The 72,089-nt window shown below is 34.1% G+C and overlaps 1 protein-coding gene and 1 pseudogene across 1 annotated transcript; one reads left to right on the top strand and one right to left on the bottom strand.

Annotated features, from left to right (window-relative positions):
* Positions 1-28,097: 28,097 nt before the first annotated feature.
* Positions 28,098-34,111, bottom strand: LOC104880994 (ABSCISIC ACID-INSENSITIVE 5-like protein 2; annotated as a pseudogene).
* A 21,542-nt stretch (positions 34,112-55,653) lies between these two features.
* On the top strand, positions 55,654-57,224 carry LOC100242884 (anthocyanidin 3-O-glucosyltransferase 2). Its single transcript, XM_019223785.2, has one exon. The coding sequence runs from the start codon at positions 55,725-55,727 to the stop codon at positions 57,132-57,134; it is 1,410 nt and encodes a 469-aa protein (XP_019079330.2). The 5' UTR covers positions 55,654-55,724; the 3' UTR covers positions 57,135-57,224.
* Positions 57,225-72,089: the final 14,865 nt, after the last annotated feature.

The raw sequence follows: 72,089 nt of genomic DNA, 5'->3' as shown, positions 1-72,089 counted from the left end.
TTGTCCATTGAGTTTAGTTGTAAAAGGACCTATCACCGCTACTTCTCTATTTCAATACATGTGAAGGCATGAAAAAAAATATAAGGAGTATCAAGAAACATTGTGCTTTCAACAATAGCTCCAATTCTTCCAAGTCCTCTAACCTTAGAGTCAATGTCCCATCCATAATTGCTACTTCATTAAGCATTGTAGCCATGAGAATATCCCAACTAGGGCAATCCACAAAAGGTAGGGTCGCAATAGCTTCGTCCTAATATAGGTTGTGTCTTGATGCTAGATTCAATTGAAACAGAGGAAATTTCAGAGGTGGTAGTTATTCCAGAGCTTTGAACAAGACTAGGGTTTTTCGGCTGTGGTTTCCATTCCATACCAAGAGCCATGATTTCCATTCCTAAGGATGCATTCCTCACTATCAAAAGTTGATTGAATCATCTCACTCTCCTCTTTAGCTGTATCTCTGTATATTAAATCATTCCGGAGATAAACTGTTCCAAGATCTTTTGCCACTAATTTTGTTTCAACCTTCACTTGGAGATATTAGGGCCTTCATAATAATTTATGGTGCCAATAAAATCAATTTTGAACTTGGAATCCAAGCCTCTCTTCTTGACAACATCAGTGTAGTCACCCTCAGTAGCTAGGCTTCTGTAGATATTGTCAAGGCACAAAAAGAGAACAGAGAAATGCTTTTTGATATTTCTGAATAATGCAGTTGATACATGGCTGAATTCCTTCATGTTCGACCATTGATTAGTCTCACTTCCCTAGGGCAATAGAGGCTTCTCCATCGGGAATGATCAAACTTGAGTTAAAATATAGAGGCAAGTTATAAGTTTCTATCTTATCGTTAATGCTCCAATCAATACTATCACTATCTTCTTTAGAAGTATTCCCATCCATTTATTGGATATGAAATCACAAATTTCACCAAAATCATGCAATAAGACCAATGAACTGAGGGGGAGTATTCAACAATCTCCTTATTTCAAAGGATGCAGTCCCAAATACATTGACTGGAGCAACAATAACTTACAACTCAAACCAAAAATCCATCCAGAAGTCATTCCAGGCATCATCAACTAATGATGCACATACTTATGCACATCGAAAAAATACATCAGGAACAGAGGAAGACTATAAGGCAAAGAAAAAAACAAAGCATAAAAACAAGTTATTAAACCTACATATAAAACTTCACTTCATAAGAGACAATGAATTTTAAGACAAAATAATAGGAATATGTTTTTTAAATATGATTTTTAAACAACACACAACAAAATTGGACCCGATTTGTATTATTTCTCAATCATGAACCAAGAAACAATAGTTGGACATAGTAGCAACAAATCTGAAAGCATCTCATACATCAATAAAGAACATATGGACATTTTCTACCCACACCTCAAATCAATAAATGAATATCTAGAGACAGTATGAAATGATTAAAAAGTAGGGTAATAACGAAGATGAAGAAGTAATATGTAATAGCCATTCCTTAAGGCGTTCCTCTGATTTTGCTCCTCCTATGTTTTACTTTCCTTCTACTCCTCTCCCACAACCTAGAATCTTCTCTCGAACTCTTATATTCCCCAAAACTCCTTATTCTCATTTTTTTTCTACTCTCTTTCTCTGTCCTTCTTTTTCCTCCCTCTTCCTTCTAATGCCTCTTTTCTGGAGAAAAATCTCTTATGATCTCCTACCTTTCTGAAAAAATCAATCCCTCTTCCCATGTGTTATGGAGATGCTTCTAAAATGATCTAGTGTTTGCCCTCCTTTTGGTGCATGATCTCAATATGGAATCTCATTGTTATCTGTGCCCTTAATTAGAGAGTAATAAGATCTTTTCTTTCTTTCAGTACTATTGATGTCACTTGGTCAACTAGGAGTGATGCTTCTCCCTTCTTTTCTGCAAAAGATATCAGGATAGGTTGTTCGGACACACCCTCCAAAGCTCAAGTCAACTTGAGAATGATTGCTGGTGAGGGTGACTTGATGGTTCACGTGTCACCTCAGTCTACAAGCGGCATGGTGCAATGTGTAGCAGGTCGCTTGTGGAGATAGGGTAACGTCCTATCAAGCATGCTTCTGGCATAAGGAGAATGATTGCCCGTGAGAGTGGGTCAGGAAACCCATCTGGAATGCATTGTGTAGTTTTAGAGGAACACGACGTGACCGACTACTGATACTTCTAATCCGGATTGGATATTCGGATCTGATTATGTTCGTCCGGATAGAGATAGAAAGTGCCACGTGGAGCAAAGGTGACCTGCCACGTGATCACACGGGGAAGCCTCCTACAATACCCCCTTTTAACCCGATCGTTTCGTCTGGACAGAAAAGACGAGTTAAAATATTTTTCAAACCTCTTCAGGGATTGCTGAGAGTTCCGGTTAGCCACAAAATGGCTATTCCGAGGTTTTTAGAAGATGGTGCGTAACTTTCTTGAGGCAGTAGGTCTCGTCAGTGGCGCACCCTACTAACCTCTATTAGGGTTAGGTTTTGTTGTTTCCGTGCTTTGAGGCTCTGTTGAGTTTATCTGGCACTTATTCTTCCTTTGTGTGTTTGGGGTGTCATAGTAGGAAAATCATCGATTAGGATTGGAGACTGTTAAGTGGAGTTGGGTACCTTGAATAGGGCAGGCCATAATTGGATATGTTAGCCCATTGGATGTCTTGGGGCACTGCCTTTTGGCGATAGGGCTGGGTAGCTGCTTTCTAACTATCGACATTGTGCCATGTAGGTCCAACTCGGCCCATTGCTCCAAGATGCCTACGAAAAAAGATATCGCCTCATCCAGCACAGTTGGGCAAGACGGGAGGATGGCCGAGTAGGCATAAGTTCCGAATGGCCTAGTTTGGGGAAGCCTACCGAGCTCCTTAATGAGAGGGAATTCCACGAGCGCTTCTTTATTCTGAATGGTGTTTCCATTCAGTTAGTGGATGGGGATCCGACGTCCAACGAAAAGGCAACTTAGGGTGCGATCTTTTTTAGCAAGGAGTAGTTCAATGCAGGGCTTCATTTTTCTCTTCCATCTCTCTACAAACAATTCTTGCACTACACCCAAATTCCTCTAGCCTACATCCACCCTAACATCGTCCGGGTGCTGATGGGTTGCAGCATCTTGAATATGTTCTTCCATTTGGACCTCTCCCTATTGGAGGTTATCTTCGTCTACACTATTAAGAAGGGCAAAAAGGATATCTTCAACATGTTTGCCCATATCTCGTCCTTCCAACTGGTGACTGGTCTTCCTGATTTGAATAAGGGGGGAACTAAAGGGTATGTCCTGGTCCGGGGACTATGGGCTGGCTTAATAGAGCATCGGGAAAGGGATTTTCGCCCTAACTTTTCACTGAAAATTCCTGGTAGGGATGGCCTTGAGCGCTCATTCTCTTGTTTTTTCTATTGAACCAATGTTGTTTTAATGCTAACATTTTTTGCTTTGGTTGGTGCAAGTAGGGATAAAAGGAGTCGTCTAGTGGCGTGGGTGGAAAAAACTTCGTTTATCCATTTGAACAAGTTGCTCGAGATCATTACTAACGAAAGGAACCACCAGACGTCTCTTTCTGCTCGGAGCCTGCTGGCAGTTATCCAGGAGCCCCAATCGTACGTTCTTCCCATCATTCCTAGGCGGCTTCCTAAGGTTGTGGTGCCCGGGGAGTATTATGTCTTGAAGGATCTTCCATTTTACGAAGAAGCGCGCGAGGCAGATGTTAAAGCTCATTAGGAGTGCCTTGACCAGAGAGAGAAAAGAAGATAAGAGGGGACACTAAGAAGGGCTCCGAGTGAAAATGGTCGAATTTCATCTTCTACGACCTGTCCACAGGTCAAGAAGAAGAAGAAGAAGTCTAGTGTGAAAGTAGTTAAGGCTTTGGTTCTGGCTCCTGCCTCGTCTTCTGTCTCTACTCCTTCTACATCTACTTCGACGGATAGCTCCACTTCGACTTTAGAGGGTAACTTGGACTTCTCGAACTTTGAACAAAGTGACTCGGGCATTCTTCATTCCGAGCCGGAGCCTATAGCACTTGGTGCCATAAACGAGCCTAAGTTGGAGGAAGGCATGACGACTGACTTAAGGCCTGACTTCAAGGAAAGGCACCGCAAATGCCTTCACGAGGCTATCACAGTTGACACTCCCCCAGCCAAAAGAACATGTCCGGAGGGGGTTCAGGAAGAGCCCATGAGAGATGCTTCTCCGGCACCAGTGCCTCCATCGGATGCTGCGAGGTCTAGTCATGTGCCTCCTGCCAAGAAGGAGATTGGGCTTGCTCAGGATGGTGGTGCGGCCCCTTTTGAAGAGAGGTTAGATAAAAAGGATACCCTTGTTTCCGCTCCTCTTCCTAGTTGGGAAGAGATGATAGAAATGCTGAGACGAGTATCGTGCTTCATCGATGCTGAACCACCTTCCACAAAGATGTTGGACTTCTTCTCTCTTACTAAGTGGATTTCGGTGAATTTGGGTGGCGATCCTCCCACTTTCTTTTTAGCTCAGCTCCCATTCGGCATGTCCAAGTCTGTCATTTCCCGAATTCAGCAACTATAGGATTGCACGGTTCGAGAGACTATGGAAGTGGTAATCTTTTATGCTCTTTTTATGATAATGTGAACTCTGGTATCCGATCCTAATTTTGTTTCGGTCATTGCCTTCAGGTGGTAGCCGGAGTCCACAACATGGTACGTTAGCATGATCTACTTTTTGAGTGGCTGGAGGTTGCTGAGGCCATGAGGGCTTTCATTTGCCACCGTATGAGTAGCGGTGAAGAGTTGCATGCAAAATTGGAGTGGGTGGAGAGTGATCTTACCGCTGCTCAGAAAGCTGCTGTAGAGGGAGCCGAGGCTTTGAAGTTGGCTGAGGGGGAGAAGGAAGTGATCCGCATCGAGGTGGACAAGCTGAGGAAGGAAAGTAAAACTGCGGAGGTCAAGCTTAAAGAAGCCAAACATGAATAAGAAGATGGAGGAGCTCCGCGCCGGATTCGTGGCTCAGAAGAAGGAGATGAAGGAGCTTTAGACTGGGTTTGCTACTTATAAGGAGTTGGAGACGGAGTACCAAAAACAAGTGGACAATATGTACTTTTTCGGCTACCGCTGCTGCATGAAGAAGAATGGTATTACTCAAGACATTCCCTCTCTCCCTTCTAATGATGATGACGAAGTATGCGGGGGTTCCTCCTGATGAGACAACATTCTTCCAGTGTTTGGCTCTAAGTGAGCCACAACACATATTTTTATTTATTACTGGATAGCTTTTCCTCCGCTATGATTGATCCGACCAAAGATTTGTAAAGAACAATTTTATACTTATAATTACAAGTGCAACGTTCTATTGTTCTTATTTCGTTCTTCACTTCCTTTCCCCTACTGATAGTATTGTTTTAGATTAGATACATTCCATGGATGGAGTAAGGGCGTTTTGTCCAACTTTTGCAAATGGTAAGCCCTAGTCTCACCGGTCTTTTAGACAATGTAGGGTCCCTCCCAATTTGCTTGGAGCTTCTCGGCTCCCTTTTCAGACGTATTTTCAAAGACTTTTCTGAGGACTAGTGTCCTAACCTTAAAGGCACGGGGTCGGACTTTGTAGTAGGCAGTAGCCCTATGTTGATAGGAGGCCATCCGGATGGATGTATTTTCTCTCACTTCGTTTTCCCAATACAGGTGTCTTGCAAGTTCTTGACCTTCGTCCCTTTGACCCTGTACGGCGGTTCGGGGAGAGAGCATGCCTATTTCTGTGGGGATGATTGCGTCTATCTTGTATGCGAGGGCGAAGGGAGTGTTTCCCGTTGGTCGTCCAGGTGTTGTCTGGTAGGCCCACAAGACATCGGGCAACTTTTCTACCCATTTTTCTTTGGATTTCTCCAACTTTTTCTTCAGCGTGGATAGTAGGATTTTGTTTGTTGCATCGCTCTGAGAATATCATGGTGTGGAATATAAATTTTTTATTTTCAGCTGCGAACAAAAAGTTTTGAATGCAACACTGTCAAACTGCGGCCCATTATCAACTATAATTGCTTGGGGAATTCCAAATCGATAGATGATGTTTTTCCAAACAAACTTAGTGACATCCTTATCTTTGATGTTAGTATAAGCTTTTGCCTCTACCCATTTGCTAAAACAGTCTATGGCCATAAGTAGAAATTTCTTTTGAGCGACTACGACTGGTAGGGGCCCTACTATGTCCAACCCCCACTATGCGAATGGCCAAGGGTTTATTATAGGGTTGAGAACTTCAGATGACATGCGTGGAATAGGTGTATGTCTTTGGCACCGGTCACACTTCTTGACATAGGTTTCCGCGTCTTGCTTCATGGTGGGCCAATAATATCCTTACGAATGGGCACGATATGCTAGGGATTGCCTTCCAGTATGATTGCCGCATATGCCTTCATGCAGCTCGGCTACTGAGCTTCCATACTGTCTAAGCACCTGAGGTACGAGTCCCCAAAGGATCGCTTGCAGAGGCAGACTCCGATCATGGTGAAGTGGGCAGTCTACATCTGGACCCTATGTGTGTGCTTGCTATCTTCAGGCAGATATCCTGTCCGGAGGTAGTTCTCAATTCCATGTGTCCACTCTATGCCTTCTTCCCTGGCGCTATAGACAGGTGTGATTGCAATCGAGAAAGTGGGCTGGAGATGGATGGGCAACAGTATTGCCTCTTTTATAGGGAGCGTAGCAGCTACTCTAGTCAAGGCATCGACTTACACGTTTTCTATGCAGGGAATCCTCTTGATAACCCATTCATTCAGATGATTCAGGGTATCTCATACTTTAGTTAAGTATTGAGACATGCGTTCATCTTTGACTTCATATTCCCCTTGGATATGCTCGACAACGAGTTGAGAGTCACTGCAGACTTCGAGCTTGGAAGTTAAGAGTGCAAGTGTGAGGTTTAGTCCGGACAGGATGGTGTAGACCCTCTATTTTGTCCTACTAGCACATGTTCTATTACGTGTCCATTTGATACTTTACGATAATTCTCTAATGACCCATTGGGCACCATCTTAGGCCCACTTTTGCACCCTAGGACCATTTAGATGCACTTGGCCCATTAGGTACACTCCTAGGTCACTTGACACATTTCTAATCACCCTACATCACTTAGGTCACTTAGACACTTTTTGGTCTAGGTCACTTAGATGTTTTTTTGGGTTTAATTCCCTAAGATTAATTTCTTGATTGCTTGATTTTTTTAGATTAGGTGAGTATTTGGCTTGATTTTGATTTTGATTGCTTAAGATGAATTTTCGATATTTAATTGTGTCAATTTGATATTTTGGTTGTTTGTTTCTTTTTATTTATTTATTTATTTATGATTTTTTAAATTTAATTCCTTATTGTGTTTTAGTTTAATATTTAGATTATTAATTATATGCATTTGGTATTTATTTATTTTTCTTATTTTATTTATTTATTTATCTATTTAATTTATTTTCAGAGAATTGCATGTGATTAGTGATCTTATTATTATTATTATTATTGCATGAATTAATCCTTAGGTTTTTCTCATATATGCATGTATTGATATTTTCTATTATTGATTCCAATTAGCATGATTTTTTTTTTATTATTATAAGGTTTTTTTTTTTTTTTTTTTGTAGTTACTTATTTATTTATTTTGCATGGGAGTTTGGTAACTCCCAAAAATGTAAGATGAGGGCTGCCACCTTTCAAAAGAAAAAAAAAAGAACAAAAGGGGGTCGGTGATGTAAAAGGGGTTTTATGGGGAAGAGACAGGTAAGTTGACCTGGGGAAGAGGATAGTTTTTTTTGGAAAGAGTGTTTACAGAGTGGGGAACAGAGTTTTTTAAAGAAGTTGAGGATTTTGAGAAGGAAAGGAAGAGATCGGTAAAGATGAGAGGTTTTTAAGAACGATGTGAGGAGTCTGGAGAGGAAGAGGTTTTTTTTTGAAAGTTTGCAGGAAAAAAAGAGGTCCGGAGGAGAGGTTTGGAGAAAAGAGAAAAAAAAAAAAAAAAACGAAGAGGTCTTTTAAAAAAAATGGAGGTGGAAAAATTTTGGTAAAGAGGGCTGGTCATTTTATCAACTGAAGGAGGGAAGCATATTCAGGTATGATCGTGACAGATTCATTGTTATTCTTCAATATCATGGAGTTCTTCCTTTTCTCTTGCTATCTATGGGTATCATTGCTATGGTCTGAATGTGGATATCTTGCACGTTTGATTTCTGTTGATCTTTGAGATGACATGGTTTTCTTGCTATTGTCCTATCTGCTGTTCTTTTTTTTTTTTTTTTTATGACAGAAAGCAACCTAACTTTGTTTCATCCTACTGTGAAATATCTGAGAACCATGTCTTTGATTCTTATCTGAACCTATGATATCTCCCACTTGTTTTGGAAGCCCATTGACAACCCATGAAATGGGGCTGCATTTAATGGAATCTTTTGGCCCGTTTATTTTTACTTTGTTATTGTTGCTATCCCCTTGTGCAACTTCTTTACTTCTAAACCCATTTTTGGGCCCGTGAGGTTGGAAATCCCTTCACTCTGATACTTCAAAACTGATTTAGGTGACTGAGGCCACCCTCTTTGCTGCCATCTTCACTTGGGTCTATCAATGGTTTCATTCAATCTTCACTATTCTGTGTAGTTGCAATTGAAATATCTTTCACCATGAAATAATGGCCATGTTTGCTGAATATTCTGGAAATTCAAGCGGATAGTTGCTGAAATTGTAATGAAAGCACGTTGAGATTCAATGAAATTGGAACCCATTGATATATAAATGTATTGATTTAATGTGGCTGGTTGTGATCATGATAACAATCTGTGTTTTTTTATTTTTTATTTTAATGTTTAAAGTGGATGGAAATTTAGTATAGTTGCATAGGTAAATATAAGTGACTGAAAAATTCAAAGGTGTGCATGTGAAGATCCCATGGTTGTTGAAGTAATATTCTTGACCGAATTAAAAAGGTAACATGGCTGAAATTTGGTGTTGTTGATGAAGAATTAAATGGCCAAAAATTTATGGTGAAAATGTAATGAAGGAAAAACAAATCCCGGTGACTGCAGGTACATGAATTTGGAGTCTGGTTCTGTTATAAATAATAGGAAATTCTGATGGTCAGGCAACGCTATGTTTTGTGGCTGCATATGCGTGAGTTCACGGGTGAAATTCAGGTGGAGGTATGCTAAGGTTTTACATGATGTAATCTGCTCAAATTTCAAGGATTGGATATGGAGATTTTAAGGATGAAATTCATGCCGCATTGGTGAGTTTTAATGAAGTGGCAGCATGTGTGAATTTTGTGGTCTAAAATCAACAGAGTAAGGTTTTGGTGGATAAATAAGGACATAAGGCTGCATAGGTGTGCTGAATCTCAGGGTTGAACTTGTGGCTATGGATAGAAACTTTCTCATGGCTGAAAATCCATAGTGAAATATGCTAAAAATTTGGTGAAGGACCATTTATAAACTAGCTGAAAGTTATGGCTGAAAGTTTGCTTTAATTCAAAATGGAAATATACCTGAATTTTAATAAATTTGAAGTTTGCATAGAAGAAAGTTGATAGCTGAAATTCTATTGAAATTATTCATGATTTAGGTATGGCCTTAATGAAGAATGAGACTGATTTTTAATGGTTGAATATGCAGTAACTAACGGAACTTTGTGCAAGCCGACCATGACAAAGTTAATGACTATTTGTATGAGTGGCTGAAATTTGATTGCGTATGTGATTGTGGCTAGCTATAAAATATGTTAGTGGTATGAGTTTATTGAATAAAAAAAAAATTATAGTGAAGGTACATAGGAATATGTATGAGTGGTATGTTGTTTGTTATAAAATCACATAAAAATCCAATGAATTTCTATAAGATATATTAATGATTGATAAAAATATAAATATAAATCAAGCTAATTTTTTTTAGTTGTTAACTTTTGAATAATTTTTCTTAGTTATTATTGTTAATTATTATTTTCAAGTTGATTTTTTTTTTTTGTATAGATTTGCTTTGGACAATTGGAGGTGATAATTTAAAAGTTGGTTATTTATTTATTTATTATTTGTTTTAGATAATTCAATATTAATAAAAGTTAGAGTGTTAAAAACAATAGTTTTGAGTCAATTTTTAGGTTTTTGGTTTTAGATATTAAGTAATATAATATGCGACTATGTGTGTTAGTATTTTAGATTTTAGATATCAAATAAGTTAGTGCAATCAATATGTGATGGTTTCTTCAAAATGCACATAGACAAATATAATGGTTGATTTTTTTAAGGTAAAATTCGTGTAGAAGGTTAATTAAAATTAGATTTTTAACACTTAGGTTTTAGCTTTTTTTTTATTTTTTTAATGCTAATAGGAAAGTTAGTATTTATTTATTTATTTTTTCTAAATATTATTTTAATGCAAATAAACGCTGGTGATTTAAAAATTTTAGTAATGAAAGAATTGAATTTTTCTTATTTTTAGTTTTAGATATTATTTTAATATAGATAAAAGTTAGAGCGATTAAAATTTTAGTTTTAGTTAAATTTCTTATGAGAATGAAAAGTTGGAGTCTTTAAATCTTTAGTTTAATTGGGTAATTAAAGTTAAAGTTATGTTTACTAGATTAATTAGTCATATGGTAAAATGCCTTTTCTGAATTAGTTTTAATTTAATTTATTTCATTTAGTTGATTAAAGTATTTTAGGTTTTTTTAAGATCATTAAGTTGTTTTTAGTTCACTATCTCACTAGGTCACTGTTGATGATTCTTAGCGTTAAACATTTTATTATGATCATGCATGGCCACCTTTGGCATGCGAGTCCCACCAACTACGTACCATCCTTCTTTTTATTTATTTATTTATTTTTATTTTTTATTTTTATTTTTATTTTTATTCTCGCACGTCAAAATATAGTTTTCAAAACTCTGATCTTCACGTTTCGACTTTCAAAAATAATTTTCCAAAATTCCAATTTTCCAAAAATTTCTATTTTCAAAATAATCTTCCAAAATTTTATTTTTTAAGTTTAATTTTTCGAAATTCCATTCTCGAAGTCCCAATTTTCCAAATTTCCAATTTTTAAAATTTAATTTTCCAAAATTCCATTTATCAAAATAATCCTTCCAAATTTTTAATTTTTTTTAAATTTAATTTTTCAAAATTCCATTCTTGAAATTTCCATTTTCCAAATTCAAAATTTATTTATTTATTCATTTTTTATTTTATTTTATTTTTATTTATTTATTTATTTATTTATTTTGAAATACCATTCTCAAAGAGATTTCCAAAATTTTCAAACTTATTATTTTTATTTTTTTAAAAAAATAAAATAAAATTCCATACTTCCGAAGTTTCAAATTTAATTTTCAAAATTCCTCTTTTCAAAATTTTCTATATAAAAATGAATAAGTTTTCATAATTCCAAAATGATGGAATTTATGAGAATTAATTCATAGCAAAAATTAATTGGGCTTTGGTGGGGGCCCGACATTCATAACATTTTTTTCGAAAATAATTCAAGTAAGTTGTGCTCTCTCATTTTGTTTGATTTTGATTTGGTTTTAGATTTTTTACACTTGTCATTGTACACTAACCTTATTTTCATGACAACGCTTTATTACCTACTACTAAGGTACACTCTCACTCTCACTTCGTTTATCATTTCATCATCATGACTTATTTTTGAACTATAATCATTTTGGTATCCATTGATCTTCTAGTTAATTGCCATGTCTGGTTCACCTTATTTAGTAGAGACCCATTTTTTTTAGGGGCTTAGAGGGGTGCTATGGTCTTTATCGTACCTTCCCAATAAGTAACCTGATCCCCGAACCCAGACTCAGGTTTTTCGTAGACAGTTTTTCCAAAAAAAAAATAAAAATCAGGAGTCCATTTAGGGGTTTTGTTCTTACTTGTTTTCCCCTTTAAAAATAAATAAAAGTAAGTGGCGACTGCAAGTCTTTTCTAAAAAACATATTTTTCACCAAATAAACGAAAAGCGAGTTTCGCCGATCGAGTGGGAACGCATCATTAAAAATATGGGTCCACAGATGGCCTCGTATTCGGCTTCATTGTTAGATGTTGAAAACCCAAGCCGGATGGCCTGCTCCAACTGCTTTCCCATCGGTGATTATAAGAGGAGGCCTATCTCGGATCCTGAGGTCCGTGATGCCCCATCGACATGTAGGGTCCACCATCCCTCTTTGCCTGTTCTATGAGTCGAGGGGGTTGTTGAGGGACCTCTGCTATGAAATCAGCCATGACTTGTCATTTTATGGACAACCTGGGCTGATATTCAATTCCGTACTCGCTCAATTCTATGACCCATTTCAGCATCCTTCCTAATAAATCAGTTTTGTGTAGAATACTTCTGAGGGGTTGGTTGGTAAGAACGATTATCAGATGGGCTTGGAAATAGGGGCGACGCTTCTCAAGACTAAGGCTGTTTGCTCTATCTTCAAGTATTTAGTTTATGCGTTGGCCATCGCTTTATTGATGTAGTAGACGAGCCTTTGCTCTTTGTCTGATAGGCAGCGAAACAAAATAGCGCTGATTGCCTAATTGGAAATTGCTAAATACATGTATAACTGCTCAACGGGCTGGGGACTGCTCAGTATGGGGGGGTTGTGTGAGGTAATGCTTGATTTCTTCAAATGCAAATTGACAGTCTTCTGTCCACCTTATCGCGCTGGATCCTTTCAGCACAAGGAAGAATGACCTTAGTTTTTCCGTGAACCGGGCTATGAAGCGTTCTAGTGCAACAAGCCTGCCGGTGAGGCGCTACAACTCCTTCTTGCTGCTCAAGGTGGATGTCTCCATAACAACTTTGATTTGATCTGGGTTGACTTCTATCCCACTTTAAGTGACCATAAACCCCAAGAACTTGCCTGCACTTACCCAGAAGGCGCACTTGGACGGATTGAGCTTCATGTCATATTTTCTCAACAAGTGAAAGACTTCTTGTAAGTGCTGAACATGTTCACCCCTGGTTTTGATTTTAACCATGATGTCATCAATGTATACCTCCACCATGTGCCCGATTAGAGGTTTGAAGATTTTAGTCATCAGCCGTTGGTAAGTGGCTCTAGCGTTTTTGAGTCCAAACGACATGACCTTGTAGCAATATAGTCTATGTCGTGTTATGAAGACAGTTTTTTCTTCATCGAGTGGGTGCATGGGAATCTGATGGTACCTGGAAAAGGCATCCAGGAAAGATAGCATCCCATGTCCGGTGGTGGAGTCCACTATTCCGTTTATCCATGGGAGGGGAAAGTTGTCTTTAAGGCAAACATCATTGAGGTTAGTGTAGTCGACGCAGACTCGCCATTTCCCATTTTTTTGGAGACTACAACCACGTTTGCCAACCAGTCTGGATACTCAACCTCCTTAATAAATTCAGCTGACAGTAACGTGTCTACCTCATCTTAAATGATTATTTGTCTGTCCAAGTGAAATTGTCGGACCTTCTGGCGGATAGGCCTTGACGATGGTAGGATGTTAAGCCAGTGGGAGGCGATCGACGGGTGAATCCCGGGCATATCAGAGTGTGTCCACACGAAGTTATATTTGTTTCGCTGAAGCGTCCCTTCGAGGCATCAAGCCTCAATTGGTTCTAAGAGGGAACTGGTGTAGGTAAAGTGACCATCTTCCTTTGTGATCTGAATGGTCTGCAGGAGATCGGCTACCAGGGGATCCTTATCCACCGGATACTGTAATTGCTATTGATAAGCCATGCTTGCACGTTGGGGATGAGGTTTGTGATCACTATTGGGTCTAGCTTCCCATGCCACTTGGTAGCAATGTTGGGCTGCCAACTGACTACCATAGAGATTAATCTGCCCTTCTTTGGTAAGATAACTTACCATCTGATGATATGTAGAAATGATGGCTTTCATGACATGCAATTAGGCGCGTCCCAATATGGCATTGAATGGGGATAGGTCCTCTACTGCTGAGAACTGCACGTTAAGGGTAATAGAGCTGACTTGGATAGGTAACACGATGTCGCCCAAAGACATTGTAGAAGCTCCATTGAATCCTAACAATATCCGCTTAGGATTTTCCAGATTCGAGGGTGTAAATCCCATTTGTTTGATCACAGATATCTGTAAGAGGTCTGCTGAGCTACTCGAATCGACCAAGATTCGTCTTACATCGAAGTCACTAATTCCCAATGTAAAGATAAGGGCATCCCGATGTGGTTGCAATATTCTATTGGGATCTACTAGGGGAAAAGTAATTACCCCGTCTATTGGGCACGTGCTTCCAATGGTCAATCCAGGTCGGATGGAGCTAACCTACTCTCGTACAGATGCAGCTCGAAACAACCTTTGTCTCTTTCGTTTGGAGCTGTATTCTTCATCGAGGGGTCCACCATGGATATAGTTGATCACGAATCTAAGAGCAACTGAAGTTGTGGGGGTCGTGACGACTGGACCTTGGGATGTCTCCTTACCTTTGCCTTCTGAGCGGATGTACTGTTTCAAGTGTCCAGCTTTTACAAGTTTTTCCACCAAGTAGTGGAGACTCATACATTGCTTTGTGGTATGTCCGTGCTCTTTATGGTAGGCACATTTTTTGTTGCGATCCTTCTTGGTTGAGTCCGTTTTTAGGGGCTCTAACCACTTGAAGTCGTACAGCTCACGGATCATGGGGAGGAGTTTCTCATACGACATGTTGAAGGGGGTAAGATTGGATTGGTCTAGGTGGAGCTGTTCGCCTAGCCTCCTACTTGATTGCCTTTGTTGGTTCTTGTTTTGGGATTCCTAACCGCGTCATTCTTGATCGATTGGCCAGTGACCAAGATCTGCTGTGTGGCTGCGTGGACATCATCTTCGAGCATAGAATATTTGTTCACCTGTTTAAACAGGTCATCCATAGTCATGGGGGGCTTTTTAGTGAGGGACTCGAAGAATGACATGCTCAGACAGATACTTTGCTTGAAGATTTGAAGGACAACGTCCATGCTGTAAGATTCTACCTAGAGTACAGCTTGTCTGAATCGTTTTACAAATTCTCACAACGATTCATGTTCCTGCATTTTTATATTTTGCAGGGTGCTAATATTTTGCTTATGCCTTGCTAAGCAGAGATAATGTCCCACGAAGGCCTTTGATAGATCCCGAAAACTATCGACGAAATTCATCGGGAGGCAGTGGAACCATGAGAGAGCCTAAACTTGGAGGCTAGCTGGGAAGACTTTGCATAACAGTGTGTTATTCCCTATGTCGAGGGTCATGAGTTGTCTATAGTGCATGATATGATCAAATGGATCGTTTAATCGGTCGTACGCAGAGAATTTTGGCACGATGAACCCTCTTGGGGGCTCATAATTGACAATGCGAGAGCTGAAATGTGTGGAGAGCAAGTCATCCAACCGCTTGCTAATAGAGCCAGAGAGGGCCTCTACTTGCCACACCCCCTCCGATTTGTTGTAGTAGTGGGTGTGGAGGATAGTTCGGTATGATGGGTGCAACTAAGGGACCATGGTACGCCTCCTAGGCTGTAGTTGCATGTGGCTTCTCCATACCTGGTGTTTATGGTCCCAACCTTGGTCGCATTGCATCTAATAACTGGGACTTCCTATCATGTCGTCGTTTTGATGAGACACGAGTGGAGTCCAAGCTTTCATCTTGTGGTGCATGATAGGCTGGTAAGGGCCTTTCATTAGGCTATACACCATGCACGTCAGGGAGGGGCTTTGTGTTTCTAGGGTACGTTGCCTCCTGGTTCTACTTGGAGTTCGTTTGTTAGCTTCTCGATTGCTGGTCACGGGGAGGGCCTGATGAAGACACTTGAATCCTTAACACGTCGTTCTCCTTCCTGAGCCTCCTTGTTTCTTGGAGCAGGGCCTATACTTGTCGCTTACTTTCTTGTTGGCATCGTTCCATACTCTCATGCTAGTCAAAGAAACCTTCATCGCCCATGGCTGAAGACCGACTCCTTGAGGGTGTGGACATCTTCGTTTTCGTACTTCCCACAGACGGCGCCAATGTTGATGTCACTTGGTCAACTGGGAGTGATGCTTCTCCCTTTTTTCCTAAAAAAGATGTTTGGACAAGATATCCAGACACACCCTTCGAAGCTCAAGTCAAATGATGAAAGTCAACTTGAGAGGTTGCCCCCTTTTAGGAGCTAAAAAGGAGTCTCTGTTAAGTGTATGTACGCATGTACCTTGATTTTGAGATGGAGAAGGGCTCTTATAGTGTTTGGAGCAGTGTCACATCTGTGCTGGGATGGTTTCTTGACTTTCGTGGTCATGATGACAACACAGTTGGTGACAGAGAAATCATCACCCTTTAGGCGGTTGATAGGGATTGTTAGTGAGGGTGACTTGATGGTTCACGTGTCACCTCAATCTGTAGGCGGTATGATGCAGTGTGTAGCAAGTCGCTTCTGGAGACAGGGTGACGTCCCATCGAGCGTGCTTCTAGCATAAGGAGAATGATTGCCTATGGGAGTGGGTCAGGAAACCCATCTGGAATGCATTGTGTAGTTTTAAAGGAACACCGCATGACCGACTACTAATACTTCTAATCCGAATTGGATATCCAGATCTGATTACGTTCGTCCGGATAGAGATAGAAAGGTGCCACATGGAGCAAAGGTGACCTGCCATGTGATCACATGGGGAAGCCCCCTACACATACGTCAGTTTGTCTATGGAGATTGCATTCCCTAAAAATTCATCTCTATATGGAAGCTTCCATACATTTTTCAATGGGTAGCAACTTTCTCTCCTTCCTTGTAGTCGTGCCTTCCTTATATATGTGGTGAAGATATCTTTATTTATTTTTAAAAAAAAAATGCAACTATCACTTCCCTTTCTAAAAAATTCTAGTGATCCTCCTTCTAAATAGTTGGTAGCCCGTTTCCAATGTAAAAATAAAGAAATATAAGGGTTATAAATCATGCAATAATAAATAAAAAAATAAAATTAGAAATAAAATTAGAAATCGTGTAATTTGAAAATGAAAATAAATAAGATAAATCACATGCACATATAGGAGGATCGAAATATTAATTCTTGCAAAATAAAAATAGATGAATCAACCTCATGCAAATTTAAATAAATAAATAAACAAAAATATAAATATGAGTACTAAATGTATGCAATCAAAAGGAATGAAATGTCAATTTAATGTAATTAATAAAAATGAAAATCAAAACAATGAACTCACTTAACTAAGTATCGAAAGACCATCTCATGCAATCAAAAGTAAAAAACAAGCCAATACTCATCAAAACCTAAAAAATAAAAAAAAAATAAACAATCAAGGATTCAAACCTAAAGAAGTGTCCAAGTGACCTATACTAAAAATGGTGCTTAAATGACTTAGGGTGACTAGAAAAGTGCCTACATAACCTAGGGTGAGTTTGCGTAAGTCGGAAGGTGCCTAGGTGACCTAGGGTGTATTTAAGCGTTCCAAAAGTGCACCTAGATGAGCTATCCTAGAAAGAAAAAGGGAAAACCCTAAACCTAACTCGGGGTTTTCAAGGGTCATAATATGAGGCTAGATAATTCCCTCAACCAAAGTCTCCAAAGTAACTAAAAAATGTAAGTTGTATGAGTAGTAATGAGCCACTAGAGAATTGTTGTAGAGTATTGAAAGAACATCTAATAAGGCATGTGCTAAGGAGATAAAATGGAAGGTCTACAACAACTTGTAAGAGGAAGGGTTGTCATGCAACCAATAGTCATGTGCAACAGATGTAAAAATGTCAAACCATTAGTGTCTTAACTAAACATAAGTGAGAGTGAATCATGCTAAATGTGAACAAATAATCAGATAATCATGCAAGAGAAGCAAGTATAATGACATGTTGAGATACCAAATCAATCAAGCAAGCAAACTGAATCACCTTGCCTAAAAAAGGAAGATACCCTCTAATTGACCAATTGAACACCATATTTTCCTCAACTAGTGTTCAAGTTTGATCTTCAAGATCCCCAATAGATTCACCAATTTATAGTCTCGTATTTCTCATGTGCATCCCCACTTGTCGGCAAGACTCGTTTTTTATTGTGAAAAACTATATTTTATAAAAATTGGAGTCACCACTTATTTTTATTTATTTTTTAAAGGGAAAATAAATAAATAAAACTAGAACCCTAAGAAAAATGACTCCTTAAAATTTTGGAAAAGTGTGTCTTTGAAAAACCCAAGCCTAGGTCTAGGGATCAGGTTACCTATCGAAAAAGTACCTTAAAAAATGTAGCACCCCTCTAAGCCTTAAAAGGTTTCTACTAGCTAGGTTGAGGGAAACATGACAATTAATTAATATATTAGGGATACCAAGAAAAAGTAATGGTGATTTGGTGTAAGGCCAAACCACATGCTATTCATAACAAAATAGACATATAGGAAATGGATATTAGCATACTTGAGTTGCATCCCAGAGTGCTTTCATAAAAACATCAAAGTTAGTTTAACAAACATAACATACAACATGCATTTGATCCATTCAAACAATCAAGCAATAATGAAAGCAATCAAAACAATATCATGCATAAAAATGTCTACATATTTACAAAGTTAAAGAAGTAGAAAGTGCAAGGAACATACCTAAATAGCATACACAACCCGCAATGCGCTTACATATAGGGTGAATTTTTGCCAAGACTTATGTGAGATAGTCAATAAAGAGGGAAATGTAGTTATCATAGGACATAGGACAGTTGATAATTGTTATGCTATAAATCCTAACTCTAGAACACCTCTTGTGTGTAGTAGGGTAAAGCTAGATCCTACTGAACTCTGGCATAGAAAGTTAGGTCACATAAATTATAGGGACCTTGTGCACTTAGTGAACAATGAAAAAGTTAGAGGTATCCTTAACTAAGTGATGAACCTAAACACATTTGTGATGAGTGCATGAAAGGTAAATAAACTAAGAGTTTACACAAAAGGGTTAAGGAGATAAGGTCCACTAGGCCTTTAGACATTTTACATAAGGATCTTGTGGGTCCAATGTGTATTGAGAGTAGAGGTGGTAAGAGATATGTCCTTGTGGTTGTGGATGATTTTTTGAGATACTCCTTTGTGAGTTTTCCTAGGGAAAAAACAAAGGTAGTTGAACATTTGAAGTCATTATTCAACAAAATACAAGTGGAAATAGGTCATCCAATTTGAAGAATTAAGAGTGATAGGAAGAGAGAGAAATGTTCTTATTTTTCAATATGGTGTCCCTATTTTTCCTTGAATCATCTAAATTTTAGTGACAAGATCATCTAAAATTTAATATTCAATGAATATGTTATTTCATGAAAGTGTATGATGAACTTTATTAATAAAACTACATTTAAATTTATACTGAGATCATCAATTATATTAAATAAAAATATATTATGCAACACAAAAAATTTTCAAACATAAAAAATTTAAAAGTTATATCTAAAATGTATTTTAATTATTGTTATAAGATTATGACAAATATGCATGACTTTTAAATTTTAAAATAATAATAATAGAAGGAAATTTGACAACAAAAAATATAATCTATAGATTATATAAAAAATGGAGGAAAATAAAATAATATTTTTTCTAATGAAAGTACTTGTTTTTCAATAAAAATAGTAATAATTTATAATCATAAAAAATAATAAAATAAAACTACTTTTTCTAATTAAATTACTTATTTTTCAGTAAAAAATAATTATTATCTTATTAATCTAGAGTATTTATGTACTTTTTATTCTTAAAATTATAAAATTAAATATTTTTAAAAACTAAGAAATTGCAATTTTTGGTCTATTGTATTTTAGGTTATATTTGATTTGTTCACAATAATTATCTATCATATATTATCATGAAAAGATAAAACATTAAACATTGAAATTAAAAAGGTTTTAGAAGAAAAACTATAGTGGCTTTGATATATCTAAAAAAAATATCAAAATAGATGTAGGGGAAAAAAAAATAATGTTCAATGATAAAAAAAAAAAAAAAAAAAGAAGGAAAAAGGATGTTAAAAGAGAAAGTGACATGGAGAATTCTAATTCTTTGATTTTTTTTAATTAAAAATATGGTACTTTTTTAATGTTGTCTATCAAAACTTTAAAGAAGAAAAATTATGAATAGTAGTATTCTAGTGCATATTGGAAAAATAACTTTTCTTGTTCTAAGCTTATACGAAAGTTGACTAAAACCCTCTTTTTTTTTTGTTGGTGTATGAAATCTTGATTTTCCTAAAATGATTTAATAAGTAAAAATGTATATAGATTTGTGGGGAAAAAAAATTGTCATTTGAAAGAAGGGATAAAAGTTCATTGGGTTTGCCATGAAGATATGTGGGAAAGTCAGTTTTTGACCAACCCTCCTTTTAAATATATATAATAATTGTAAAGATATTTTGAATTATTTTTCAAATACTTTTTAGTGGAAGAATAAATTTATTAGGATGTTTGATGATTTTTTTTTTTAATTTTTAATTTAATTGCAAAAGTCTTCAAAATAGGAAATTTCATCCATAAAAAAATATAGGACATTCTCATTAAGGAGAATTTTGATATTTTAAGAAAGACGAGTGTTTTTAAAATTTATTAGGAGGAAATCTTATTTTGGTAACTTTTTAAAATTAAGTTTGTTATAAAATATGAGAATTTGTAACACTATGGGAATTTGTAGGAGATCATTTGTAATGATGTATATCTTTTTATGACTTTTTATAAAAGGGGAGACCTCTAATGAAAATTCATTCAGTTTTTTTCCTACATTATATTTACTTTTTCTTATTTTCTTCTTCTTTCACTTTATTATTCTACTGTTGGGAACCCTAAATTACTTGATTCCCATGCCTTGGATCTCGTAGGATGCATGAAAATCTATCATAGGCTCTCTAAATTTATCACAGTAGAAAACTAGGTATTCAAAACCAATAACGATACCATAAAAATCATAGATCTAAAGAATAAAGTTATATACCTTTGATTCGAATTTTCTCGGATCAATTCCAATCGATGTAGATAACTTCAAAGTCGTAATAGATATCGTAAACACCATGATCTCCCATTTGATGACTCTTCCTTGTGTCTAGGCACTGCGATGGTGGAGATCTTAAGGGTAAAAGGTAGGGTTCTCTCTCTAGACTATAAGGAGAAAATGGCAAGACAAAGAAACCTAATCCCTTAAAGGGGTATTTATAGGTTTCCTACTATACTTAAGTGACTTAAACTCACCATAGACTTATGTGACTTAATATAACCCAAAAAGGTTGCTAATTGATTAATTAACTATACAAGGTCTTAATTAATCAATTAGTCCAGTTTAGAGATACCACTCACTTATCCCTATGCAACCTTGCGTAATTATTAAAACGACTTTTATGCATAAAGGTGAACTAAAAACTCTGATAGCTCTATTTTTTTTCTTTCTCTCTCTCTCTCTCCCCCCCCCCCCCCCCCTCTCCCCCCCTTGCCTGTCTTTTTCTCCAACTAGCTGCACCTCCAATGCTACCCCTAACAGCTAGTTCAACCCCCTCCAGTTTTTTTTTTTTTTTTTTCTCGCTCTTCCAGAATATCTTTTTTTTTTTTTTGCCTCGGTTATTCTCCTTTGAAAAACTCTATTCCCACCATCATGCTATTTTCCCAAACGTCATTCTCTCAACCACCACCATGACAAGGTGATGGTGTCCTTGGCCATGCGTCCATACAGCTAGCTCCTACCAGAAAGAGGTCCCCCACTCCTCCAAATGGTGACATGAGAAAACCAGATAATCTCGGATGGCCAACAGGTGTGCAAAAAAAACTTTGGTGCAAAAAAGGGTCTATAAATATGCCCATTTTCGGTAGAGTTCACAGTGTAAGGAATGTGAACACTAGAGTGAAAATAAAGTGTGAATAGTGAGTGGAATGAAGTGAACTCTACCGAAGAAAAAGAAAGACCCCTAAAGGTACACAAGTAGAACACAAACTCGCTTAAACCAACAAAGAACAAAAGAACTCCAAAATCTTAAGAGAAAGGTAGCTCTCAGGGTGCCTCTAAAGCTGCACTAAGGATCCAGACTCTCTCTAAGATGTCTCCAAAAGTGAGTCAAAAATCGATGTCAAAGTTGAGTAGTAGTCGAACCACCAAGGAGCAAAGGAATAAATGCATACAAAGGGAGAAACCACACATCTACTATACGAAAGTAGGATGAAATATGAAATTGTGAGGACAAAGTGTGTAAATACTAGAGTCATCTAAATCTAAAGGAAAGGATAGGACGAGGTCAGAATGACTAGAATCACTAAAATAAGGAAAAGAGAACATGGTCGCCATGATCGAAAACACCTAAAACAGAAGGAAAGATGGGACACGGTCTCCATGACCGAAATCACCAAAAATCAAGGAAAATGACGAAGATGTGACCTCTATGTTGAAGATAAGACTGAGCTGACAAAGGTGTGACTAATCGTATAAGTGTGATCTACGCTGAAAACTCAAACTCATGCTGATATGGAAGAAGACCGATCGATATAGGTGCGGTCCCAAAACTTAAACTGAACACAAGGTGAATGACCGATCAATATAGATACGGTCCCAAAAACTCAAACGACATGATGTTGATTGATCGATATAGGTGCAGTCCCAACTTGAAATTGAACTAACATGACAATGACCAATCGATATAGGTGCGGTCCCAAAACTCAACTTGAACTCAAATTGACAAGACAAATGATCGATCGATATAAGTGCGGTCCCAACTCGAAACTAAACTGACATGACAATGACCGATCGATATAGATGCGGCCTAACTCGAACCAAATACAAACTGACAGGAAGATGACTGATTGATATAGGTGTAGCCTTGACTCAAACTCAAACCGACAAGAGAATAACCGGTCGATATAAGTACGATCCCAAAAACTGAAATTTAACACAAGATGATAGAAAGATGACCGATCAATATGGGTGCGGCCCCAAAAAAACTCAAACTGAACTGACATGATAATGACTGATTGATATAGGTGCGACCCTAACTTGAACTAAATACAAACTAATAGGAAGATGATCGATTGATATGGGTGCGGCCCTAAAACTCAAACTGAACACAAACTAACAAGAAAATGGTTGATCGATATAGGTGTGGCCCCAAAACACTAATTGAACTGACAAGATAAATAATTGATAAATATACGTGTGGTCCCAACTCGAACTAAACATAAATTGACAGGAAGATGACCGATCGATATAGGTGTGACCCCAAAAACTCAAAATAAACTCAAACTGACATGGAAGATGATCAATCGATATAAATGCGGCTCCAAAAACTAAATTGACACGATGAATGATCGATAGATATGGGTGCGGTCCCAACCCAAACTAAACACAAACTGACAAGAAGATGACCGATCGATATAGGTGCGACCTTAAAAACTCCAAATGACACAGAAGATGATCGATCGATATGGGTGCGGTCTCGAAAACTCAAACTCGAACTGACAAGACAATGACCGATCGATATAGGTGATGTCTCAACTCGAACTAACTACGGACCCTGCATTTCGCTCGTTGAGTTCCCACTCGATGACGAAACTTGTTTTTTTATTTATTTAGTGAAGATTTGATTTTTTTGAAAAATATCTGGAGTCACCACTTATTTTTGTTATTTTTTAAGGGAAAATAAAATAAGAAAGAAAACCCTAAGTGTGACTCCTTATTTGGAAAAGACAGTTCGTAGAAAACTAAAGTCAGGTCCGGGGTCAGGTTACCGATTGAGAAGGTACGGTGGTGAGCTGTAGCACCCCTCTAAGTCCCTAAAAATGGGTCTCTACTAAATAAGGTGAAGCAAGTGTGACAATTGATAAGGAAATCAACGGATACCAATGAAATGATCAAACAATAAAATGAATCACGCACCTTAGTAGTAGGTAATAGTGCGCTATCATGGAAACAAGGTTAACTCAAATATAAAATTATCACATGCGTATCAAAGAGCAAGACAAAGATCAAGCAATATTCATTAAGCATAACAGTTGACAATCAGAAAAGAAAACTCACATGTAGGACCCCCACCAAAGCCCAATTTATCTTGTATGAATTAGTCCCACAAATTCCATTATTTTGGAATTTTGAAAATTGCATGTTCATGCTTATTTAAAAAGTCAAGGAAAACAAAAGATTATTTGAAAATCAAAGAAAATTTGTGAATTAAAAATATTTGAAAAATGGAGTGGAATTAAAACTATTTGAAAGAAATTGGAGTTTTGAAATTTATTTGAAAATTGAAGTCTCAAAAATTATTTGAAAATTGGAGTTTCAACAATTAAATCTAAGAATTGGAATTTTGGATATTAAATTTGAAAGAAATTGGAATTTCGAAAATTATTTGAAAATTGGAGTTTTAAAAATTAAATTTAGGAATTGGAGTTTTAGAAATTAAATTTGAAGATGACATTTTTTTAAAACATAAATAAATAAATTTGGAAATTGGAATTTTTGGAAAATTTATTTGAAGAATGGAATTTTAAAAATTAAATTTGGAAATTGGAATTTTTGGAAAATTTATTTGAAAATGGCATTTTAAAAATTAAATTTGTAATTTTGGAATTTTTAAAAATTTATTTGAAGATGGAATTTTTAAAAAATTTGGAAATTGGAATTTTTGGAAAATTTATTTGAAGATGGCATTTTAAAAATTAAATTTGGAATTTTGGGATTTTGGAAAATTTGAAAAATGGTAGTTATGGAAAATTATTTGAAAAATGGAATTTCGAAAAATTAAATTTAAAAATTGGAACTTTTGAATATTATTTCGAGAATGAAATTTTGGAAAATTTAAAAATTGGACCTTTGGAAAATTATTTCTAGAATGAAATTTTGGAAAATCTAAAAATTGGACCTTTGGAAATTTATTTGAAAACAGAAGTTTGAAAAAATTATTTGAAAATTGAAGTTTTGAAAATTAAATTTAAAAATTGGAATTTTGAAAATTAATTGAGAAATGGCCCTCCAAACATGAGTCCATTATCCTAAAAAGTGTACTTTAGACTTTCTTGTACAAGTTGGTGGGCTCGATAAACCAGATCAAGATTGTTTATGTGGTTGAACTCAGACGTGACCCTTGAACCAAAAAAAAAAAACCAACCTGCTCCACGTCGACTGATTACCCACGTCTCAATCTCTTCAGGATCACTCCACATAAGATGATAGAATGATAAAAAAAAAATGTAATTAGTCTATGGTACATGACCTCCCATATGGAAAAGTTTCATTAAATCATGGAACTGGCCATGAATATCACCACAAACAATGATTGAACTATTGACAGGTTGAACATTAGACTTTTCGATGAGGATATTTTTTACATATTCACGGAGAAAGCTGCTACTACTGGTCCTCTTTGACCTTGGAAATCCACTTATCTAAATCCATTCCCAACAACAAAATCTTGCTTTTATTGCTGCTTCTTCGTTTCCGAACTCGGTATGGCCGCTTTGACAAGTGCCAGAATCAGCGTAGATCCGGGAGCCGGAGCTAGTGTGGTGAGCACCACCACCTGGAACGTGAGAGATATGGGAGGCGGCACGGCTGGTTCCCTAGGACTCGACGGAGGTCCGATGATCGGCACGACGACTAACGATGTAAGGTCAACGGCTATCTTTGGAGGTGTTGGAGTAAGCGGTGGGCTTGCAGGACTGCGGACTCCCAAAGCTTCTAGTGTAGTAGTGGTAGGCAACAAATTGCAGTAAATGGGTGTTGGATTATGGTAGTAGAGATGAGAGAGAGATGAAGTTGAGATAAGTGAGTTTGGTGGGTTAGATGATGATGATGAGTATGGTTTGAGTTTGGTTAATGGGTGGAAGATAATGGGTATGGTGTTGGCTTGGGAGTGAGGAGAATGGAGTTCAAAAGGGTTCCAAATGGAAATCTTTCCAGCACTTCATACAGGATCTCGAAATGAGGCCGTAGAAACATATTAGAAATCAAGCATGAAAATGCATGCAAACAAACTCAAATCCCACAAGAATATGCTAAAGTTTCCAATGCTCCTATTCCGATACCAAAATAGATTCCTAATATGCGTAAAATATAATAGAGCATGTGAAAAAAAAACCGGTAAGTTGTAGAAAACTTACCTGTGTTGCTACCCCATTTCGGACGACTCCTCTTTGTTTTCTCCTTTTTCTTTTTTGTCAACCCTTGCTACCCTTCCTCTAGCTCCCAAAATCCAAACCCCTTTGAAAAGCTCTCCCCTCACCCGTTCCATTGCTCTCTATCTCATTCTCTATCATCCGTTCAGAACCAATCCCATCTCAATCACCACCATGGCGAGGTGGTGGTGTGTTCTTGGCCATGCGTCCCATGCATGTGGCTCCAAAGGAAACCAACCCCCACTCTAAACCATGCTACCAACGAAGTGCTCCAAAAATAATAATAAAATACTTAGGCCAAAATGAGGGTCTACAAATATGCCCCTCTTAGGTAGAGATCACGAGTGAAATGAATGGATCACGGATACGTGAGGGGCGAATGAAATGAAGTGAACTATACCGAAGAATAGAAAATATCCTGAATTTTGGTTTAAACACACAACACGACAAGATCAAGATCAAGGGCACATACTAGGAAGGTTGGACTCTAGCCAAAGATGCGAATGATGCGAAGAGTGTATATGCAATGAATAACACTGGACCATGATACAATGAACGACTCAATGATAAGCAAGATAAGGAATGATCGATCTTTAGAAAGAATGAACCCGAAGAAAGAGATGTGACTCAAGATTGAACAAAACTCAACTAGGCAAACTCGACTCAAAGATGAATAAAAGTCAACTCAACTAACAAGACAATGACTGATCGATATAAGTGCGGTCCCTAAAATTGAACTGACAAGGAAATGGCCGATCAATATAGGTGTGATCTCGAAAACTGAACTGACAAGATGAATGATTGATCAATATAGGTGCGGTCCTGAAAACTGAATTGACAAGATGAATGACCGATTGGTATAGGTACGATCCCAAATCGAACTGAACACAAATTGATAGGAAGATGGCCGATCGATGTAGATGCGGCTCCAAAAACTGAACTGACATGGAAATGATCAATCAATATAGGTGTGGCCCCAAAAATCCAAACACAAACTGACAAGACGATGACCGATTGATATAGGTGCGGTCTTGAAAGCTGAATTGACAAGATGAATGACTGATTGATATAGGTGCGACCCCAAAAATCCAAACACAAACGGACAAGACAATGACCAATCGATATAGGTGCGGTTCGAAAAACTAAACTGACAAAATGAATGACCGATTCATATAGGTGTGACCCTGAAAACTCAAACTGACATGGAATTGACATGAAGATGACCGATTAATATAGGTGCGGTCTCGAAAACTCAAACTAAACAGACAAGATGAATGACTGATCGATATAGGTGCGATCCTAAGAACTTAAACTCAAACGAATAAGACGATGACCGATCGATATAGGTGCGGTCCTAAAAACTGAAATCCAAACTCAAACTGACAAAACAATGATCGATCGATATAGGTGCAATCCTGACTCGAACTCAAATCGACAAGAATATGACTGATTGATATAGGTGTGGTCCCAACTCGAACTGAACACAAACTGATAGGAAGATTGTCGATCGATATAGGTGTGACCCCAAACTTTAACTGAACTGACAAGACAATCACTACAAGAAAAAAGTGAAATAATGACGCTTTTTAAGCGTCAAGAAAGGTAAAAGATGACGCTTCCTCGAAGTGTCATCTCCGCCCCTGTCATTAAATGTTACAATTAACAATGACACTCCCAAGAAGCGTCATCTTTTATTAATGCTTTTAATGGCGCTTTAAGAAGTGTCATCCTTGAATAATGTCAACAATGACACTTGTGAAAGCATCATCTTTGAACATTTTTATTGAAATAATTTTTATAAAATTACCACTCTTGACACTTATGAAAACGTCATCTTTGATTTAATCTTATTAATGACACTTTTAAAAATGTCTTCTTTGTTTCATGTTAACAATGACGCTTATCGTCATCTTTGAACAATTTCTATTAAAAAATAATATTTTGATTCCGTTATTGAAATAATTGATTTCTTATATAATTAAATTAAAAAACAATTACAACCAATAAAATAAAATCGAATTTTATTAATTAAAATATATCCAAATATTGATATACATGAACCTAGTTTAAACAATTAATGTAACCACCTATATATATTAATTACACATAAACTTGTTAATTATATCAAAATATTTCAATAAGAATTTCTAATTCTAACATAAGAACAAACATTGGTACCAAGACTACTAAAATAAACCATAATCTTTAAAAGCATAGTTCAACCTCCTAATGAGTTCACTGATGTAATCTTCATGGTTTTTGACTTCGTCTTCTTTAACATAATGATTTCTCTTCTTTTAGCAAACAAATTTCCTTTGCAACCTGTAAATAAAAATAAGGAAGAGTAGAAAACATCTAAATTATATATACATACAATAAATAATAAGCATAAATGAAATTATAACCTTCACAAAATTAATTTAGGTTATCAAGTTTGCTTACATGAATCCCCTTAGCCTCTTACATATATGGATTGTGCTTCTTTCAATTCATTATACGAAAAAAAAAATTATATTATGAAGTGTTTTCGAAATAAAATATAATAGATTATTCTAATGTAGATAAAAAGCTCTCCATTGCCATCTCTATGTTGCACCTTTAGAGCATTACTTCAAAAAAGACCTCATAAAAGAATTCATCAAAGTAAAACTAGACATACAAAACATTTCATTTAAGGAGACCAATGAGTTGAAACTAAATAAATAAATTTGTACTCTATCAACAAAATACCCCGAACTACAATTTCAACTAATATATTATGCTTTCCCCAAAATAAGGAAAAAAATGTACTTAAAATTTTAAAAAAAAATTTGATTTTTTATTCAACAACATAGAAGAAATAAATTCTGTTTTTATGGGATAAAATATTGTATTTTTAGTACAAGTTAATAGTTAAATTAAATCTTTAATAAACTCATAGACTCTAAGTGAATAAATATGCATCAAACGCTTATTATAAAGTGTATATATGAGTTAGGGTTGCTCCGTTTGGACATTTAATGGTGAACTCTTAAAGCATTATTGAATACAAGAATAAGTCCTATAATGCACAATAAAAAAAAAAATACCAAGGTCCAAACATGATGAAAACCATCACGTTATCACTATGTTATTATTAAATTTTATTTTTATTTTCTTATATTTTTATTTATTTGACTAGTTTTTATTTTTTACTAGTTCCTTTGATTTTTGTTTATTTTGATAATAAGAGGAGCTTGTAATTTACTAGATGAGGTATGATAAAAATCCTAAGAATTGAAGTATAGACTTATTTTTATATTTTATTTTAACAAAACCAAGAAACATGACAATAGTTGATTTAAGATATCATAAAAATCTTATGTAATTATAAAAGTAAATAATTAAATTATAAAGTTATAGTACAAATAGAATTATATCTTATTAGCACTTAACCCCTTACTCCTAGTTGTCACAATCATTTCCTCCTACTCCTTGTTCTCATATAGAATGATAGCCTTGTTTTTTTTTTCCTATATCCGTAATAGAAGACCACTTTGTCTAATTAGCGCAACTCATTGCACTGAACAATATGAAGATATATTATTGACAAATATTGAAAGTTGGATCTTTTGTTTATTAATATTATAAACAAATATTTTAGAAAAGATAGAAAAATCCAAACATGTCGAGAACACAAATTTATGAACCCATATATAGAATAGTTAAACTTTTGTATTTCCCTACTAGTATTAGTTGTGGTCAATAAGCCATCTAGAGTAACTTTTGGCAATAATTTGATTAATATTTAATACTTAAAACAAAACAAGAACAAGGGATAGTAAGAAGTCAAACCTTAACATGCACCTCTTCTATGTAGAGGCTACTAATAGGCAATGGAGGAGCAAAAGCTTTGTCCATTGAGGATCCCGGCCACACCAACCTTACTATCTATACAATTTAATTTCTATTGCATTTTATATCTAATTTAAAAAATTCACAGGTTCAACTCACAGTATCAACCAATTAAACGATTAGATTTTAGCATGTCCCAAAATAAACAAAATAATTGATAATGACAAACCTTCTCACTATTATGTTCAAGAGGACTTAATATTACAACATTATGAAACTAGGAAGAAATTTGTTGCAAGTTCTGCTAATGTTGAGGACTGACCAAGTAACTCTTATCAATCGACTCGAGAACCTAAACATATGTACTATAGGTAGGAGCTTCAATAATTTGCTAACAACTACTGTTATGATGTTATTACAACTTAGGAGATTTAGACTCATTTAAATTTTAATAAGCCAACTACACTATGTAATATAATAATCAATAAGGAAAATACAACTTCCAGAATGAAAATAATTAAGTAACCCAATCACAAAACTAAATATTAACCAAATATATACTCAACCTAAAAGTTCAAGAAGTAGTTGAATGTTTTTTTGAAATAAATGATAGAACAATTATGCAATTTTAATAAATTTACGCTAGATCTAAGGAGAAATTAAAAAAATAAATGTGATTTAGCCTTTGTGATTCAGCCTTGAGGAATGGTAAATTAGGAGTAGTGGAATTAGATCAAACACAAGAGAATAGTCATAGAAATTTCAAAAATAATAAAAATAGTAACGAGAGTTTAATTGTACTCACTTTTCATCACATACTTAGATGGTGGAGTAGAACACTCTATCCCTTGCTATCCTTTACTATTTCTCTCTCTCTCTCTTCGAAGTTGGGAAGAGAAGAGTGATCTATAAATAGATAGATAAATATATTAAAAAAAAATTATAAATTATAATTAATAAATGAAAACATGAAGAAGAGAGATAAGATGTGATAGTGTCTAATATTTCTATTAACATTCAACTAAAATTAAAATTCTAGATAGTTAGAAAGAAAACATGGAAAATCAATCATTGACACTGTCAAATTCCCAAGCCAAAATTACCGTTGGTACAGTTTAAGTTAGTATTTTGAATCTTTTAAGGTCCATTCATCTCCTACATCATTAAAACAAGCCAAATAATTGTTGCAACCCCCAAATTAAGAAATAGAGAGAAACATCAAATTTTTAAAGTTAATGGAAATATAATTTGAATTCTTTATCAGAACACAGTATAGATGTGGTAAATAAAATAAAATAAAAATAAAAACATAAAGTGCAAGATGCAAAATATTTTAAGCATTCTCACCAAAAAGAGCTTGATCAAGGCTCTTATTTTTGATACATTCATAAACCAGAATCCATCTGTCTTTTTCAATACAACATCCATACAAAAGAGCCATTATTTAAAAACGCCATTGCTTCTCCTTGTAAAGCGCCAAGAATGTGTGAGCATCAATAATTATTAATTTTAGAGATAAATAATGATATTTTTTACAAGCTTCAAGAAATAAAGTGTTATTAATTTAATTTTTTGTAGTAGTGAATTCTTAATGACAAACATATTCATGGAACTTTAAAATGAGAAGATAGAGAGCGTACCTATGTAGCAAGCACTAGTGATTCTATAAAAATGAGGTTAATTCACCAATAATAATGATAATATTAAATAATAATAAATAAATAAAACTAAACCTATATATATACACTTAAAATGGGAAGATAGAGAGCGTACCTGTGAAGCAAGCGTCAGTGATTCTATAAAAATGAGGTTAATTCACCAATAATAATGATAAGATTAAATAATAATAAATAAATAAATAAACTAAACCTACATATATACACTTTGAATGTCTAAAGTCAAGGAAAGTTCACAAGTATGATCAAAAGTGACTAAATTACCAAAAGCCAAGGAAATATTATTAAAAGGGTAGAAAATCGGTTCACAAAATAAACTCCAAATAAATATCAAGAAATGTTATCTCACCAAAATAAAAATTAGGTAACATCTTTAACATGTCTAGATAAACATCCAATAGGCCAAATTATTCGATTATATTCCAATCAATAACAAATTTATTCACAAAAGGTTACCTCACAGAAAAAAGTCAGCAAATGATTAGAATAGAAGACTGTAAAAAATAAATCTAAAACAAATACCTAGAAGTTAAGTTTTATCAAGAATATTTTTAGAGAGCATCTCCTATATGTCTAGTTTATCATCTAAGTGACCAAATTAATTAACCAGCCCTCATTTAGTACCAGATTACATAACGATGATAATAGGTCCAAAACAGAGCATCTTTTAAGGTATTCAAAAATTGATTTTTATAATTAACTTAGAAATGTCTTAAAATCATAAAAAAAAAAAAATCACACAACTATATTAATATGTCTATTTTATATGAAAAATAATCTCAGAGAAATATCACATTCACAACATATTTAAAAATAAATAAACATCTCTCAGATTCAGAAGAGCACTTCTGCAGTGTGTGCAAGAAGAAAAAATTATATCTCTCATTTCAGAAATTATTTATTGATATTTTATGTATCAAAAATTAAATTTAAGGAGTCTAAATTAAAATAAAATGTTAAAATAAATTAAAGAGACGGTTTAGTAATTTAATTTTGTAAAACAAGTCAAAAACAGAGTGAAAATTGAACCTTATGAAAAATTGATTTAAATCTCCTAATTGGAAAACCATATTTGACCCAAGAAAGATTCAAAAATCAAGTTCAAGGAGTCTAAAATGTCATAGAATAGTTAGAAAAATTTAAAAGGGTTTTTAAGTTGTCAAATTTCAATTTATAGATGTAGAAGTACAGTGCGCTATAATGAAAAAATTATAAACTAACTAAAACAAATTGAGATAAATCAAGACAAATTTCAAAATAAAAACTGCATCACCTAGAATTTAAAAAGAGAACTTACCTTCCATAGTGTAAGAGGGGTTGCTGTTAGACCACTTTAGAAGAAAATATTATAATAACCAATATGCATTTTATTTTAGAAGAAAATATATACCTTTCGTTTCCTTAGCCTTTCATTTTCCTCTTCCAGACGTGAAACTTTGTTCTCCAGTTCATTTGTGTAAGCCTATTCATCATCAACTCTAAGCTTATTAAGAATGCAAAACAAAAGAAGAAATGAAATGAAAAAACTAAATAACAGTGCGGTGGAGTTCAGAAAAACAGAAAACTGATAGCTAACCTGCTTCCTGGCCCTTGAATGGGTAGCAGATTCCCAATTCTTGATCATCCTCTTCTGTCTCCTCTCAATAGTTTTCTCAATCATATCTAAGACTCTTGGGAAACTCTTTTCCTCCCAAGTGCCTGTGTATCTAATAAAGCTCCCATCAATGGAGAAGATAAGGCCACTTGGTTGTCAGGATATGTAACATCCATGACAGAGCTAGGTCCCATGGGTAGCGGCTACTGCATTGGCTGGCCTGGCATATAAACCCCTGTCATATTCTATTGTGGATGCGGAAATTGTGGTTGTGGGTACTGCATCCACTAACCCTGCTGTGGGAATTGTGGCCCTACATTAGGATCAACCCCAATAATAGTACCAACAATTTTTTTATCTGATGGTTCAGCGACAACTCCTGTCTTTACCAGGAAATCCTCCAAAGTCATCTCCCCCAAAGTAGGCTGCCTCTCCCGAGATTTCTTCTCTTCACTGTTCTTGCCATGCCCTTGTATATCTCGCCAGACCTCATCAACTGCCTTCTTGCTAAGAGCACTTGTCAATTTTCTAGGCTCTCGTTGCGGAGCAGATTGGTTACTCAAACCTGCACCCTCAGCATCCATACCCACAGAATTATTAGCCTCAACCGTCCACACATTCTTGAGAAGCTAATCAAGGTTCATACTAGTCAACGGTTTCCCCAAGTCTCCTAACTAATTTTGAACCTCATCAAGTGTTAAACTATACATTGAGTTTTGCCATGCCAATGGCTGAAACTGAGATTGTTTACCATTACCACTACCACCACCACCACCACCACCACCTTGAGACCCCATAGTCTGAACCCCCATTCAACAACCTCCACCTAATTCATCAATTCAACTTCCAAAATCCCAATCTCAAAACCCTAAAATCCCTATATATGAACAGCAAGAACAACACAAACCCTAGAATGTGCCAAAAGATCCCACCTCAACCACCAATCCACAAACCCCAAAAACCCAACAAATGAATCAAACCCATCAATCCATTTTCAATCCTCCCCTGTTCAAATGAAACTAAAACGTCAACAGAGCATTCAACAAAAAACGTCACTGAGGATCAAAAAGCACAAATCTTTCACATCCAACATCCACATGGCATAACCACAAGCAATTTTCAAGCCCTAAAACCCAACCCCAATGCCCATCAAAGTCCCAAGCCCAAAATAAAATAAAAGGGAGAACAAAAAATCAATCATAAGAATAGAAAAAACTCATTTCCAGATAAACAAACAGGAACTTAGAAAAAAATGAGTACATTTTCTGACACAAAGATCAAAAACAAGGAAACCAGAATAAAGAAAATCACAAAGAAAGAAATGGAAAAGAAAAATCAGTGGTACTTACTTGACATAGTGCTGTTTGGATCTAAAAAAAAAGTGAAAGGATTCGAGGATCAAGAAGTACTCATCCGTGAATAGCCATAACTTCTTCCACCTGAAGGACCAAGTCGGGAAAACATCAAGAGAATCTAGGGTTCCATCATTGATATCAAGATTGAAGTTTTCTCTCTATGATGGTAACGATAACAATGACAAAGGGGATTTTGGGAAAGTATTCAGAAGGATGGGTTTGGTGGATGAGAGATCCTATTCGGTTTTGTACACAAGTTTATTTGGTATGAGCATTTGGGAGGGTTTGAAATAGCAGAGAGAATGTTTGGTGGATGAGAGATCGTGGAAGGGGGAATATTTTAGGGAGGTATATTTATACCTATAATTCAATGACACTTCTCTAAAGCGCCAAGTTATGGGATTAATGTTATCACGATTTGAATAAGCGCCATTATGTACCGAATAATATTCAAATAAGCCTTATCAAACTATGATACTTCTAATAAGCGCCATGGATTGAAAAATACTATAGTAAATAATGACGCTTCTAATAAGCGCCATTGAATCTCATATTATAATCTAAATAATGACGTTTTTTTAGAAGTGTCAAGGAATCAAGCGTCATTAATTTCGATTTTTGTAGTAGTGAATGACCGATCGATATAGGTGTGGTCTCAACTCGAATTGAACACAAACCGATAGGAAGATGATTGATTGATATAGGTGTGACCCCAAACTCTAATTGAATCGACAAGAAAAACGACCAATCGATATAGGTGCGGTCCTAAAAACTCAAATTGACATGGAAATGACCGATCAACATAGGTGTGGTCCCGAAGAACTCAAACTGAACTGACTTGATAATGAATGATCGATTGGTATGGTTGCGGTCCCTAAAAACTCAAACTGACAGGAAGATGACCGATCGATATAGGTGCGACCCCAAAAACTCAAACTGACATGGAAATGACCGATCAATATAGGTGCGGTCTTGAAATATGAACTGATAAGATGAATGACCGATCGATATAGGTGTTGTCCCAAAAACTCAAACTGACATGGAAATGATCGATCAATATAGGTGCGGTCCCGAAAACTGAAATCTCAAACTGACACGAAAATGATCGATTGATATAGGTGCGGTCCCAACTCAAACTGAACTGATAAAATGAATGACTGATCGATATAGGTGTGGTCCCAAAAACTCAAACTGAATTGACATGACAATGAATGACCGATCGATATAGGTGTGGTCCCAAGAAACTCAAACTGAACTAACATGACAATGAATGACCGATCGATATAGGTGCGGTCTCAACTCGAACTGAACACAAATTGATAGGAAAATGACCGATTGATATAGGTGCAGCCCTGAAAGTTTAATTGACGTGACAATGAGATGGTCGATCGATATAGGTGCGGCCCCAAACTCTAACTGATAAGACGATGACCCATCGATATAGGTGCGGTCTGAACTCAAAAACTTAAACTCAAACTGACAGGAAGATGGTTGATCGATATAGGTGCACCCCCAAAAACTCAAACTGAACTGACATGACAAATGACCAATTGATATAGTTGCGGTCCCAACTCAAAAACTCAAACTCAAACTCAAACTTACAAGAAGATGGTCGATCAATATAGGTGCAGTCCCAAAAACTCAAACTGACATGGAAATGACCGATCAATATAGGTGCGGTCCCAACTCAAAAACTCAAACTCATACTGACATGAAGATTGATCTGATCAAGTGGCTCAAAGCCATAAGATAACTAAGATAACAGTGCAAGCAAACTTGGTAGGAGGGGATATGCCCTAGTATGACAACTCATGACGATCGACAACTAGGTCAAAAGATAATGAAGCCTGTGAAAGGTCTGATGATCCCATGGAAGGAGAGTATGCCCTAGTATGCAACTCGCTAGGGTCAACAACTAGATTAAAAGGTGAATGAAAGTTTGCTAAAAGGTCTAGTGCTCTTAGAGAAGGGGGTATGGCCTAGTATGCAACTCACAAGGGTCAACAACTAGATTAAAAGGTGAATGAAAGTCTACTAAAATGTCCAATGCTCTCAGAAAATGGGGTATACCCCAGTATGTGACGATGAACAAACTGAAATACGAAATGCCACAAAACTACTGTACTCTGAAATATGTTCATCCATCAAGCAATGAAAATGTCTAACCTCAAATAGGTAATGCCAAATAGGACCATGTATCGTGATACCATGCTGACAAAACAAAACTAACTAATGAATAAAAACAATGATAACCAGTGCTCAAAATGCAAGGGCAAACAAATCAACACTCAACATGCCAATTGTCAAAATGAAAGCATTATCACTAATAAATCAAAAATCTGTCAAGCCTTGCCATCATGGAAGATGTTGAACCCATAGTCCACAAGATGTATGAAAGCACAACCAAGGAAATCGAGGGTTGATTTACATTTTCTCCTAATTGAGAGAGGGGTGTGAAGTCATGTGTCATGGTGAGATGTGTGGGATAAAAAAAGGCAATGATCAGTCTCTGGTAAGACAGAAAGCACGAAAGTATCAAAGGTGAAATGTATGAGTACGAAATGAAAGGTAGGTAGGTATCCGAGATCATTCAAGTATGGCGAGAAGACTAAACCTGAGGTGTCAATAGCTCCATAATCCATAAAAAATAGCAATCATAAATAGAAAATTAAGTATCGATGTTAAAACATCCGACTAGGTGGCTATGACTCAGTATGCAATGAGGACGAAATGAAACAATCCAATAATCTCCATATCACCCGTCAGATGCTCTAATGTAAAGAATCAATCTGAAATCTCTCTAAAAGATGGATATGCCCCAATGTAAAGGATTCGATAGGGTGGCTATACTCCAATGAAAGATGCTCCATCCCGGCTATGCCCCAATATAAAGTAGTGTATCCGAATTAATAAATGTTGAGGAGGACCATGCGTAGTGTACATCAACAAATCAATCAATCTCTACTCCTGATGCTAAAAATGGAAACATCTCAACATAATCCATATGAATCAAAATCCCCATGCTCTATGAATGTGAATGAAGTGGCTATGCCCCAGTATAAACCATCTGAAGTGTCTATGATCCAAGATAAATCAAAGTCCATCGTTAATGAGAGGGTTATGTCTTAACATGTGCAATCTCTGAAGCAATTGTGTATCAAAATGAACCATCATCTAAAAAAGCAACCATCAATGAGTGAAGTGTGTCCCAATGTAGAATATTGAGTAGAGTGACTATATCTCCAATAAAAGTGCTCTCTGAAATGGTTATGCTCCAATGTAGAGTCATCCCTCAACTCCTAATCCATCATAACCCAAGTGAAGAGGAGAACTGGCTATGCCCCAATGTAGGGCGTCATCCCAATAATCCATCATCAATGAGAAAACTATGCCTCAGTATAGGTCATCAACTTAAAAATCTATCATCGATGAGCAGGGTATGCCCCAGTGTAGATCACATCACCTCTGAAAATCTATCACTGGTAAGAGGGGTATGCCCAAGTGTAAATCATATCATAGCTCATCATCCATCATGCTCTAAGAAATAATCTTCAACCAATCTCAAGTATTGCCCATGTGTGAATTGTCAAGCACAATGTGTGAAGTCATGGCCTTAGAGTAGTCTTAAGAGACGGGACGTAATGTAGCCTGAGGTAATAGGGTGAAAGAAATGAAGGGAAACTAGGCTCAAAGATACCAATGATATAATCCCCATACCCCTCATGCATGAGATGCAATGTGTAGAAAACATCATGAATCATAGACCTAAGGATCCCCTCACGAAAAGTGATGGTAAAGGAATGAACATATTGAATAAGTAAGAATAAAGTGTGGATGCTGAACCCAAGTTAAACATCAAGTATGATGAGAAAAGAAAGAAAGATAAAAGAAAGCAAAGAGATAGAAAAGTGAGTGATGGTCAACCTGCATCAAAGCATGGAGATAAGTCACATAAAAATAGATGTAATGACGAATAGGGCAAGGATCCAGAAATCCTAAAGAAATGTCGCTCGCATCTCTCACAAAAATCGAATAGGCGACTCATACTCTCACCCAAAAATATATGCTAAGATAGAATCTCAGAAAGAAATGAGGGTCATTGTGACCTCTCATACGAATTCTCTCTAATACATGAACCTAATGAAGCAAATCAACACATCCATACATGTGCTCAATGGAGAATGATAAAATGAAGAATGTGCTATTTTTTATCTTTTTTTTTTTTGGTTTTTTAATTAATTTATTTATTTATTTATTTATTTCGCATACTCTAATCAATAATGAATGACCTCCCATGAAAATACATACCCAAATGATCAAACCCTTTCCACATACGGATATAACATGAATCCTCGCTAACAAGACAACCTCTCAAACTAAGATCTCTGAACCATTGCCCATGGGGTGAACGGGGGGAAAGAATGTGACCATCCTCCATGCAGTGACATGTGAAAAACCACCACTCAAGGTGAAAAAAAGGATAATGTCGAGTAAGTAATGATGAAAGAAAAGACAGAGAACAAATATCACAAGTGGTGATATGTGATGCCGGAAAAAGTGATGAGATGATGTCAAACAGAAAATATCATAATGAATAGTGAGGAGTGAGACCTGAATATGTATGTCAGGTCTAGAACTTATGACCTATCTAATCAAAGCATGCAAGCACTATAGGGTCCCTAACCCAGTGTAATAGGTAAATGAGGTGATGAAAGAAAAGGTTATGGTGTTCGTGTGAGGCTCAAAGGGCTAGCAATGGGTAACTCTATACGTAAGGGTGATAAGGTAAATAGGCTCATGAATTGATGGTCACCCATCATTTGACCACAACCTCAAACATCATACTTTGAGATCTCACACAATCAATAGTAAAGACTGGCATCCATCAAACACAACCATGTTAACTCCTCTGAAATCATGTGAAAGCTCCCACTGATGCTCTGTGATAACCATCAATGTCATCTAAAATTAACTCACTCTATCATCACATGCCACTCATCATCATCTCATAAAATCAGTATTTCTGATCATACCAAAAACCCTGAGTAATGTGCAATGGCTCAGATCTGGATGCACCATGAGAACCCCTCTACCTCAGCAACATCATTAAACAGTCAAACAACTCTCTTATCATGATCCATCTATCATCATACAAAGGCGAATAAGTATGGTAAAGTCGTATAATGGTACCAAGGAGTGGTGTCATGTCAGACTCAAAATGGGTAGGTCATCAAGTCTACAAAGTCAAGATATGGATATAGATATGGTACTACTCTGATAAGAAGGTGAAATGGGTCATAATCTCGAACTCCCTAGGTTGATCTTCTAATCCTAGGTCAATAGGCTCGATATCCTCCATGATAGGTCAAGCCAAAGTGATCATGATGTATAAGTAAAAAGATGTCTCATATCAAAAGCATAACACACATAAAGGCAAGATATGTAAAGCATACTCATGAGAAAGAGAATAACACATACTTAAAATAAAAAGATCATATCACTAAATGAACCAATGAGTACATCATGTGTGAAGCGATAAAGGACTACAAATGACTGTGCTCTCAACATGAACTATAAACAATGACTCTGAACCAAATTGGACTCAACAAAACAAAAATAACTCTAATGAACTAAAAACTAGACTCGACAAAATGGAAACAACTCTGATGACGACCATAATCAAAATGAAAAGTGCTCTGAGCTAAACTGCTGCAAAATGATGTACCCGTGTCGACTGAACCAAGTGCTCAACTTGGAATATCCCAAAATACCATATGACCATCAATATCATCAACATCCAAATCAATCTACTAAAGACTATGAGGAGGGAGAACTGCATGTGTAGAATGAGTAGGCAGGGGATTGGTGGTCACACTTAGCCTAAACAAATTGATAAACCCTGAATCAATCAAGTCCTGTATCGCATGATAGAGCGCCGCACAACGCTCAGTGTCATGCCCCTGAATCTGATGATATAAGCAATGCTCATGTAAGAGGAAATGAGGAGGAATAGGATGTGGCAAGGGACGTGGCACCAAAGGAACAATCACACCAATGTCTCTGAACTTCTCAAAAGCTTTAGTCAAAGTCATGCTCAATGGAGTGAACTGTCTCGTGGGTCTCTGTGCATATGGTCTAGGCGATGAGAGAGTAGTGGCTCTCGGATGTGGCGGTCATGGCTGCATACTAGTCTGAGCAATGTAAGGCTACTGAACATAAACTGACTGATACTGATGTTGTGGATGAGAGAAATGAGCTCTGACTATTGGAGACCTGTAAGGTGAGTGATATGCGGGCCTCTGATGCTGATAGCTAATAGTGTCAACTTCTCCAGTCCTACTACAAAATCCAAATAGTTTTTTTCCCTTACTATCAGGGGAAGGATCAATATCCATCCATAATCCTCGAGCAATGGCCTCCTCAACACTAAAAGTTGCATGGACTAGACTCTTAAGATCCTGAAATGGAATGCCTACAAGGCGTTGAGAAAGCCTCGGTTGTAGGTCCCAAAGAACCATATCAATCTGATCCTGCTCCTTAGGCCGATCTATCATACTAGCCACCTTTGCCCTCCAACGACTAACAAAGGAAGAAATAGGCTCGTTTGGCCTCTGTCTGGTGGCCTCCTACTCTTGTCTAGATACATTAATGTCAGCACTGAAAGCAAACCGAGTTAGAAACTCATGAGCCACATCCTCCGAGGTGCGAAGTCTCAAAGGCTCAATTGAGGCAAACCATCTCTGAGTTGGCCCACTAAGTAACATGGGGAAAAGGGTCACCAACTATGCATCATCTATCTCGTATGCTCTCATGACTGTGTTGTATAGTCTTAAGTGGATCTGAGGACAACCAATCCCACTATAACGCTCAATGTATGACATGCGAAACTTGGCAACCAAGCTAGCCGTCGGTATGTCGTCCCTATCATTCCAAGTCAAACCTCTATCCTATAATCTGATATGCCTCATCCTGGACTCAAGCCTCTCAAACCTGGCTTCCTGTTCAGCCAATCTAGTATCATCAATAGTAGTAACAATGGGAGGCATACTGTGGCAGTAAGTGGTGGAGCAGTCTCACAATGATCTGATAGATGGAATGGAACACCATGTGAAGTCCTAGGTGGAAGAACATACGCTGTTTGAGATGCATGGGGAACTGTCTCGTCAATGCTAATGTCGACTGGATGATGATCCTTACGAGATCTCTCTATCTGATCCAAAAGTCTATTAACCCCTGCCATGAACTTCTGAATAGAAGCAAGTGTAGAAGCTATCTTGTTTGACATCTCAACTGAACTGTCTAAAATTTGATGTGAATCTGCTCTGATCAATCAACCTCCAACTCTTTTCCAAGAATGTGGCTCCAGAATCAACCAACTCCTAAACTGAATCCTTATAATGCAAATGAAATGGATGAAGGACATAAGATAGAACCCTAAAAGACAACCATATAACATGTAAACACGTGGTCCTGGGGTGACAATATGAAATCTGGATGTCTAATGAGAACTCTAGAGTCATAAAGGTGTCCACTATGAGATGGCTATAGATGTGACTAGAGAATTCGTATCAATAATCTAGGATGAAAGAGGTGAGAAAAAATAACACTGTCATGAGATCGAGACTCCATCTATAACAAAATATCCTTAACTTAACCTTTAACTCGAGCTCCATGAAGAGAAAAAATGATAAGGTGATCAAGGCGAATCTCTCGAAAAAAGTGTAAATGTGAAAAAGTGTCTTTCACCTTTTTGTTATGAAAAAGTGAGCATCGAGTTGAAAATTGAATCAATGATCAAACAAAGAATGGAGTATTAAGCCCATGATAGGTGTACGGTGTAAAAAGATAATCATGATCAATGAACATATCCCAAAACACCAAACAAAAGACAACCAACTGAGAGGATGTGCCAAACCAAGAGAGAGAGACGAAAGCCCCAAGGAAAAAAAACATGCTAAACTCATTGAGTGAAAAGAATAATCCAAGGGGACATGATAAAAGGTGATCCAACTGATACTGAAACTCGTACCGATCTCTAAGCACTCTTAACTAAAGACCAAAAAATGGAGTATTGGATCTGAATTGTAACTCAAGAGGCTTTAAAGGCCCTCAGATGCACCCATGTGTAGGAAATAAGTCCTAATCGAATGATCTAAGCTCATCCTACATGGTTAAGGTGGCTCTAAAAAGAGAAAGATAGGCTTTGAAGGGTCCCTAGCAGAAGCGATCATACCATTTGACGGTACGCAACCCTTTGCACGCCTCCGATGAGACGGGGCGCTTCCATACAAGGTGGTCATCACCTCCACACATGCACTACTTCGCATCCCAGGGGGGCTCATATGGTGAAGGCTCTCCTAATGGCTGGCGTATCTCACAACTCTAATCACTCATCGACGATCTGAGGTGCATAATGAGTGGTGTAGGTGCATCCGAAAATCCTATGAAACTAAAAGAAAACACACTGGCCATACAAATATCCTGAAATCTTACTCTGGGCTATACAAGTCTTCAAAGGTTGGACTCCAATCAACATCAATGTGTCGGCCACCTCCAAAATACTCCCAAACATAGATATAGTCCATCGCTAGACCCTACTCTTAATCGCTAGCTCAGTCAAAGAGTAAACAAAGTAACAAGTCTCATATGAAATACAAGATCAAGGGAAACTGTTCAACTGAGACTAGGGACTTGGAGATAAGAGGATAGGTGTGTGTCCCACTTAGACAAGCAACATGCAATCATACAAGAGAAGAGTAGTCATACACTAAGCAATCATGCAAAACAGGTATATATCATCCAAATCTACACACAAGCTAAACAGGAAGTATGATAATCGAGATGGATATATAGCAAGGATAACATGCTCCAAGATTATCAAGATAATATACAAGCAAAAGAATCAACACTAAGACAAACAGGATATACAACAATATGGACAAACATGTTAAAGTGAACAGGATAATCATGGCAAGAGCATAATCAATATGCTAAGACAATCAAGAGACTCAATCAATGTCATCAACATGTTCATGTCCCAAATGAATATGCCAATAAAGCATAGAAATTCACCGCATCAAAATCCTCAATGTGTTATGATCACTCAAGCATAGAGAAGCATAAAGGGAAGGTATCCATCAATCGACTAATCAAACGCCATATTTGCCTCAATTAAAGTTTGATCTTGACCATAAAAAAAAAAACCCTAGTGGAGTCGCCATTTTGTGGACCCCGTATTTCGCTCGATGCGTTCTCACTCAATGACGAAACTCATTTTTTATTTATTTGGTGAAGATTTGATTTTTTTGAAAAAATACCTAGAGTCGCCACTTATTTTTGTTTTATTTTTTAAGCAAAAACAAAACAAGAAAGAAAACCCTAAGTGTGACTCCTTATTTGGAAAAGACAATCTGTAGAAAACCAAAGTCGGGTCCGAGGGTCAGGTTACCTATTAGGAAGGTACGGTGGTGAGCCGTAGCACCCCTCTAAGTCCTTAAAAACAGGTCTCTACTAAATAAGGTGAAGCAAGTGTGGCAATTGATAAGGAAATCAACGGATACCAAAGAAATGATCAAATAATAAAATGAATCATACATAAGAATAAATAAAGTGGAAGTGAGATCGTACCTTAGTAGCAGGTAATAATGCGCTATCAAGGAAACAAGGTTAGCTCAAATATAAAATTATCACATGCGTATCAAAGAGCAAGACAAAGATCAAGCAATATTCGTTAAACATAACAGTTGACGATCAGAAAAGAAAACTCACATGTAAGGCCTCCACCAAAGCCCAATTTATCTTGAATGAGTCCCACAAATTTTATTATTTTGGAATTATGAAAATTGCATGTTCATGCTTATTTAAAAAGTCAAGGAAAACAAAAGATTATTTGAAAATCAAAGAAAATTTATGAATTAAAAATATTTGAAAAATGGAGTGGAATTAAAACTATTTGAAATAAAACTGGAGTTTTGAAATTTATTTGAAAATTGAAGTTTCGACAATTAAATCTAAGAATTGGAATTTTGGAGATTAAATTTGAAAGAAATTGGAACTTCGAAAATTATTTGAAAATTGGAGTTTTAAAAATTAAATTTAGGAATTGGAGTTTTAGAAATTAAATTTGAAGATGACATTTTTTAAAAAACATAAATAAATAAATTTGGAAATTGAAATTTTTGGAAAATTTATTTGAAGAATGGAATTTAAAAAATTAAATTTGAAAATTGGAATTTTTGGAAATTTTATTTGAAAATGGAATTTTAAAAATCAAATTGGAATTTTGGAAAATTTATTTGAATATGACATTTTTAAAATTTGGAATTTTTGGAAATTTTATTTGAAGATGCCATTTTAAAAATTAAAATTGGAATTTTAGAATTTTTTTGAAAATTTATTTGAAGATGACATTTTAAAAATTAAATTTGGAATTTTGGGATTTTGGAAATTTTGAAAAATGGTAGTTTTGGAAAATTATCTGAAAAATGGAATTTTGAAAAATTAAATTTAAAAATTGGAATTTTTGAATATTATTTCAAGAATGAAATTTCGGAAAATTTAAAAATTAGAACTTTGGAAAATTATTTCGAGATGCAATTTTGAAAAATCTAAAAATTGGAGTTTTGGAAATTTATTTGAAAACGAAAGTTTGAAAAAATTATTTGACACTCGAAGTTTTGAAAATTAAATTTAAAAATTGAAATTTTGAAAATTAATTGAGAATTGGCCCTCCAAACACGAGTCTATTATCTTGAAACATGTACTTTAGACCTCTTGTGCAAGCTGGTGGGCTCGATAAACCAGAACAAGATTGTTTATGTGGTTGAACTCAGACGTGACCCTTATACCAAAAAAAAAACCAACCTGCTCCACGTGGACTGACTGCCCACGTCTCAATGTCTTTAGGATCACTCCACATAAGATCATAGAATGGCCCATAAAAAAAAATGTAATTAGTCTATGGTACATGACCTCCCATCTGGAAAAGTTTCATTAAATCATGGAACTGGCCATGAATATCACCACAAACAATGACTGGACTATTGACAGGTTGAACATTAGACTCTTCGATGAGGATCTCTTTTACATATTCGTAGAGAAAGCTGGGGCTCGTCTTCCAGGAGATGTTGGCCCTCTTTGACCTTGGAAATTCACTTATCTAAATCCATTCCCAACAACGCGCTTCTACTGTTGCTTCTTCATTTCCGAACTTGGCATGGCCGCTTTGACAAGTGCCAGAGTCAGCGCAGATCCAGGCGTTAGAGCTGGTGCGGTGAGTACCACCACCTGGAACGCGAGGGATATGAGAGACGACGCGATCGGTTCCCTAGGGCTCGATAGAGGTCCGATGATCGGCATGAAGACTAATGATGTAAGGTTGGCGGCTATTTTTGGAGGTGTTGGAGTAGGCAGTGGGCTTGTAGGATTTGGACTCCCAAAGCTTCCAGTGCAGCAGTGGCGGGCAACGGATTCCAGTAAATGGGTGTTGGATTGTGGTGGTGGAGATGAGAGAGAGAGGAAGTTGAGATAAGCGGGTTTGGTGGGTTAGATGATAATGATGAGTATGGTTTGAGTTTGGTTAATGGGTGGAAGATAATGGTATGGTGCCGGCTTGGGAGTGAGCAAAATGGAGTTTAAAAGGGTTCCAAATGGAAATCTTGCCAGCATTTCATACAGGATCTCGAAACAAGGTCGTAGAAACAGATTAGAAATCAAGCATGAAAATGCATGCAAACAAACTCAAATCCCATGAGAATATGCAAAAGTTTCCAATGCTCCTATTCCAACACCAAAATAGAATCATCATATACGCAAAATATAATAGAACCGTGTGAAAAAAAAAAAAAATTGGTAGGTTGTAGAAAACTTACTTGTGCTGCTACCCCTTCCGGACTCCTCTCCTTTGTTTTCTCTCTCTTTTTTTTTTTTTTTTCTGTCAACCTTTGCCACCCTTCCCCCAGTTCCCAAAATCCAGACCCCTTTGAAAAACTCTCTCTTCCATTGCTCCTTATCTCATTCACTGTCATCCATTCAGAACCAATCCCATCTCAACCACCACCATGGCGAGGTGGTGGTGTGTGCTTGGCCATGCGTCCCATGCATGGGGCTCCAAAGGAAACCGACCCCACTCTAAACCATGTTGCTAGCAAAGTGCTCCAAAAATAATAAAAATTACTTAGGCCAAAATGAGTGTCTACACAAGTCTAATAATTTTAAAAGTATATTAAAACTCAAATAATGAACCAATTAATATTAGAAATTTATGGATAAAAATTAGTTTAGAACAAATTTATTGTTTCTCTTTTACATAGAATCATTATTTTCTGATTTTTTTTTTCACTAGTCAAATGAACTCCAAATTAAACATGACTTAATGCATTGGATTTGTTAATGAGTGTAATAATTTTTAAAAATAATTTAAAACTCAAATAATAATTCAATGAATACCATAAATTTATGGACAAAAATTGGTTTATAATGACTCCATTGTTTTTATTTTATATAGAATCATTTTTTTTTTCACCTAATAAATAAGTTTCAAATTAAACAAGACTTAATGTGTTGAATTCATTAACACGTTTAGTAATTTTTAAAAATAATTTAAAACTTAAATAATAAAGTTATTAATACTAAAATTTATGGATAAAAGTTGGTTTATAATGACACTGTTATCATTATTTTTTTTTACATAATTATATTTTTGTAAATTTTCTCACTATAAAAATGAACTTCAAATCAAGTGACACTTTGTATTGAATTTATTAATAAGTTTAATAATTTTTAAAAATAATTTAGAATTTAAAAATAGATCTAATTATTAAAAGAAATAATAAATCAAAACCGATATATTATTAGTCATGAGTCATGACTTTATTATTTCTTTTATACTCACAACCATATTTTTTTGAATTTAGGTAAATAAATTATAAATTAAGATGTAATTGATAATTTAAATTCTTTAAAGATTTTTTTAATTTCTAAGAATAATTTTGAATTCAAAAAATCGATCTAATTAATAGCAGATTTAACCAAAACATTTTAAAATATTATGTTCATAATTTAGAACTAAATGTGTCAATTGAAAATTTTGACTCATTTACGTATTAAATAAATTAAACTTTACTTATTATTATTTTAAACAAAATATAGTTAAAAATTATTATGTTAATTAATTTTATTTATTTTCAACCAAAAAATTTACCAAGATGTTAATATCTTTATGTTTCTAGCATACACTAAAATAGTTTTTTTTATAAAACAAATATAATTTATGATTTTATTATAATATTATTATTTATGTTTTACTAAACACTATTTATTTTTTAATTTATTTATAATTATAAAGCTATTTTTATTTTTAATAACACTAAAATTAAATTTAATTCATATTAAATAAATTGAATTGACAATGTTTTTACAAAATAAAAAAATAAAATAAAAACAACTTATTTAAACAAGCTTTTTATTTATTTATTTATTTTAAAAAACCTATTTTTTAAACACAACTTATCAAACATCCTTATTTTCATAAAATACTAAAAACTATTTTTTTCTTTAACTTAATAACGATTTTAAAAACAAGTTTTAAAACACACGACCAACTTAATGTTCTTGTGTCATGAAACATGAAAATAACTTTGCAATTTTATTACCACCCCACGAGCACATGCAGATGGTAGTATGTGTTATCATACAACGTGGCTCTTGTTGCAAGGATTCTCACTCGCATATAATATTTTTATTGAAAGAACTTTGAATAACTAATTTTTTACATGCATAATTAATTAATAATTAAAATAAAATCATATCTAATATAGAGATTGGATTAATCATATCTGCCATTTATGTGAAAATTCATACTATTTTTTATTTCAAAAATAAAAATTTGTGTAGAAAACGAAGGTTGAGTAAACTCTTAGGGTCACCTTATTCTATCATTTACCTAAAGATTTATGCTTATCAAGAAATCAATCAACCAATGACTACTCACACATGGAATCATAATACAGCTGATGAAGACATGCATAATCAGCCAAATGAGTTGAATATTTGACTTGATGATGGGATATTGCTGCGACGTCGGTCTCCATCTACCATCCCACTTGCTCACATAATTGGAAAAGGAAGTGTCCTGAGAGATTAAGCAAGTGTGACGTGAGTTGCAAGGAGACTTTTAATCATTTTCCTCCTCCTTTGATTTGATCTGTCCCCTGTGTATACTTTAATTAATTGAAGGAAAAATCTGATATGGAAAGGAGTCACCCGTTAGGATATATTACAAAACACAGTGTTAGGGTATGTTTGGAAACAGTTTCGAGAACAGTTTTTTCTTCTTTAAAACAAAAAAAAAATCTGTAAAACACGTGTGACAAAAAAAAAAATTATTATACATTTTCTATCATGAAAATATAGCATTTTAAAAAAATATCAGTTTCAACTATTTTCACTTGTTTTTAATAATTGTTTTACAAAATAATTATATAATAAAATAATAGATATAAAAATTAATTTTAAAATATATTTAAAAATATTAAAAATTGATTAAAAACATTTTAAGTTTTTAAACAGACTATTTTTCTATAAAACATTAGGGACTAGTTTTCAAAAACTATTCTCAAAAAGCTGTTTTTCATAATTATTTTTGAAAACATTTATCAAACAAAGCCTAATTTTTATTTTTATTTTACATCGTGTAAGCCTAATTCTGCCTTCAACTGATTTCCATTTAATTTATTTATTTATTTTAAATCTTTTTCAATGTATTTAATCATAACATATATATTTTTCACATAATATGTATAAATAAATAAATAATCATTTTTTTTTAATTTTACTTATAATTAATTTGGTAAAGTATTCTCTTTCCGATTGCTTGAGCATTTGAATACAAATTTATTAAGAGAAATGTTAATATTCCTTAAAAGTATGAATTAAAGAAAAGATAAAATAGGGCTAATTATTTATGCTCACATAAAAATTAGTAAGACACTTGAAAATCTTGAAATATATCAAGGTACAATGAAATTGGACTAAAAATGAGTCGTATAGGAATAAATGAAACATACATACAATTAAATGAGACAATTAAATAAGCCAAATTTAAAAAAATAATTGAGCAAAAACAGAAATAAACAAGACTGATGTATGAACAAATAGGATGAACATATAGACAATAAGACAAATGTACAAATATATAGAACTAAACTACTACGAAATGAGATAGACATGTGAATTAATTGAACCAAATTTAAAAGAGATAGGACTAGGATAATGAAGTGATAGAAGTCAATTTTCAATAAAATTATTGAAGGTGCAAAAAAATAAATTCAAGGTATGATCAAATAGTATCAAAGAATAGAAAAAAAAAATGAGATGAATTAAAATGCCACAAAATGTATGAATAAATGACAATAAAGTATAATTAAAAGAGAGGTTAATTTCATTAATCTCTCTTGAGATTTTGGTTAAATACACCTAGTTTTCATATATTTGAAATTTCATCAAATACCTCTTTTATCTTTTCATTAATCTCCCATCTCACTCAAAATAAGGGAGATTTTTTATGAAATTTAAAACTTATGAGAGTTAAGTATATTTAGCCAAAGAAATGAGACCTATAAATAAATTCGAGTCAATTTTGAATTAAGTTGTTCAAGATAGAAGGAAATGAAAATAATCTTCAAGAATTCCAATATGGTTATGTCTTAAAGCTGCTTATTAGAGCAGTTCAATGTTTAGGAGGTGATTTGATGAAGAAGAATGAGTATCAATTGTTATAAATTTCATTCCCACTGATCTCCAAAGTGCTATGTAAAGCAATTTCACATCAATGTGTTTGCTTTCATTTTTTTAATTCCACTTTTATATATAGAAAACTACTCTCTAGAGCAATTCACTATTTTGGGAACAATATGATCAACTCAATAGTAGGTGTTATAAATACCTGCTATATTTTAACACTTCCTTTAGACTTTTTAATATTAGTTTGCTATGACATAGTGCTTTAACTTTATTCATAGGTAAATTCCACCCCTAAGAGTTGAATTCCACTCCATTTATGTCATTCTGCCATAGGGAGTACTGAAATGTGCTTTTTTAAAAACCACTTTTTATGCTCTTATCTGTTTGCATAATACAATGGCCTAATCCGCTTTGGCTTCAAAAAAAAATTTCACTTTGGATAATATATAATATTAATAAATCCATTTATTACAATAATATCATACTTTACTAAATAGGAGTAAAATAATTGGGGACGACTTATTTATGGAAGAAAATGCTTGTGAATCCATTGTAGCAATAGTGATATCAATGTGAAGCGGATACACATCCTACATATAGGACATAAATTGCTAATTATATCTTATGAGTTATAAGTTATATGTTTAACTTCACAATAATTTATGTAAACAATTGTAATTGATTTGTCAAACAGAAGACGTAAACTAATCAATGGTTGATGTTGATCTAGTTTCATGTTTTCATAAAAAAAAGAAAAAAAGATATGTGATCTTGTAGATACAATTTGAGAGTTACATAAATATTTCAAATTATTATAAATAATGGTGAAATAAGTATAAATAAATAAATAAATAAATACAATAAAGGTTGTTACTCGAGTCATACTATGTTCTAGAATATTAGCATGATACTCCTCATTTAATATGTCAACTTGTATATGTAAATTGAGGGACTCATCTTGTAAGGTGATATTGCTATTCAAATTTTGTATTTGATTACATCTTTGGCCATTTTCAAATTGTGTGACATGAACTCTTACATTTACCACATCTTTTGGTTTATGTAGTTTGGCCTTTAAGCCACCTAGGTTCCCTTTATTCTTCACATTATTTAGATCCCAAAAAAGGTAATTCTCTAGGTTATTAGAATGAGTGTTTGTGTTTATGCCCATTTTTGAGGATATATGATCTTCCCTTTCAAACGTAAAATTGAAAAGCTCATTAATTCTACATAACGTCTATCTATTTGATGTTTGGTATATATCCATGAAACCTTGATGTATTTGTGAAGCAAGATAAACCATCTTTTTTTCTTAGAGAGCTCAAAGCACCAAAGCATATGGATTGTGAAGCATCATCACTTTCACTTTGCTTAGCATGATTTGATTACATCTTAGATTTTTTTTTTTTTTACTATTTTGTCCACCTTTTCATGGTACAACTTGGGGAAATATCTTCTAAATGTGTCATTTTGATTATAACAATTATATTTGAACATAAGAATCTATTAGACTCAAACTTTATGTATGTGCATTTCAAACTTTATCCCAACACTCACTCTTGTTTCTTGACTTTAAACTAATGAACTAAAAGGGTGGGGTGGCATTAAGCACTAAACCTATATGGATAACCCTAGATCATAGGTGCATGCTCTTTAGTTATCTAGGTTCACTAGATCTACACAACAAAAGCGATAATAATTCAAAAACTATAGATCTAGGGCTTAAAAAATATACCTTTGATCTAGATGTTCCAAGACCAAAATCCAAATGAAGAAGAGGATGACGTAGGTCTCAAATACCTTGCAATATTCTACCCGATAACTCTCACTTGGACTTTGACATGTAACAATGGTGAAATCCTCTCTATAAAGATGGAGGCCAAGTTTCTTTGTTTTGGAAGATAGAATGGATAAAGGCACAAGCCTTAAACTCTTAAGGGGGTTTATTGAAGCCAAAATATATGCTCTAGTGACACATATATGATATGATTTATGCAATATGAAAAGCTCACATCATCCAACTTAACTCAAATTGATGTTAAAACCTTAATTATGGATCTAACATGTATTTTGAGTTTAATTTCAAGTTTGAAAGAGAAAAAGAATACAAGTTGCTAAAGTCACTTTCATCCAAAGTAGAGTATAAGATCAATTATGCTTAAAGAGAGATTCTACACTTATAAGGCATGAGAAGGCAAAGGATTATGAGCATTAAAGATGAAAAACTAATGTTTTGAATAGAGGTAGAGGGAAAACAACCATGAGGAAGAAGGTTTGAAATAATTACAATCAAGCTTAATATGGAATTTCAAACTTAAACCTTACAACAACAATATGACATACCTTGAATTTGACATGATTTTTAAAGCACTTTTCAAGATCTTTTTTGGGGCAAGCTATATATGGTTTTGAAACTTAAGAGTTCAACATTCAAATGGTGCACAAATCAAAACTAAAACAAATAATTTATGGTCATTAGAAGGCAACTAGGTAGAGTTGGAAGACCATTTTCAAGTTGAAATGGTGATTTCATAAATTCAACTTGATTTCAAAATTTATTTTGAAATTTTGCTCAATTTTGAAATCACACACTACTATGGAATTTCACCTCCTCTGCCTCAAGAATTGCATCTTTGGCACTCTATTAGCCCTAAGTGAACTTAACATGATTAGAAATTTATATTTTAGTAATTTTAAAACAAAAAGAGGGAGAAATTCATATGATTATTTTGACGTCTAATTGATAATCTATATTAATATTTATTTATGAAGATGTCCATTTTTTTCTAAATGAATTAGATATAACTATTTTTCCAAGCAAGATGGATTGTGATCATATTATATTGTTTTATTGGTTTTTTCCCTGCTTTTCACATGTTTTATTGATTAAGAGTATGCAAATTACATGTTCTAGATTTCAAGAATTTTTTAGATGAGTTGTAGATATTGAAAATCAATTTATAGGATGTTTGGTTGAGATGAGTGACATTGATCAACAATTTGTAAACTCTGTTTGAGAATATTAAGAGATTTATGTAATCATTATTTTGTCAAAAAAATTGCTAGAGAAGGGGAGATTGTTTGTGGATTAGATTATTTAGATTAAGTTGATAGTTTTATTCCATCCATCTTTGTTTTAGGACTATATGTACTTTCTTGTGATTTACATATATTTTGAAGATTCAAGGTTGCTAACAAAATCAACCTAGAATTAAACAGGCATGTATGATTGAGTTAATTGAAAATAATAATATAAAGACAAAGGGTGGACTTATATGCATGGAAATTGAGAATAAAATTAATTTTGAAAGAATTTTAAATTGAGAATTTAAAAAAGAAAATATTTCTAAATATTTTTAATTGAAAAATATAAAATCTTTTTAAGATTCTTAAATTTCCTAAATTATTTTTTTAACATCTTTCCAAATCCCTCAATGGTCTCTGACCTCATGGGTTTCACATCCTCAAAGTTTTTGGGAGACTTTGTGGGTGGTTTTCCATGTAAATGGTTGTTTCTTTGTGCCATTGAACTTTTTTATTTTATCTATAATGCTTAAAGAAAAATTTAAAAAGAAAAATTTGAGCTAAAAAAAGAGCTACCTATTTGCCTCTAGGTATTTCATAAGCAAGTTCTAAACTTTCATAATATAAATCATATTTTTATTCTTTGTTTAAAGTTAAAATGAGAGAAATCTAGAACCACCTACCTTTTGTGTCAATCTTCAACCTAGACTTTGATCTCATTACTCTGTATCTCTAATGTGGTCCCATTGCATTGTACCTTATTAATTTTATTGCTTTATACTTTGGTCCCATTATTTAATACCTTGGTCTCCTTTGTTTGCAATCTGGTTTCATATAGTTGTCCTTTCATTTAATACGGAAATTTTATTGGACAATTGAAAGGGTCCAAATTTGAATTTTAATTCGTATTAATTTAGTGCTATAGACTTTTCCAAAATTTGAACTATTTTTTTTATATAAAATATGTTTCTAAATTTATTTTTATATGGTATTAACTTTGTTAGTGTATTACAATGGAGTGACAATCTTACACCTAAGATTATTAAATCAAGACTACTTTCACTACAATGAGTATTATACTAACATATTCAAGTTGAAGACACAAAATTTGAAGCTCAAAATATAATTATGTTTTGAGTATGAAATTAAAAATGGTACAATGGTGTTGTAAAATTAATAATTTAGTAGTAACTTAAGTGTTTTTGTCTAGATTTTTTTATTTTTTATTTTTTATTTTTGGAAAATTGATGATTTAAAATTCTTCTTTTTTCTAGATTAAGTTTTAAAATATGATAAAAAAAAAAAAAAAAAAAAAAAAAAAAACCAAGGTTTAGGTATGAAAAGGATTTGAAAAATTCATTTTGGGTATGAAATAAAAAAAACCCCTAAGAAAATCCACAAGATAACCGTTATTTTTCCTAGTTCCTATGCTTCAAAAAGTCGAAATCAAGTCTGAAAAGTAAATCTTGAGAGTCCTTTCAATTAGGATGAAAAGCAAAGTTCGAAACTTTGAGCTTCAAAGCCATAATATGGGTTTGAGCTGATCCACTAATTAAGTAGCATAGGAAAATATTGCATTGTAGATATGATAAATATGCATAAGTGTCGATTGATATAACATTTATAAAAAGAAGTATTTGGGTTAGGTAAAATGTGTACATTCTTTTATATTTAGTGGATTTTTAATATTGTGTTAAAGTTTTTGTATCTAAATTGGCGGAGACAATTTTTGTAAGAGTTTTTTCGAATATTTTTTATATTCTTGTGTGATTGAAAATATTTTGAATTATGACTTGTATAATTTCTAGCTGATCAAAAGCAATAATTCAATCCCAATATGATACCTATGCAATAATGGAATCAATTTGAATAGATTTAAATTTACTAATTTAATATATCTTATTTATGTATAAAAAATTGTGAGTATTGCCCCAAAATATGTTTTTAATATCAAGATAATATTTCTTACTTATTTTGTTTGGCTAATGAAAAACCATTATAAAAACAAAAAAAAAAAAAATTGAGATGTTTGATTAAAATGATTAAAAAAAAAATCTCTAATTCAAACAATTCTCTTTATTTTTTTTTAAATATGGAAAGTGATAATATTTTTTTAATAAAAATATCATTCATTTATTCTAAAGCATTTTTTTTTCTCTTTAAAAAAAAATTAAGATATTTTTATTCCTTTAAAATTTTTATATACGGAACTTTAAACCAATAGAGGTTGGCTTTACAAATTTTGGCCCAAATATCTCGAAGAACGTTATGTGAAAGGTGTAGCATATTCGAACCACCCATTTTGCCTCAATCTTCAACCAACGCCAACCACAAATAATACAAAAACAATAAAGAAAATACATTGAACCAGCTAAGAGCTGACATCGGTTCCTTTGCCCTCCAATACTATCCAGCCACTAGTATAAGAGTGTGACACCACCGCAAAGCCCTCGAAACATCCCTTTTTTCTCTCTCTTTGCAGTAACTGCTAGTTAGTGATGGAGCAAACTGAGCTGGTCTTCATCCCATTTCCTATCATCGGCCACCTTGCGTCTGCACTGGAGATTGCAAAGCTGATTACTAAGCGAGACCCCCGATTCTCAATCACGATTTTCATCATGAAGTTTCCGTTTGGGTCCACTGATGGTATGGACACGGACTCTGATTCCATACGTTTCGTCACACTTCCTCCTGTAGAGGTCAGCTCCGAAACGACCCCGTCTGGTCATTTCTACTCTGAATTCCTCAAAGTTCACATACCACTCGTCCGAGACGCCGTCCACGAGCTCACTCGCTCCAACTCGGTTCGGCTCTCTGGGTTCGTTATTGATATGTTCTGCACCCACATGATTGACGTGGCCGATGAGTTTGGGGTGCCTTCCTATCTCTTCTTCTCTTCCGGCGCTGCTGTTCTTGGCTTCCTGTTACATGTTCAGTTCCTCCATGATTATGAGGGCTTGGATATTAATGAGTTCAAGGACTCGGATGCCGAGTTGGATGTTCCGACTTTGGTTAACTCAGTTCCGGGTAAGGTCTTCCCTGCTTGGATGTTTGACAAGGTAAGCGGAGGGGCTGAGATGCTTCTGTATCACACGAGGAGATTCAGAGAAGTCAAGGGTATTCTGGTAAATACGTTTATTGAGCTTGAATCACATGCTATTCAATCACTTTCTGGCAGTACAGTACCCGAGGTGTATCCCGTTGGACCCATACTCAACACCCGAATGGGATCTGGTGGGGGTCAACAAGATGCCAGTACCATCATGAGTTGGCTTGACGATCAGCCTCCATCGTCTGTGATTTTCCTGTGCTTCGGGAGCATGGGAAGCTTTGGTGCGGATCAAATCAAGGAGATAGCATATGGGTTAGAGCACAGCGGGCATCGCTTCTTGTGGTCCCTTCGCCAATCTCCCCAAAAGGGTAAAATGGAATTTTCAAGCGGCTATGAAAATATTGAGGAAGTTCTACCAGAAGGATTTTTACATCGGACGGCTAGAATTGGAAAGGTGATTGGATGGGCTCCACAGATAGCAGTTTTAGCCCACTCAGCTGTTGGAGGATTTGTATCTCATTGTGGATGGAATTCTTTGCTAGAAAGCATATGGTACGGTGTTCCTGTAGCCACTTGGTCAATGTATGCAGAACAACAAATCAACGCATTTCAAATGGTGAAAGATTTGGGGCTGGCAATAGAAATTAAAATAGATTATAATAAGGATAGTGATTATGTTGTAAGTGCTCATGAGATTGAAAATGGATTAAGGAACCTAATGAATATTAATAGTGAAGTGAGGAAGAAGAGGAAAGAAATGAAAAAAATAAGTAGAAAAGTCAAGATAGATGGTGGATCCTCACACTTTTCTTTAGGGCGTTTTATCGAAGACATGATGGACAGCAAAGTGATATGAAAGGGAAAGGTGCATTGTAGGCTCCAATTAACTTATCTGCTTTATTTCAATGGTCAAATAATAATATCTTAAGAAATTTGACTTTTCAAACTAGGAAATGTGTTCTCTCTTTCTTATTTAGTGAAGACGTTTACAAGGGCATGGATTTAATTGTATGTCAATCTCATTGATCAATGAATGCACAATCGGATATTTTCCTATGGGGAGCTGGACTAATAATAAAATAAACCATATGCTTAAAAATCTACAAAACCTATTAATTTGTTTTACCGGAATAAATAAACATAAGAAGTTTTATAAGAATTTGTTCAATTGAATCACTAATAGGGAGAACCCTCCATTTGAGATATAAGTTGATGGAAATTTAATTAATTTTTAGGCAATATGTATCTTTTTTTCTACAACCACGATGCCTTAATAGCAAATTAATGGTCTCAAACTATTTGATGCGTTGGTATGAATTTAAGAAATTAACTATAGAAAAGAGTAATATCTCATCAATGCAGATCAAGGCATCCGGGCATGGAAGAGATTAATATATAGACTCAAAGGATTCTAATTATAGCTTTTTGAATTAGGAGGTAGTTGTTTTGAGTCTTGTAATAAAGAAAATAAAGACGAGGAAGATGATTGGAATGGAGATGACGATTTAGAATTAAAGTTTTTTTAGCTTTGATCATGGAAAGAGTTGATAGCAAATGATTTCTTTTTTCTTTTAATATGAAAATGATTACCTATATTAATGAAAAATAAATACATATGGATATTGGTATTTCAAATAGTTTCTCAATCATTTAAAGATTAAATTGGACAGGTGTGGATCCCGCATTTTCACGTGCGTTCCCACTCGATGATGTGACTTGCTTTTTTATTTGTTTAGTGAAAAATTGATTTTTAGAAAAAGACTTGGAATCGCCACTTATTTTAATTTTTTTTTTAAAAGGAAAAACAAAATAAGAAAGGAAAACCCTAAGTGTGACTCCTGAAGAAAAAACGGGTCTGTGGAAAACCAAAGTCGGGTTCGGGGGTCAGGTTTCTTATTGGAAAGGTACGGTGGTGAGCCCTAACACCCCTCTAAGCCCGTATACATATGAAATCTACTAAACGAATCAAGGGAATTAATTAATTAATTATGGATACCAAGAAAAATAATCAATGTACAAGTCATGATGAAAATCAATATATGAAAAAATAGTGATGAAATCTAATTATAAGAATACATGAAATGAATAATAAGAGAATTGTGCAAATATGATTTATTGAACTAAAAAAGGGGTATTAAAAAAAATGGTTTTCAAGAAATTTCAAAGGATTTTATAAAAAAAATAATTTTGAATTAATGATTCTAATTTATCTATTTACAAAAAAGAAGTTGCAATTTATTTATTTAATTTCATTTGTATTCAATTTTTAAAAAAGTTATTTACATTTATTGTATCAAAAGAATTTATTACAAAATTTCAATTTGGCCACAAAAATTATTTTACTTGCTTTTACAAAAAAAAAAAAAAATTGAGTGACTTTTTACAATTTTATTTACAAAAGTATTTTGATTCATTTTCATTTTTTTTTAAAAAGAGCGATTTATACAAATTATTTAAAAAGACAATTTTATTTGCAAAAGAAATTTTAATTAAAAAGAAGAAAAAAAAATTAAATCCTCTATTTCTAAAAAAATGTTTTTAATCCCATTTTAATTAAGGAAAAAGAAAAAAAAAATATTTTTTGGACGATTTTATTAAAAATTAATTTTTGGGACAACTTTATTTACAAAACAATTTTTAGACAATTTTATGAAAAACAATTTTTTAAATTCAATTAAAAACAATTCTTTTGGATTTTTCTAAATTTTTTTAAATAAATAAAAAAATACTTTCTTTTATTAAGGAGAATATTTTAAAATTATTATTTTATTAAAACATATTTACTAAATTATTCCTCTTATTTAAACAAAATTTGTAATTTGTTCGATATTCAATTTTGTACGCAACAAATAAACATATATGAACAAATATTTATAAGAACTAATAAAAATAAAACCAAGTAAAAGTGGGAAATAAAATATGTACTCAAATAAACTTACAACAAGCTTCATGTGTCATCAATTCGTACTCAGCTAATAAGGTTGCAGAGTGGCCCATGCAAAAACAAAAATAGCACAAATATAAATATCCAAAAACATGTAGAGTCCAAAATAACTATTCAAGCCCAAATTCAAATTTCCAATAATTTTCACCAATTAAAAATGTGCTCAAATTAATAAATATAACCCAACAAAAGTATCTCAGGTATCATAGACCCTAATCTAAAGTTTCAAAATTAATAGTCAAAATATAAGCTCAATTAATCAAACCCAAAACATGATAAATTAAGATAAACCTCATTAGGCCTAAATTTAATATTCCATAATCCAAGCCCAATTTAATATACACCACAATTGTCCCATGTTCAAATGAAATAGTTCAAATTGGCCAAGCTCATATCAAATATTCAAATCATCTAACAAATCTCACCTACTTGTGGGCCCAAAATTCACATCAATTAACAAGCCCACATTAATAATACACATGGCCAAAGAAAATAATATCTCAAGCTCAATCTAATAAGCCCAAACAAATAACCAATTAATAAGCCCACATTAATAATACATATGGCAAAAAGAAATAATATCTACACATGGCCAAAAGAAATAATATCTCAAGTCCAATCTAATAAGCTCAAACAAATAACCAATTAATAAGCGAAATAATATTTCAAGCCCAATCCAATAAACCTAAACAAATAACGAATTAACAATAGCCCAAGTCCAAATAAACAATATGCAATTGATATAGTCCAAATATACTAAATTAATCCCACAAACCCAAATTAACAAATTTCAAATTAATTCACCAACAATAAATTAACCCAAATGTCATATTAATTAACAAAGCTTGAACATAAGGCCCACAAACAGAAATAAATGCACAAGCCCAATTTCAACAACAATTACTATTAAAATCAAACCAAGAAATAATGATGATGATGATGATGATGATGATGATGATGATAATAATAATAATAATAATAATAATAAACATGAAAACGGGTGTAATAGGGAAGTGAAGGAATGAGAAAATGAGAGAAAAGAGGAATGAGTTGCCGACCTCAGTTTAGTCATAGACATATATTATGTCGTATCTCCTTGCAGTTTAAGTTGAGAAGACCTTCAAACTGAAGGTCTCGAACCACATCCAATTTCTCAACTAGGAGCTTGTTGCATAGTTTTAGGAATCTTAAAGATGAACAACGTGTGAACAATCTGGTGGCCTACAAAAAAATTGTTGGAGATCATTAGTATCTTACACATGAATTTAAGTAATCAACAAAGAAATAAGAAAATCAATATGAATACATAAACGTGGTAAAGAAAACAATACAATTGAATGAACTAACAAACAAATTAATGTGGATGAATAATTTACTAGTGGATTTTTAAGTAATAATGAATCTTTAACACCCAAAACAAGTAACTGTCTTAAGTAGGTTAAAATATCAAGTCCCCGAAATAAGTGATGAAAATTAAAAAACAAGAAAGAATGCATTACCTCCGCAATGGCCATTGAAGAATGAAATTATTGTTGTAAGCTTGAACCTTCGAAGAACCGGTAACTTGAAATGGGTGCTATAGTAGTTATCGGTCACCTGGAGAAGCTAATAATAAAGGGGAAGGTCATTTGACAATTTGTACCATTAATTGGTTGGATAAATTTGGTAATGGTATATCATATTCAGATTTATAAGGTTAAAATAAATGAAATAAATAACAATAAGGCAATTTAGAAAAGGAAAGGGGAAGTCTCCTTGGATTGGAAAAAACAAGAATTGTGAACCCCAATATGTGAATAAATTAATAACAAACTGTCATCCTCATTTATTTGCACTGGTGGAATGAAATAACAAGTGAACAGAAACCACATTGAAATTGCACTTTCAATTAATTTGGTTAATCAAAGCAACTCTAAATCATGAAAATAACAAAATAGTGCATTGTGCCTATAATGAGGCCAATACATAAGAACGAAAATCAACAACCCCGTACCATATACCCTACAATAGAATGTATGGGATGATACAAAATATGAGAATCACACAAGCACAAAAAAATGCACATGTCATGGCTACAGATTATTACATTTAGACCGGTTGTGACCTATGCCATTGCATCAAAAGCAATGAATTGCTCTCTTATGGCTAAACTATGACTCAATGTGTCTTTGTTGGGGTCTTCTTGGAGGACGTCTCACATGGGGGTGTTGGAGAGCAGGAATGTCACAAACTTAGGGCATATTGTGTGTTGGTAATAGTTGAAACTGACCCGAGTAAATCAAATGTTGTGTGGAAACATGAAAACATGGGTCAATATACTCATACATGTTGTGTCTCAGTGTGCGGATGACGGCACATATGTGTGAACATGGCAAGCTAGACATTTGCCATGTCATGCAAGTACACGTACGTTGATTCAAATCAACAACTAAATAAACCTCCCCAGTAAACACCTTAAACGTCCCCCCCAAATAAGGCAACACACTAATCAGACCATACCTCATGATATTTGACATTAGCTGATCTTCAATTTTTGGTCTGACCATGCTCTTCCACTTTTCTGTACCACGCATATGGGTGTTTAACATGACTACAAGCTTATCCATGTGCATTAACAATAACGTATAAATTGTTTGGTGACGCTCATCTCTTAACCACGCATTGAAGGACTTTGCAATGTTAATTGTCATTTTATCCCATCGTTTTCGAAGAAACTTTGACATTGCCCAATGTTCGGGATTGTTTTCGGCAACCCATTTTGCTAGGTTGTCATTGAAGCACACAAGTTTTTGGAATGCCTCGTTGTAGTCTATATCCAACCTAGCATACGCAATGTTGTCCAAGAGTAACAAAACATCTTCTTTCCCTTTCTTTCCTCTAATGTTTTGCTTATTCAAGAAGTTAGAAAAGTTTTCCTTCACATATTGATAACAATATGCATGATTTCCTGTCCTGAACAACTCGAAAACACTATGCAAGATTCCCTGATGTCTATCTGATATAATAACAACTTCTTTAACATCTAAGACCTCCTTTAATTTCTCCAAAAACCAATACCAATCCTCATAATTTTCAGAATTGGCCATACCAAGGGCTAGAGGGAACATTCCATCATCTGCATCATATGCAATGGCGGACAAAAGAGCTCCCTTATATGGACCGCTTAGGTGGCAAGAATCAATAGCTAATACTGGTCGACACCCTATGATGAACCCTTGAATTGAAAATGCGTGGGCAATGAACAATTGCATGAAGTGACCTTCATGGGAAGTGTACTACGTGATAGTGTCGGGGTTGATTTCCCTTAGCCTATGGCATAATCAAGGGACAAACATGTAGGACTCACATGGAGCTCCATATATGCCCTCTTTTGCCTTCTCTTTAAGGTGCCATGCTTGGTTATATGTCAATTGAACTCCATGATCACGTTCAAAATCCTTACAAATTTGATGAGAAAGATAGTCTGGAGTGGTTCTAAACACATCTTCAACAACAATCGTGCCTCTCTTTGAAGAAACCTTGACCTTAGATGAACACTCATCCTAAGCTATATGATTATGATTCACTTGGTAAGTATGAACTTGCAAGATGACATTTTCTTCTATAGCGTGAGCTGTTATCTTCCAAGGACAACCCTTAACTGAACACTTTACAGACATATGTGTAAGGGAATTTTTCTTGTACTTGTATTCAAACCTTTCACCTAATGACATCTGGTAAATTATGTTCCGAAACTCCTCAACATTTTTAAATGTATGTCCCGACCTTAATATTGTCTGACGAAAACGAATCGATTCCAAAGGGGTGTACTCACTATCTGCACGACGAGACGCAAAACCTTTGGATAGCATCATAGTATTAGGAATTCCATCGCATGATGCATTAGAGGAAGGAAACGTGGCAAGTGGACCTCTGCATTTACATACATTAACATAATTAGACTACGTGATGTGTAAAATTGATATTCACAATATTTTAAATAGACATTCATGTTAAAGTCCATTACCCAAATGCCAACTGTGTATTTGGTATATTTGCTTCAATGGCTTCCATGCAGGGTAAGTCTACTAGGTATACATTTGCAAAGTCATCACAGTGGGAAACCACGTTATCCAAGTCATCCTCATCTTCTAAATCTTGGATGACTCTGGGGTTGAACTTGAGGGTGTAGTGCATCTTAATCGCATCAAAGGAGATGTCAAATTTCACTAAGATTTTTTTGGTGAATTCTTTAAATGGCATTCCTTTATATATGTGAATACCTTTGCTTCTTCCACCTACGTATTCCCATTACCCATCATTTTTTTGGACAAGTTTACCTCCCACGAAATTGTAACAATATATCCTATTAGTTCTGTCCATCAACCTATACAAATATAGCTATAGAACAAAAAATTATGCATATTATAGAAAATGGGGTTGATCTTTCCTCCCATGTGGGCTTTTTCTTTGAAGTTGACATTATTATTAGTCGCCATGTCCAGTTTATCAACCATCATTTATACATAGACTTTTCTTTTTGTTACTTCACTTATTTTGTTTTTTAACAAGTTGGTTGACTCTTTCTCTGTTTTTGCAGAGTGCTATGACCCTCTGGATCCCAATGGCAACATCTCACTTACTTTTGACACTCATAAATGGACAGATGATGGCTATGTGGTTAGTGTTTTGGCTTATGCTCAATAATGATGACTTGACGTCATCCTCACCTTCCTCCGGCTTATCACCGGCAGTCTGCTGAAGCAACTTGGACAAAAAAAGAAGTGACTTGGAAATAATTTCAGAGGTTTTCCCTGACTCGAGAGGACTTAGTGGATCCATGATTTATGTTTCATAAGAAGTGATCCCATTTTTTTCATCGGGTTCGGGTAGAGACCAAAGGTCTTGAGCGATAGCTTCAAATTTATCTGAATTTCATTCTAGTTGAATTGTATGCTGAAAATAATATACACCTTGCATGCGTTTGATATTCAACATCAGTGAATAGTAAACATGGAAGGAGGTGTTTGGGCACTAGAATGATTGTTGGAAACCATTTTGGATTTCAATGAGAAATTCCTTAATTGATTTGTTATGTATGAAATCCCTAGTTGTTGGTCTAATTTAATAGAATTAAGGGTCATTGAACTAGCTTTGAACTGATTTGTTTCTTTATTTGCCATTTATATTCATGTTAGCTACAGATTTCATGAAGTTGGAAATGATAATTTATCTACACATACTAAGTAGCCCACAGTATCTCATACTATAGGGTGACAAGAACTTGGGTTTTACCGAAGAAAGTTAACAAACGAACTATCGTACTGAACTAGACTGCCACACAAGGAAGTAAATATAATGTAAAAGATTTGATTTGAACCAAATGAGGAAAAATATGTCTGCAAAAGGAAAATCAATTTGCATTGACTAGTCATATATTAGAATTAAAATACACGTATTAAACAAACTTCTAAAATGAATATGCAATGCTAAATCAAACAAACATCAATGAACCAAGTAAAATCCGAACAAAATCAAAATATATTTTTATGTCATCTTCATCATCACCATTATCATTCATGCCAATCGCGGGTTCTCATATTGATTGAGAAACAAGTCAATCATGGTGAAATCACAGGTTAATAAAAAGAAGTGGGTTTTGCATGTCAAGGCTATCAATCATGTAAATTGAACACAAACCTAATTATCTAAACAAAAACTGTTGATACCACGACATGCAACTACAATTAACCCATGAAGATGCTCACTATTTCAAATTGTGAGCCATGTCTTGTAAACACCATAACCCACAATGAAAGATGGCTATCAGGAGATCAAGTCATCCACACAAAATAAAGAGTTGATAATCATAATGCTAAATAAAAAAATACCCATAAAAAAATATAAGTTAAACCAAAAAAATCAGTTATGGGGTTTAAGCTTAAAAAAAAAGACTACTTTACCTGATGGCAAGAGAAGCTCCTTCCTCAATTCAGACAGCAAGCAACCTCCAGAAAGTCCCACCTAACCTCAAATATCCAACAATGCTTAGCATGGAGGGCACCATCTATGGGGATCGATGAGGGAACAATATATGGAAAATTGAAATAGCGAGATAAATTAGAGCAATGTATTTGGGCTGAAATCAAATGGTCTGGATAGCCGAAATGAAGTAAAAAATGAAATTGCTGAACCTACTAACCTCAACTATCAACTACTTTTCCATGGAGGCCAAATCCAGTGGTGATCGTCAATGACAATGGATCGATAGAGATGAAAAACTCCACTGCCGACACTTAAAATCAGATGGCCGAGAAAGATGAGATCGAGAGATAACGAGATTGGCATAGAGGATTAGGGAATTCTTTGGGCGGAAGCGAGGGACGAAGTCAGGAATGTGAAAATGCCTAATGCAGACTCCAATTTGGGGAAAACAAAGGGAGAAATTCAATGTGGACTTTAGTTTTTTTTTTTTTTAAATACCCAGTAGAGGGCATTTTCGACAAATTATACATTGTATATCCTTCTTATCAATTTTGAGACTTTGTTTGGGTGTTGGACTTAATTTGTAACATCTATGGACCAAATGTTAATTTTTGGGCCCAAAACACAATTCTCCCTACTTTAAATAATTGAAGGTAAAATCTGATACGGAAAGAGTCACCTGTTAGGATATATTACAAAACACAGTGTTAGGGTATGTTTGGAAACAATTTCGAGAACAGTATTTTCTTCTTTAAAAAAAATAAAATTTGTAAAACATGTTTTTGACGAACAAAAAAAAAATTATATATTTTCTATTATCAAGAATAGAAATATAATATTTTTTAAAAATATCTTTTAATTTATTTCAACTATTTTTACTTGTTTTTTAAGAATTGTTTTAAGAAATAATTGTATAATAAAATAATACATATAAAAATTATTTTTTAAATATATTTAAAAACATTAAAAATTGATTATAACATTTTAGGTTTTTAAACAGACTTTTGTTTTATAAAACATTATGAACTAATTTTCAAAAACAATTATCAAAAGCTATTTTTCATAATTGTTTTCGAAAACAGTTACCAAATAGAGCCCTAATTATTATTTTTTTCTTTACTGTGTAAGCTCGGTTCTGCCTTCAATTGATTTCCGTTTAATTTATTTTTTTTAAAAAAAAATCTTTTTCAATGTATTAATCATAATATATATATTTTTCACACAATATGTCTGAATAAATAATATATATATATATATATATATATATATATATATATATATATATATATATATATATATATATATTTTAAAAATTTTGTTATAACTAATTTGATAGAGTATTCTATTACCCATTGTTTGAGCATTTGAATACAAATTTAATAAGAGAAATGTTAATTCCTTAAAAGTGAATTAAATAAAAGATAAAATAGGGCTAATTATTTACGCTCGCATAGAAATCAGTAAGACACTTGAAAATCTTGAAATGTCAAGGTATAATGAAATTACTAAAAATGAGTCGTATAGGAATAGATGAAACATACATACAATTAAATGAGCCAAATTTCAATAAAATTGAGCAAAGCATAAATAAATAAGATTGATGTATGAACAAATAGGATGAACATATAAACAATGAGATAAATCTACAAATATATAGAACTAACTACTACGAAATGAGATAGACATGTGAATTAATTGAACCAAATTTAAAAGAGATAGGACTAGGCTATAATGAAGTGATAGAAGTCAACTTTCAATAAAACTATTGAAGGTGCAAAAGAATAAATTCAAGGTATGATAAAATAGTATCAAAGAATAGAAAAAAAAATTAGATGAATCAAAATGCCACAAAATGTATGAATAAATGGGAATAAAGTATAATTGAAAGAGGAGTTAATTTCATTAATCTCTCTCGAGATTTTGGCTAAATACACCTAACCTCTATAGGTTTGAAATTTCATCAAATACCTCTTTTAGCTTTTCATTAATCTCCTATCTCACTCAAAATAAGGGAGGTTTTTGATAAAATTTAAAACCTATGAGGGTTAAAGCATATTTTGCCAAAGAAATGAGACCTATAAATAAATAATTATTATGAAAGTAATATAAATAAATTAGAGTCAATTTTGAATTAAGTTGTTCAAGATAGAAGGAAATGAAGACAATCTTCAAGAATTCCAATATAGTTATATCTTAAACACTCTATAGATTGCTTTCATCAAATGAGTGTGCTTTGCTCTCTATCTCTCAATATATATATATATATATATATAACCTACTTAGAAACTTGATTATTAGAGCAGTTCATTATTTAAGAGGTGATTTGATAAAGAAGAATGAGTATCAATAGTTATAAATTTCATTCCTATTGATCTCCAAAGTGCTAAGTAAAGCAATTTCATATCAAATGTGTTTACTTTCATTTTTTTTTAATTCCACTTATATATATAGAAAACTACTCTCTAGAGCAATTCACTATTTAGGGAACAATATGATCAAATCAATAGTAGGTGTTATAAATACTTGCTATATTTTAACACTTCCTGTAGACTTTTTAATCTTAGGTTGCTATGACATAGTGCTTTAACTTTATTCATAGGTAAATTCTACCCCTAAGAGTTGAATTCCACTCAATTTATTCTGCCATAGGGAGTACTGAAATGCGCTTTTTAAAACACTATTTTTTATGCTCTTATTTGTTTGCATAATACAATGGCCTAATCCGCTTTGACTTATAAAAAAAAATTCATTTTGGATAATATATACTATTAATAAATCCATGTATTACAATAATATCATACTTTACTAAATAGGAGTAAAATAATTAAGAACAACTTATTTATGGAAGAAAATGCTTGTGAATCCATTGTAGCAATAGTGTTATCAATGTGAAGTGGATACACATCCTACATATAGGACATAAGTTGCTAATTATATCTTATGAGTTATAAGTTATATGTTTAACTTCACAATAATCTATGTAAATAATTGTAATTGATTAGTCAAACAGAACATGTAAACTAATCAATGGTCGATATGTTGATCTAGTTTCATATTTTCATGAAAAAAAGATATGTGATCTTGTAGATACAATTTGAGAGTTACATAAATACTCCAAATCATTATAAATAATGGTGAAATAAGTATATATAAATAAATAAATAAAATAAAGGTTATTACTCAAGTCATACTATGTTCTAGAATATCAGCATGATCCTTCTCATTTGATGTGTCAACTTGTATATGTAAATTGAGGGACTCATCTTGTAAGGTGATATTGCTATTCAAATTTTGTATTTGATTACATCTTTGGCCATTTTCAAATTGTGTGACATGCATTCTACATTTACCACATCTTTTGGTTTATGTAGTTTGGCCTTTAAGCCACCTAGGTTCTCTTTATTCTTCACATTATTTAGATCCCAAAAAAGGTAATTCTCTAGGTTCATAGAATGAGTGTGTTTATGCCCATTTTTGAGGATATATGATCTTCCCTTTAAGATGTAATATTGAAAAGCTCATTAATTCTAAATAATATCAATATATTTGATGTTTGGTATCCATGAAACTTTGATGTATTTGTGAAGCAAAATAAACCATCTTTTTTTCTTAGAGAGCTCAAAACACCAAAGCATATGGATTGTGAAGCAGTATCACTTTCATTGTGCTTAGCATGATTTGATTACATCTTAGATTTTTAAAAAAAAATATTTTGTCCACCTTTTCATGGTACAACTTGGGGAAATATCTTCTAAATGTGTCATTTTGATTATAACAATTATATGTGAACATGAGAATCTATTGGACTTAAACTTTATGTATGTGCATTTCAAACTTTATCCCAACACTCACTCTTGTTTGCTGACTTTAAACTAATGAACTAAAAGGGTGGGGTGGCATTAAGCACTAAACCCATTTGGATAACCCTAGATCATAGGTGCATCCTCTTTAGTTATCTAGGCTCACTAGATCTACACAACAAAAGTGATAATAATTCAAAAACTATAGATCTAGGGTTTAAAAAACATACCTTTGATCTAGATGTTCCTAGACCAAAATCCAAATGAAAAAAAAGATGATGTAAGTCTCAAATACCTTGCAATCTTCTACTTGATAACTCTCACTTGGACTTTGACAGGTAATAATGGTGAAATCCTTTCCATAAAGATGGAGACTAGGGTTCTTCGTTTTGGAAGACATAATGGATAAAGCCACAAGCCTTAAACTCTTAAGGGGGTTTATTGGAGCCAAAATATGTGATCTAATAACACATATATGATATGATTTATGCAATATAAAAAACTCACATCATCCAACTTAACTCAAATTGATGTTAAAACCTAAATTATGGATCTAACATATATTTTGAGTTTAATTTCAGGTTTGAAAGAGAAAAAGAATACAAGTTGCTAAAGCCACTTTCATCCAAAGTAGAGTATAAGATCAATTATGCTTAAAGAGAGATTCAACACTTATAAGGCATGAGAAGGCAAAGGAAAAACAAGGAATTTATGAGCATTAAAGATGAAAAACTAATGTTTTGGATAGAGGTAGAGGGCAAACAATCATGAGGAAGAATGTTTGAAATAATTACAATCATGCTTAATATGGAATTTCAGACTTAAACCTTACAATAACAATATGACATACCTTGAATTTGACATGATTTTTAAAGCACTTTCCAAGATCTTTTTGGGGCAAGCTATATATGGTTTTGAAGCTTAAGAGGTTAAGAGTTCAACATTTCAAATGGTGCACAAATCAAAACTAAAACAAATAGGTTATGGCCATTAGAAGGCAACTAGGTAGAGCAGAAGGACCATTTTGAAGTTGAAATGGTGGTTTCATAAATTCAACTTGATTTTGAAAATTATTTTGAAATTTTGCTCAATTTTGAAATCACACACTACTATGGAATGTCACCTCCTCTACCGCAGGAATTGCATATTTGGCACTCTATTAGCCCTAAGTGAAACTTACACGATTAGAAATGAATATTTTAGTAATTTAAGAACAAAAGGAGGGAGAAATTCATATGATTATTTTGATATCTAATTGATAATTTGTATTAATATTTATTAATGAAGATATCCTTTTTTTTTCTAGTTGAATTAGATATAAATATTTTTCCAAGCAAGATGGATTGTGATCATATTATATTATTTTATTGGTTTTTTTCACACACACTACTTTTCACATGTTTTATTGATTAAGAATATGAAAATTACATGTTTTAGATTTCAAGAATTTTTTAGATGAGTTGTAGATATTGAAAATCAATTTATAAGATGTTTGGTTGAGATGAGTGACATTGATAAGCAATTTGTAAACTTTGTTTGAGAATATTAGGAGATTTATGTAATCATTATTTTGTCAAAAAATTGCTAGAGAAGGGGAGGTTGCTAGTGGATTAGATTATTTAGATTAAGTTGACAATTTTATTCCATCCATTTTGGTTTTAGGACTATATATACTTTCTTGTGATTTACATATATTTTGAAGATTAAAGGTTGCTAACAAAATCAACCTAGAATTAAATAGGTATGTATGATTGAGTTAATTAAAAATAATGATATAAAAGACATAGAGTGGACTTATAAGAATGGAAATTGAGCATAAAATTAATTTTGAAAGAATTTTAAATTGAGAATTTAAAAAAGAAAATATTTCTAAATATTTTTAATTGAAAAAAATAAAATCTTTTTAAGATTCTTAAATTTCCTAAATTGTTTTTTTTTTTTTTAAAAAAAAAAAAACATCTTTCCAAATCTTTCTAAGATTCTTAAGTTCCTAAATTAATTTTTGATAAAATATGATTTATAAATTAATTCTAAGTCCACTAGATTTTCTCTAATATATATCTACTGGGAGAGTTCTCCAAAGAACTTATACGCATAAGGTTTAAGTTTTTTTTTTTTTTTTCTGTGCACTGAATATGAAACTTTCATATTGATTGTGATTTTTTTTTTTAGGGTTGTGAGAGAGAATCACATCTGCTAGGTGTTGAGGAGTCCATTGAGGAGCACGATGGTGCTATGTCATGGACATGACATTTAATGTAGTTGTGAGGAGTAAGTCTGAGGGAGTAGTAACCATAAAGTAAAAATAAATACCTGTTTTTCTTATTTAGTGGATTATATCACTATGGTCTTTGACCTCATGGTTTTCACATCTTTAAAGTTTTTGGGAGACTTTATGGGTGGTTTTCCATGTAAATGGTTCTCTTTGTGCCATTGAATTTTTTTATTTTATCTATAATACTTAAAGAAAAATTTAAAAATAAAAATTTGAGCTAAAAAAAAGAGCTACCTATTTGCCTCTAAGTATTTCATAAGCAAGTTCTAAACTTTCATAATATAAATCATATTTTTATTCTTTGTTTTAAGTTAAAATGAGAGAAATGTAGAACCACCTTATAGACCCTCATTTTGGTCTAGGTCTTTTTGGTTATTTTTGGAGCACATTTTCACCATGCAGGAGAGAGCTGACAATTGGTTTTTGGAGTGGGGGGCCGGTTTTCGAAGGAGCCACATGCATGGGACGCATGGCCAAGGACACCACCAACTCACCATGGTGGTGGTTGGGGTACTGGCTAAGTGGATAGGGACTACTGGAATGGGTGAGAGGAAAGGTGATATCTAGGGAGAAAAACAAAGGAAGAGTAGAGGAGATTTTCAGTTTCGGAAGGCTAGGAAAGAAAAAATCTGGAGAGTGGGTTCTTAGGGCAGTTGGGGGGGTGAGGGTCTACGGATTTTTCTGGGGAAGCAAGAGGGGAATGAACTAAGCATAGGACAAGAAAACGGGTAGCAACTAGGAAGGATATTTGGATTTTTTTGGAGGAGCTCTTAGGTCAACACTGGTGCAGTTATGTTTTTCCTTTTTTTGGATGCTCTCTTTTCTTGT

Source organism: Vitis vinifera, chromosome 12 (assembly GCF_030704535.1).
Source record: "Vitis vinifera cultivar Pinot Noir 40024 chromosome 12, ASM3070453v1".
Taxonomy (NCBI): domain Eukaryota; kingdom Viridiplantae; phylum Streptophyta; class Magnoliopsida; order Vitales; family Vitaceae; genus Vitis; species Vitis vinifera.
Note: the sequence above shows the minus strand (reverse complement) of the source record. Positions and strands in the feature narration are given on the sequence as shown.

Coding starts and splice junctions, on each gene's coding strand:
- LOC100242884 (XM_019223785.2), top strand. CDS start 55,725: ATGGAGCAAACTGAGCTGGTCTTCATCCCATTTCCTATCATCGGCCAC.